We start from the raw sequence: 62,758 nt of genomic DNA, 5'->3' as shown, positions 1-62,758 counted from the left end.
TAAGGTTGTTTATGCCATTGAACTTTGGTAATGGAACAAAAACATGAGTTTGTCACAAGTTTCAACTTTAAATCATTTTATCAAATAAATTATTTTTATATCACCGAGTTTCTTTTTTTAAATCAAAATAATCCAAGAAAGCTGGTTTGATTTGTGTTTATTTAGAATATTGAGAAAAAAAACTTGTTTGATGTCTAAAATATTTTTAATTTATAATATTTTAAAATGTCATAAAAGTAACATGCATATGCTATTAGGATATCAATAAGAATTATGGTTACAAGATGATTGTATTTTTTAATTTTTCTTTTGATTTTTTTTTTTAGAATTTTTTTTGAATGTATATACTAGCTTGACCCCTACCCTTTTGATCTTTAGAAACCACTTTTGTTACTTTATCCAATACGACATATGTACGACACGCTTACGAATTAACACAATCACGAGTAGGTACGACACAAACACGAACAAAATACGATACGGGCACGAGTTTGCACACGAATCGACATGATCACAACTAGTCACATCATCTATGCATGACATGACATGTGTCGACTTGTAAATGTCATTTGAACTACCTTAATGAGTTTAATTTTTGTAAGCATGAAAATTTGATTTACCCGATTTTTAAATAATAATATTATTATTAATAATATTAAAATAATATTTTGAATTTTTATATTCAAAATAACTTAAGGAAGGAATGAAAATCTAATTAAGGGTTAATTATTGTGGTAATTAAATCCTAATTAGGAAAATTGTTCAAAATTTCAAAAATAATTTGAGGAAAAAATATTGTATTTATTTACCCAAATTAGACCAAAGAAGAGGTTAAAAATATTTAATTGTGATTTAATCACGAATTATGTTTAATTTGTGACTTAAACCAATTAAATAAAATACCTCAAAATTCCCAAAAATACCCAAAAAAATAAAATATGAACATAATTGTTATTGTGTTGATAGAAATATTTTTTATGGAATTTTTGCAGCAGGATTTTTGGCCATTAGATCGATCTGGATTTTCATCCAACGCTCGGAAACGCGTCACACAGTCGGTTAAGCCAAGCTCGTGCGTGCCTGTCACACCGGATCAACTAACGGGATGGACTAACCTGTTAGTCACAATTGTTGACCGCGGATGGAACGCGGATGACGTTAGGTAAAAGGAAGTTGTTTCGGTTTTCTTCTTCGTTGGAATTGCGACGCTCGCCGGAAACGCGACTCGTGGACGCGAGATCTTCCAGAAGCTCTAGCTTCTTCTACAGGCATCCTTATCCCTTCAATTTTCGGCCACGTCTTCGCCTTATCCCCGCCATCAATAGCCCTATAGTTAGAAGGGACACCTCGCCCTAGAAGTAGGCTGCCACGACTGAAGATAAACTTAGGGATAAGACTAAAAATGGCCTAATTCAAGTTGAATTGGCCTTCTTCAACCGACCTTCCTCGACTATAAATACTCTCATTTACTTTGTAAATCAAAACATCAAACAAACACCAATCAATCACTACCTGAATCAAAGCCTTGAAGATTTCGGCGAATTGTTTTTTTTAAACCTGCTCCGACGATCCAAGCCTCGATCTAGGCCTTGGGATAGCTTCCAACACGCCACAAGAGTATTCTCCAGCTCTTGGTATGCTTCCATATCATTTGAATCGTGATCTGTGATTGAAAAAATTAATTTTGTTTTCAAATTTTCTTGTTTGATTATATTTGATCTGTTATTAAGCTTGATTGTGTGATTTCTTTGTTTAGAATCATTATATATATATATATATATATATATATAATTAATGTATAATGTATGAACTTTCTGTTGTGGAAAGAAAATCAACCTAAATAAAAAATTCAGAAATCTGGGTTTAAGAACTTGATTTTTTAAATCTTATGTTCTTGAGTTTAATTCGTTTTTTGATTCAGTTAGTTGTTATACATATTTCTTAACATGTTAGAATGATTTTCAAACTACTGCAACAACGTTTTGATCATGTTTGATCAAACTGATTTTTTTAAAAATTATGCTTAAAACTAGATTTTTAAAAATATTTGTGTTCGTCGTTTTAGTCTATATTTTTTGATCTAATTAGTTGATATACATGTTTGTTAATGTGTTAAGATGTATTTCAATCAACTGTTTCATCATTTTGATCATGTTTGATCAAATTGTGTTTTTGAAAATTTTTGAATTTTGATTCAATTTTTAAAAACTGTTTAATGTTTGAATAATGTTCTTGTTTGTGTTCAACTATATTCATCATTTCAAAGCCAATGAAACAAAAATCAGATCTTGAAATGACTTAATTTGAAAATTCCCAAAATTTGACATAGAAATAGTGTTTTAAGATTGATCTTTGTAAAGATCTAGAAATCTTGATTTATGTTAGGAATTTTGTTCTTCATGATCATATGAACTAATTGTAGCTTACACATCATGATTCCATGATCTGAATAAAAAATGATGGACTTCTGAAATTTTAACGAAAACAATAACACCTTAGTCATAAGGCTTTAGCCTAGGACCAATAATCATCGATCCTGTTCTTCAGCTGTGACCGAGAAAACAAGCCTAGGTTAAAACCTAGGACCGAGAAAACTTAGCCTCCGACCGAGGACTAGGACCGGTGTTCTTCAGCTACGATTGAGGATCATGACCGGTGTTCTTGAGGAAGGACCGAGCCCCACGACCGATGGTTTTAACTTAGGACCGAGGAACCCGACCGAGTTTCTCAACTGAGGACTAAGTCCTCCCCTTAACCTATGACCGATTTTTCGAACCCAAGACCGAGGAACCCAATCGAGTTTCTAACTTAGGACCAAGTTTTAAGACCGATGTTTCTAACCTAGGACCGATCACCCACTTTGGTCTAGGACTGAGCCCTCTCTTAGCCTATGATCGATGTTTATAACCCTAGAACTGAGTCTTCTCTTAGCCTAGGACCGATAAACTTAACCTTAACCCTAGACCTAGGACCGAGGACCGGGACCGACAGACTTGACCCGAGACCGAGCCTTCCAAGTTTAGGACCGAGTAGACTGAGTCCAGGACCGAGCCTCTCGAACCTAGGACCAAGCCCTCTGGTCACTTGACCCGTGCGCCTGATCCCTAGTTCGGACCACCCTAGTTTTGACCAAGCCCGACCGAGCCTAGATCGGCTAAACTGGACCCAAACCCTAGGACTCGGGTCTGTTTGGTTCTACTTTTCAAAATTCAAAATTATTTTTTGTAATTTTGGAACCCGAATTTATTTTCAAATAATCCAAAAGGTCAGAAAATGACATTTTAATATTTCCGGGATACTTCCTAAATCAATGTTTTGGCTAAGGTCCTGTTTTGAATTTATTTTTAAATTCTAACACTTTTTTTTGATATTTTTTAGGGTTTTTACTCAGATATATATCATCGCAATCGCATGTACGCATTTCTAAATAATTTTGTACAATTATTTATGCAAGCTAAGTCTATCATTGTTAAGGACCCTTGGACTGCTAATTGAAAAAAATAAATGTTATAAAGAAAATTTAAATAACTAGAGTATTTTTAAAAATAAAAATATGCCGTCTTTTGACGGGCACGGAGGACATAGCGCGAAAGTCCTTTTTCGAGCGTAATCGGAACACGAACCTCTTTTTGAAATTCTGGTATAAATACGTTTATACACGTATCATTTTATTGATTTTCATAAAATCATTTGACGACTCTGATTTTCAAATAAATAATCTTTTAAATTAGTTATGTTTAATTAATTTAAATTGGTTTCTAGTTAAATTGTTATTAAGTCCCCAGCGTATTAGAATTTGAACAAAGAATTAATTCTTTTTACATAATTAATGTCTACAGCTCAAGGTATTATCAAAATCTTTTAAAAAAACTAAATGTTTTATTTTAAAAGATGTTAGACACGCAAATTAAAGTTGAAATGCATCGAACATTGAGGCACTCTGCGACGTGTTCCCTGTATTGCCACGCGTCCACGGCGCGTGCTTAGTTATGGACCAAGGGGAGACTGTTTCCGGTGGTTACAATTTTTTTAATAAATTATTTACAGAAAATTCTACACAGCTATTTATATACTCTTAAATACTTATAAATTATTAATTTGTTTTAAGATTTGCCCAAGTCAAACTGCTATATTGACATCAATAAAAAGGCCTACAGCCTCAATTCGTCTCTTTCTGACTTTACATGGATAAGAACATTTCAAATCCATGGAGGATCATAATTAAGGAACATGCTCTTCTTCATTTACTTAAAAATCAATAAAGCCACATTAAATCCTTGTCTAGATGTATAAACACTCTTCTAGAATCTTCATTTGATTTTTTTTTTACTTTTGTTCTACTATCTAACAGCGTGTGCATATTTTTGTTTTGAAGTGGAGAAGGATTTGAAAGAATCTTATGATTTGCTGGACGATTTTCATGTGTTGAATGACGATGCGTTCCTTAAGCTAATGATTCTCAACGGTTGTTTCATACATGAGGTCATGAGGACGACAAATCAAATTCTCAATGATTATGCTCATAACAATGTAGGTATTAATGAAATAATAATAATAATAATAATATAAGCATGAATGAACTTTATAAGTCAAATGGATTTGAACACGAGTTAACACGATTGAACTTGTAAACACGAGATAACAAGACATGAATTAACATGTGGGTCATAATATATTGAGTGGGTTAAGGCACGTCATGACACGTATGAAACATGCCTCGATCCGGCATGATACGATTGAGATGACATGATGACCAGTTCTAGTCAATACAATGACGCACAAATTTGAGCACGAGTTAACACGCCACAAATAAACCTATGACACTAGTTATTAAACAACAAAATTCATCATCGGTATCATCAACAGAAATTCATCACAAAAATTAATTTGATCTCAAACAAAGAATTAATCTGTCATTACTTTATTTAGGTATATTAAATAAAACAAAATTAGAATATTTTCACATTTTAACAAATAATTTGAGTGATTTAATAGATTAGAGTGTGCATATTTTTGTTTTGAAGTGGAGAAGGATTTGAAAGAATCTTATGATTTGTTGGACGATTTTCATGTGTTGAATGACGATGCGTTCCTTAAGCTAAAGATTCTCAACGGTTGTTTCATACATGAGGTCATGAGGACGACAAATCAAATTCTCAATGATTACGCTCATAACAATGTAGGTATTAATGAAATAATAATAATAAAAATAATAATATAAGCATGAATGAACTCAATAAGTCAAATGGATTTGACACGAGTTAACACGATTGAACTTGTAAACACGAGATATAACAAGACATGAATTAACATGTGGGTCATAATATATTGAGTGAGTTAAGGCACGTCATGACACGTATGGAACATGTCTCGATCCGACATGATACGATTGAGATGACATGATGACCAGTTCTAGTCAACACAACATGACACACAAATTTGAGCACGAGTTAACACGCCACGAATAAACCTATTAACACTAGTTATTAAACAACAAAATTCATTATCGGTATCATCAACAAGAATTCATCACAAAAATTAATTTGATCTCAAACAAAGCAAGCATTAACCTGTTGTTACTTTATTTAGGTATATTAAATAAAACAAAATAGAATATTTTCACATTTTAACAAATAATTTGAGTGATATTTAATAGATTAGTTATCTAAAATTAGAGAAAGTAACCACTTGTAACAAAAATCAAAACATTAGCCAGATTAGATTTAATAGATTAGTTATCTAAAATTAGAGAAAGTAACCACTTGTAGCAAAATCAAAACATTAGCCAGATTAATCGGTTATTCCAAACAAGACTGATCCAACCTGTTCTTTTAATAATAATAAAAAAATAGTAAAGCACGTTATATAGAATAAAACCAATCATACATACATTTGAGTACAAGATAACAAGATAGAAGAGAGAACATAAGAGAAGGAAAATGTCAAGATCAAGAATGGCAATATCATCATATGATCAATTCTTCATCTTCTTCCTCTTATTTGTTTCTGCTGTTACAACCGCAATAGCTAAATCTGTAAGTTTAGATTATTTACATCTTATTTAATTTTCGTGTTATAAGCATGACGCTCTAACTCTGATGGATCAATCATTCAGGATGATTGCGTATATACTCTATATGTGAAAACCGGGTCCATTCTAAAAGGGGGAACCGATTCAAAAATCAGCGTTACTCTCTACGACAAAAAGGAAAGTAGGATTCAAATAAACAATATCAAGAAATGGGGCGGGTTAATGGGTACACATTTCAATTACTTCGAAAGAAGCAATCTTGACATATTTAGTGGAAGAGGTAATTGTCTTGAGAATCCTATCTGTGCCATGAACTTAACATCTGACGGGTCGGGTCATCACCATGGATGGTATTCAAAATATGTTCATGTAACCTCTACCGGGCCACACAAGGGCTGCGAGCAGCAGTTATTCACGGTGGAGCAATGGTTGTCGAAGGATACTCCTCCTTACGAGCTCTCCACGTTACGAAACTCTTGTGAATCTGATGATAGGGTTCGGGTAAACGAGGGTAAAGATGTAATTTCTTCGGCAATGTAAGAGGTTGAATGAATTATCCTACCACTTTTTCATAGTTATAATGGTTTAATACCATTATAAAGTTATTTTTCTTTGAAATAATACTATTTATCTCGCATTGAGATTATTTCGAAATGAGTATTTGTGTTTGTGGTGATATGTTCTAGTTGATTTGGCATGAATAAATCATGATTGCTTGTGGGGTATACAATAATTTCATTTTGAATAAATTCAAAGTGGTGCTAATGAAAACAACATGAGATCCTCGTCCTCAAAGTTTTGCTCGGTAGAGGAAGTTATCGTTTGAAGAAAGTACTTCTCACAATATGTTGTTATCCTTAATGGTTAATAAATGGGTGTTTTTGTTCGAACGATAATGATATGCAATTGAGAGATATGAATATTCAATGTGGGACATTGTTATTATCTTTTCGATATAGTTGTTTGATTATGTTTTGTTGGGAGAAATTATATGAGTTTAGAGTTTCCACTAAGATCTCTGAGATTTTAACTAATGATAAATATATGTGTACAAGATTTATCTTTGTTAGTCGATATCGTTTGTGTCTAAGGGAGCTGGAGACATCTCTCATCATCTTTTATATTGTAAGGGTGTTACTAGTATTTTGAGTCTTCTTTGGAGCACTAGTGGTAACATTGGGTTATACCGGGAATCATTGGTACGTGTTGGGAAACATTAATTGAGGCGACTATGTAGGGGCTCGGGAATCAAACCCAATTGATAATGATGAATAAGATGTTTGTTTTTGTAAATAAATTGAATAATTAAGCATATGTATCCAACACATTAAATAATAGTGATGTGAATAAACTTTGTACTATTAAACTCAACATAACAGTTAACGAAAAATTAAACTCTAAAGAATGAATAAGCTGGATCAAAAGAATATATTTATATTTGGGCTAGTTTAGTAGTATTCTTTTTCTCTAAAAATATATATTTTATTGGTCTTTATTTTTCATTTAAATAATTATGTTTAAATGATAATATTTATTTTGTTTGTTAAAAAAGTATAACGATGTAGAAAATATTAATAGTATAGTATACAATGTGATAGTTTAAATGTTAAAATATCACTTAAAAAATCAAATAATTTGTAATTAATAAATATAAAAGATTAAAAAATACATATTGATAATATTTGTAATATATGAGAAAACTCACGCCCCTTCTTTAATAGGGGTGTTCAACTGGTCGGCCGGTTAAACAGTTCCAGTTAAGTCTGGATTTACCTCTTATTTTACCAACCGATTAATCGGCCAATATTAGTATCGGTTTTACTGGTTTTGGTTTTACTAGTTTTAGTTTTACTGGTTCTGATTTTACTGGTTTTGGTCAGTACCGATCGGTTAACCGGTTAAATCAGTTAACCGATAATTTAATTTTTTAAATTAAGTATTAAATTTATTAAATGATTTTTTTTTTTTCAAAATTCATGTTTGTGCCATACTTTTATGATATTCTCTATTTTTATCTATTATGTTATAATATATTATAATACTATTATAATATAATATATTAGTGTACGTAACAATATAATATATTTCAAATGTCTCCATTTTTATACTAATAGTCATATAAATTAGATTTTTTTTAAAACAATTCTATAGAAATTATAATTTAAATTTTAAAAATAACTAATATATATGATTAAATATTATTTATAATATATTTAATATTTAAAAAAAATAACTAATATAAATATATGATTAAATTATTACCGGTTTATCGGTTAAACTGCTAAAAAATTAATTTAACCGAAAACCGAACCATTTTTTACGGTTAAGCGGAACCGTTAGAACCGGTTAACCAATAAACTGGTAAGCTATCGATTCGGTTGGGTTATCGATTTTTCGATTTTTTTTACCACCCTATGCTTTATCATGAGTCCAAAGTCCTATTAAACTGAATTGTGGTTTAAATGTCATAGGAATTTTTAGTTTTTGGTATAAAAAAATACAAACTTAATCACTTACCCTACCTATTAATCAAATATAGAACCCTTTAAAGAAATTAAAGTCATGGGTGTGAAGACTAACTTAACATTAATTTTATTTTGTTAATTTTTATATTTGTCCATACTTCTCTAGAAACATTAATTATATATATAATTTGTTCGTGATAACCATGATTTGATATCTTAATTCCTCCTAAGCATATATTTATTTAATAATATTTATAGTTATAATTGTCACCCACAATCACCACTATGCCAGTTAAGATTTTGATGATTCACAAAATAATAGGTTTTACTTATTCAAGATGTATGAAATATTCTTTGCTCAATATTGTTCCATTATTAAAAATCGAAATTGGATACTATTTCATGATTCTATTAGAGGGAGTATTATAATTTTTTTTAAATAAGTTTTTTTTAATTAAAAAAGAATTAGCATGACACCTCACCGTCATGGTCACCTCACAGTCATGGTCCCCGCTTAAACACAAAGCGTTTTCATATAAAATTGAACCTTTGACCTTTTTTTTCTATTCAACCGACTCTTACCATATTTTTGGTGAGGTTTCTTTTAAGTAAGCTATATCATACAAACTATTTAAAATTTCAAATTTACTACTCTATTTAAATATTTTTAAAACATATTTGAAGTAAATGGTTTGAAATTGTATTTTTAAAATAGACTAACTAGTCTATTTTAGATATTCTTAAACTAATTATATTTTTTAGATTTCAATTATATGATATTACATAAATAAACTTAATTTATATTTACAAATTCAAAAAATAAAATTATTCAAATAAATAAATTCATATAATTAATTTAATAATAAAATATTATTGTGTTATTTGTTTATTATTGTTTTTTAAATTAATTTCATAATATTATATTAAATTAATATTATTTTAAAGTGAACTCTTACTATTTGAACGCAATTAATTATTATTTTAAATAAAATTCTCGATTTTAGATGATTTAGTGACTTAATAATTCCAAAATCTCATATTTCACTTAACATTTTATTAAATCAAAATTTGATACTATTACATAATTCCTTTGGTATAAGTTCTTAACTTGTAATAATAATCCTCTAATAATATTTTTTTTGGAAAATAAGTTATGCCTACCTTAAGCAACATTTCTTCATGATATTTTGTCACTGTTAGTATTTGATATTAAAAGTGTCATTGAAAGTTTTTCAATTTAAAATGTGCCATTTATTATTATTATCATTTATCAATTTGTATGATTGTGATAAGGACAATTTTTGCTATCATATATATTTTTTAAATACATTTATTTTTTCTCACTTTAGCAAAAAAAAAAAAAAAATTATAAAAACTCATACTTTTGATGTAGGATGGATCACAATGATAATGATGGTCCACAATTTGATATGAGAAACTAAAAGAATATTTGAAAATAAGATTTGACCTCAAGATTGATATTTACTTCAATCTTTCAATTTTGAGATTGATAATAATATACAAACCTTGTCCTTACCAAACCACATCTAGACACAATATCATTTAAGGGTTGAGGGGATTGAAATGTGCAAATTAATAATTTGATTTCATGTAACATGAAATTTGATTGAGCTGTCAAGCAAATCAAGGTTGTGGGTGGAAATATCTTTAGTCCTCGAACCGTTTTTGTATATCTTTACTGTTGGCAACGACTTAATACCCTCTGATTTCTCCAACGACGGGATTTCTTCCATCTCGACCTAAAAAATTTCACGCTTAATTTTAGTAACTTCAACCAAAAATATTTATGAGATTAAAAAACTTATATAGTTACCTTATAAAAATTGACCCTTTGATATTTTCTGCTTAGTTGATCCATAAATTGTAATGTTTCTTTGACGTTTTGACCCTTGTTACAAAATAGTACTACCGATGTGCCTAAATCGTGTGCAAGTATGATTGTTAGTGTTTGTTGTTGAATCTCATCGGTTTAAAGGATGAATAAATACGTACCTTGTAAGACGTATTCTCTGAATTGATCTTTATCTGTAACCGAAAGAACAATAGTACCATCATCAACTACTAGTGTGGCATCGTTTAGAGTTGAGTTGTCGTCTTTTTCTTTGGCTTGTTGAGCTTGTCGCTCTACCTCCTTCAAACCACTTGATATTTCCAAGTCATCTGGTGTTTCTTTGGACATTATTCTATAGTCTTGCAAACATGCTTCCCATTTTTCCAACTACAAATATAAATATAATAATATTTTAATTATCAATTTAGATAAATAATTAAAACTTAGTATAGATATTTAAAATCAACTATGCTATAGAAAGTTTAATATTTAAAATCAACTATCCTTAATGAACTTGAATTAAAAACTAGTTTTTGTTTCATCAATTTTCATACACTTCTTTTGCAGCTTCAATTTAGAAAGTGACTTAAATTCCTATTTTTTTAAAAGTTAACTTCCATTTTCTTTAAAAGAAAATTAAGATTTATTTTTTGAGAAAATTAACATGACCCTTAATAATAATAAGACTCCCTACTTTAATAAAAAGATTCTCATTAAGAATAATAGTATCTCAAAACCTAATATAATAGTGTCATTGATAGACCATCACCCATCTTTATTTGCATATTTTTTAAATTTGATTTTATTATTCAATCACATTTTTTTTAAATCAATTTATTACTTATTATAATATATTGTAAGTTATCCTATTCTTATTCTAGATAAAACAAAAATGTCTTTCTAAATATTCTATCATATTTATTTTATACTAAAATTTTAAAAGTAATATATTTAGGGACAAATTTACAAATTAGAGTTAAAATGAGCTTGAAAAAAAATTAGAGTGTAGTTAAAGAAAAAAAATAAGGTGAATATTTAATGGATAGTAAATTAGATTGAAAAAATAGAGAATTAGATAATCATGTCATCTTTCTATATTAAAATTATTATTATTTTTGAACTTCCATCCAGGTGTTTATCGGTTTTTGAGTTATTTAAGTTTCTCGATTCGAGTTCTTAAAATTTGATTTTTTTTAGTCAAATTAAAAACCGAACCAAATTCGAAAAATTCTAACAAATTTAATTTCTGGTTCAAATTCGATTTTTTAATATATTATATAATATATTATATATAATTATTTAATTACATGTAAAAATTATATAATATATATAGTTAAAAATGAATTCGGTTTTCGAATTGAAATTTAACTCGAAAATCAAATAAAAAATCATTTGAATTCGATTTGGTTTAAAATTTAATTCAAAAATTAAAAATAAAATTTAATTTCGTCCGTAATTCAGTTTAGACCAAATATTTAAACCTATCAATGTAAATCATCTAAATATATGTGATAATATTAGAGATGATTTATGAATTAAATGGGCTTTACAAACAAACAAAATAATTTAGAAACTAAAATGAGAATGCAAAAATCATTTTCTAAAATAATTATTTGTCATATAAGATTTCATACTTTGTTTCATGAGTAGTGACAGAGACAATAAAATTAGTAACGAAAACCAACTTCGTAACATAGTCGGAGAGAAATAAAAAATTCATACAAAAAACTAATAAATTAAAAAAAATGGTCATGTCAGAAAATGTTCAGAAAAATGGGCATATTCGAGAAAATGTCAACAAAAATGTCCCGAAATAAAAATGTTCCGAACATGTTTAGAGAAAAAAATTTCTAAACATAGCCATGTTCAAGACAGATTTTTCTCATGGTCATTTTCCTGAACATAACTTTTTATTTTTTTTCAATTTATTATGATATTTTTAAACATGATTTTCTTTTTTATTTCTCATTCAATTCTTGACCTTATGCATAAATTATTTATCTTGTTTTATATATGTGCAAGAATAAAATAGAGTAGAGTGTACCTTGGAATTGCATTCAGCTCTTCTTAATCTAGCTTTCCTGTAAGAAGGGCGTAAGTTTAAAGCAGCAGTGAAATCATCAATCGCCTTTTCAATCTGCCCTAACTTCAATCGACAAATCCCCCGATTACAAAGCAAAACCGAGTTATAACGATCATGATCAAGTCCTTCTCCATAAGCATCACAAGCATCTGAATATCTCTGATCTCGAAACAACTCATTCCCTCTGGATCTAGCCATAGCCACCGACTTCGTCTTATTCACCACAACACTAACCTCCTTATTCATCGAATCGAGTTTCAATGCTCTCATAGCAATCGCAACAGCATCATCAAATCTAAATACAACAGAATATCAATTCCAATTTCAAATAAGTTTTCAAAATCATTTATATAATAAGAGAACCTGCCAGCGGTTAAATCAATCTGTGCACGAATGATTAACAGGTTTGCATAAGCGATAGGACCGAAGAATTTCGTACAATCATCTATGGTGAAATCTGGTGCATTAAGCATTGCTTTATCTGCTTCATCGTGTTTGTGAAGCTTTAACAATGCTTCCGCTTGTAGTGCGAAGATCTGTATGAAACGGAATTGGTGTTAGTAGAAGAAAACATAGAGAATTAAGAAGTAGATCTGGAATTTGAACCTGTTGAGCTGAATCGGCGCCGGAAGATATGGCGAGAATGGATTCTTTTAAGAGAGTGTTCCAATCTCTGTGTTTCTTTGCTTCTGTGCATTTGTTGAGATGAGATTGAAGCTTTTTGGCTTTTTGAAATACGTCTGGATCGGAATCGCCGCCGGCGTGTTTATAGTGATATATTGTCTTCTCTACTTCTCCTAACCTGAAATCTTACCATTATGATCCTATTCAAATAATGAATGAAGAAAATGCGAACCGAAAGCGAGAAAAATATTCGGGACATTCCCGAATATGGTAATGTTTATAACAAAAATCTCTCAAACAACATGAATATGACCATTTCTTTCTCATTCACATTTTTTGGGCCACTAAAATTCGTAATCTTGTTTTCGTTATAACTTTGTTGACAAACTTATTTCTCTAATGAATATATAATGTTATATTTTAACAACAATGTTATATAGTAATTTATATGATTTTTATACTTAATTTTATTTAATTAATTATGTTAAAATAAGTTTAAAAAATATGTCAAAGTTAAAATAAGTTTAAGAAAGATGTAAAAGTTGAATTATTGAATATATTATTATGTATAAGAAATTGAATCAATATATTTACATAATAAGAAAGAACAAAAATTTATTCAAGAAATTGACAACAACTCACTTTTCTGTATATTTTGATTTCTAACATGATATTTTCATTATATTGTAAGAATATTTGGGATTTCTTATGAGCTAATTTGGGATTTTGGACATATATTTTCAAATTTCACAATTTTAGACTTCGTTAAAATTATATCATACGAGATTTTGGCTTAATAGTTTTATATTGACATTTATAAATAAATAAATAAATAAAAAATCAATGTCACTAATTTAACTATCGAAATTCCGAGATAATGATTCTATGAAATTCGATAGTCAAAATTCTCGATTAGTTGAAATTCGGTAGTTAAATTAGTAACATTAATCTTTTATTTATTTGTTTATAAATGACACGTAAATAATAAGTTAATTAATTACGTTTGAAATTATTGAGACAAAAATTCATTTAGTATAATTTTAACAATAGAAGAGATCTAAGTCTGAATTGACCCAATAATGAGTCTATATTATATTTATTAGATATCGAGTAATTACTTAAACTCAGATTATCTGGAATTTGATGTAAAATTTTGATCCCAATACAAGTTTATTCAAAAAATGGACTAAACCCACCTTCTTTATATTTTGATTTCTTACCCAAGTGGTTGGATATTTTCATTTCCAAATAATTATATATGACACACTTAATGAAACTCAATATTTATAGAATGTGACCAAAAATTATATGCTGGTGTTATCTTTTTGGGATTAGGACTATTTGGTGTTATTTTTTGTTTTAAGATTTATATATTGCATAAAAAAGTTAGAGATATAACTAGTTATTTAACTATTGTAGTGTTATTTTTTTTCATTTGAACAATCAAATAAAGTTTTTTTTTTTAAATTGGTTAAATGAGAATTAACTTACCTTAGATAGAGAGTTGACAAACGATTATGAGCTCTTTGATATGAAGGTTCAATACGAATGGCCTCTCGACACTCAAACACAGCCTCAAGAAGACTTCCCATAGCCGTTAGCGCAGCGCTTTTATTACTCCTATAAGACGCCTTTGTCGGATCAATAGAAATTGCTGCATCGTATAAAGCCAAAGCCTCTGCGAATCTCCCGTTCTTGTAATCCTCATTCCCAAGTATCTTTAAGTGTTCCGGGTCTGCTCTAGTAGACAATGCTCGACAAAATGAAACACCACCTCTTGTCGGTTTTTGTAATTTCTCCTCTTTATCGTTATTTTTTGTTGTTACCACATTTCCTGGGATTGCATTCGGGTATTTCTCGTTTTGGGTCTTTAAAGGAGTATTATTAGTTGTACCTGAATTTTAAAAAAAAATTTGTGAAACTTGTTACTACTTAATAAAACACAAAAACTAATGTTTTTAAATTAATGGAATTCCAAGATTTCACATTCAAATAATTACAATAAAAAAAACTAAGAGAAGAAAAAGGATTGATTAGTCAAAAGTAACAAAGTATTTGGTTATAGATTTTGATAATATTTAACTATTTATCTATATAAATAAATAATAAGATAACCTAATTCAAAAGCTTAAGTTAAATTAATAAATTTCTAAGAAGATTACAAATATAATTGAATCGATTTAAAACAATTGAGCTGGTTTGATATTAGGTTTTTTAGATATTTTTTTTTTATTATTATCTAAAACCTAATATTTTTTCTCACTTTTCATCTATTTCATCATTCTATTTATTCATTCAAATATCAAAATATCATTAAAATATACTCTTTCAACTTTCTATCTCATTTATTTGTAAGGTAGAATAGTCATTAAACTTGTAAAAATAATTTAAAAAATTAAATAAAATAAAGATTTTATTCAAAACCTAACAAAAATCACAAGTTCAAACAAGCTCATAAGGTACATGTATGGATTTGAATAAAAAAACTATTAACAAATTATTTGAAAACAATTTTCTTTTCTTTAAGTTTCTAATTCAAATTTGTGAATCATAAAAACAAACTCAAAACTAAAAAGTATTTCCTAAATAATAAAAATATTTATTTACTAAATACTTTACCAACTTTTTAACATTTCTAAATAATTAATTATTATTTTACCTGAATATACATCACCACCGCCAGCACTATTCCCGGCAGCCGGTTGCCGGAGATTTCCTAAATTACCCAACAACATAACATTTCCCGACGAGGCTCTAATTAGTTTTCCGACGCCATTACCTTTCCGATGATCAGCCAACATACTCTCAAGCTCGCCGGAGATTCCAATCGTCCCTTCCGGCACCTTTTTTCCGCTACCCGAATAACCTTGTACAGATCCAAGCACATTCGACTTCACCGGGACCGGCGCCGGCGAATTCTGACGGTTTTTCACCTTCTGTTTCGGCGACGAAGGGGCTGTTTTATGAGTTGGCCGTGGAATAATCCGATCCAATTGCTTGTTATCCTTTGTATCGTCGGAAAATGACGTCAGGTCGTCGGAATCGCGGCGACGTTTGGAGGTGGGAGCACTTAATGTACGGGCAATGTGGGCGGTTGCGGTCTGCGTTTTAACGGATGTTTTAAGACCGATATGACGGCGACCAAACATGGCGCCGAGAAGACCACAACCTAGTTTTTTGCCATGGGAGGAATCTTCTCCCATTTTTTCTCTCCTCTGTTTTTTTTTTCTTGAGAGAGAATTTTATATGTATAAAGAAGAAGAATGAATGAAAATATGAAATATAACAATTAACTTGTTTAGAAGAAGAAGAAAAGTCTAAAGATGAATCAAAGGAAATGCAGAGCACCCATGTTGATTAAAATATCATTAATTTCTCAATAGGATGAGAGAGAAATGGAAAGAAAAGGGGATTTGCTCATATGAACGAATGACAAGAGAAAATTGAACAAGAAATTTGAGAAATATTTTGTTTCATTTAATCTCTCTCTTCTCTCTTTTGACCTTTAGTGGATGTTTGTTGGAAGAGGGATAGAGAAAGTCATGCCGACCTCTACATATAGCTAAGGTCTAGTTTGATTACACTTATAAATGTAAATAAGTCTATAAATTGATATATTCTCTGAATTTTGCCCAAGTTCCACATCAAGTTAAATGATGAAGTGTATCCGCGATAATTAATCGCATTCCATCATCAAAACATAACTCAGTGTTCTAAAAAAAATTCATAAATAGTAACTTTAACTTATAAAATATTATCATTGTTATGTATAAATAAAATTAAACATATTTTATTATTTAATAAATGAATGGTATAATTTATAACAAATAAAAATATAAACTATAATAATTAAGTGTATCAAAAACATTATAAACCTGGTTGATTTTCGGTTTTTTTAGGTTCTTAATTATTAAAATATTTTTCTATATTTAAATTTAATAAAAATTCAAGTAAATGATTATAAAATTTATTTTATAAAATTAGTAATTTAATGCTCATATAATATGATATCATAATGGACAAATCAAGATTAAGAAATTAGAGTTAGATGAGCTTGAAAAATATTTTTGAGTGCTTAAAGAAAATAAAAAATAAATTATTGATAAAACAAAAGAATTTAGTTTTACCCAATTTTTTAAAATTAAAAAAATAAATATTTAATTAAATTGAACTTTTACAAAAAAAAAAAAAAATAAATAAAAAAAAAAAAGAAGAAGAAGAAGTTAGGATTTACGTCACATTTGTTTATTTATATTTATTTTTGAGGTGGGGCTCCAGTCAACTGAATTCTAACATAAATTTAATATATAAAAAAATAAAGTATAAAAAAATTCCTAAAAAAACAAATATAGAACGAGCTCATAAATACATTTGTGATTCTAAAGAAAATCCCATAAACTCATTTGAAAGCTTATTTAAGTATTTAACCGAATAAGCTTTCAAGAAGCTGAATTCAAATTAGCCCTACTAACTATATCATATTTCAATTATTTGACCAAATTAATAAATGAACTTATTTTTCAACAACAACAAATGAAGTCATATCTGTTTTTATAAAATATATTTAAATTATGTGTAGTTTACAATTTGAAAAGAAAAATCATAAAAAAATTATTTTTTCAAAACTTAGAGTTATTGCATTTTATAATTAAAATAACTAACGTAATATCCCCGCATTTTAAAGATAAATAAGATATATATAATATGAATATACATGTTTGTTAACATGTTAGAATGATTTCCAAGTAACTATAACAATGTTTTAGTCATGCTTGATCAAACTGAAGTTTTTAAAAATTAAGCTTAAAACATGATTTTTTATAATTTTGTGTCTTGGTTTTAATATGGATTTTTTGATCTAATTAGTTGTTATACATGTTTGTTAACATGTTAGAATGATTTTCAAGCAACTTTAACATCGATTTGATCAAATTGTGTTTTTGAAATTTTTGGATTTTGATTCAATCTTCAAAAATCATTTTAATGTTTGAATGATGTTCTTGTTTTGGTTGAGTTGAACTATATTCATCATTTCAAATCTAATGAAACAAAAATCAGGCCTTGAAATGACCTAATTTGAGAACCCCAAAATTTGACCTAGAAATGGTGTTTTGAAATTGATCTTTACAAAGATCTTGAAATCGTGATTTATGTTAGAGTTTTTGTTCTTCATGATCATATGAACTAATTGTGGCTTCGATTCAATGATTTAAATAAAAAATTATGGACTTCTGAAATCTCTACCAAAATAAGAACAACTCGGTCCTAAGGTTTTAGCATAGGATCGATAATCCTCGGTCTTGTTCTTAAGCCGCGACCAAGAAAACTTAGCCACGATCGTCAGTGTTCTTCAAGTCCGACCGAGGACTAGGACCGATGTTCTTCAGCTTCAACCGGAGATTAGGACTAGTGTTCCCGAGGAAGGACTGAGTCTTCCCCTTAGCCTAGGACTATTTTTTCGAACCTAGGACAGGTAAACCTGACCAAGTTTTTTAACTTAGGACCGAGCCCTTGGACCGATGTTTTTGACCTAGGACCGAACACCCCCTTTATCCTAGGATCGAGCCCTCTCTTAGCCTAAGACTAATAAACATAAGCTTAAACCTAAACCTAGGATCGAGGACCAGGACCGACGAACTTGAACCAGGACCGAGCCTCCCAAGTCTAGGACCGAGCAAATAGAGTTCGGGACTGAGCCTCCATAGCCTAGGACCAAGCCCTCCAGTCCCTTGACTCATGCAACCGAGCCCTAATCCGGACCATTCGGTCTTGACCGTGCCCGACCGAGCCTAGATCATCCAAACTGAACCCAGACCCTAGGACTCGGGTATTAAGGCCTATTTGGTTCCACTTTTCAAAATTCAAAATATATTTGTAACTTTGGAACCCGAATCTATTTTCAAATAATCTCAAAAGGTAAAAAAAATGATATTTTAATATTTTCGAGATACTTCCTAATCCAATGTTTTGGTTAAGGTCATGTTTGGAATTTATTTTTAAATTCTAACACATTTTATGATATTTTTCAGGTTTTTACTTATATATATATCAACGCAATTGTAAGTATGCCCTTCTAAATAATTTTGTACAATTATTTATGCAACATAAGTCTATCATTGATTAAGACCCCTACTAATTGAAGAAAATAAATGCTATAAAGAAAGTTTTAATAGCTAGAGTATTTTTATAAATAAAAAGATGTCTTTTGATGAGCGTACAGGACATAGCACGAAAGTCTTTTCTTGAGCGTAACCGGAACACGAACCCCTTTTTTCATAAATTCGGATATAAATACGTTTGTACACATATTATTTTATTGATTTCCATAAAATCGTGTGGCGACTCTGATTTTCAAATAAATAATATTTTAAATTAGTTATGTTTAATTAATTTAAACTGAGTTCTGGCTAAATTGTTATTTAGCCATCAGATTATTAAGATTTGAATAAATGATTAATTACTTTTATATAATTAATTTATTACTGTTACAGGTATTATCAAAATCTTTTAAAAATTAAATATTTTATTTTAAAAGATGTTTGACACGCAAACCGAGGTTGAAACGAATCAAATATCGAGTCATCCCACGATGTGCCCCTGTATTGACACGCGTCCACGACGCATGTTAAGCTACGAACCTAGAGGGGAGACGATCTCGTCGGGAGTTACAAAGCTACAACTACATTTTTAATATAAAAAATATTATTTATTATTTTGTGTAAAATATAAAATGTAGATGAATAATCAAAAAGATTAATTTATTTTTAACTACTTTTTTTAGTATAAAAAGTATTACTTACTTGTCAAATAAAAATTGTAGACAAATAATGAAAAATAATAATTTATTTTTATTTAAATATATCACAACTTAAGTTTTAAATAAATTGTTATATATATATAATATAATTTTAAAAAATAGTCCATATATATAATATAATAATATAAAAATAATTAATACAAATAAAATTATTTATATAATATATATATATATATATATATATTAAAAAAATTCTATAAAAGAACATTTATTATGGTTAATAATTCATTTTTTAGTTAAAGATTGAAATGAAAAAAATATAAACTTTTTTTTATATAATTTTAGAAAATGGTGTAGATTTATATATATTCTATTAATGAACGCTTATTATTCTAATATAATTAAATTAAATTATTATTTTTAAAATTTATTAAGTTGTTAATATTGATTATATATTTTATTTATTAATTAGAGAGATAAATTAAAGAAGGAATATAAAAAGTCATATTCTTTTTTTATTTAAATTGACTCACGGTTTGATCCATACGGGTCGTACTCATTTACTCTCACGCTAAGATCCAAATTAATCACGTTAATCACGTATTTCGATCTGACAATCTAATTTTAAGCATTATTATATATATTTATATATATATATATATATATATATATATATATATATATATATATATTCTATAGCAGAACACTTATTATGTTAATACTGTGATCTCACTTTGGTTAATCAAATATTTGATTCATATATTTTAATCACTTTCAATTGATATCGATCTATTATTGCTCGGCAAACCACATCTCAATCACACTTGGTTAAAGGGTTGTACTTGTTTTGTTAGGTTGTAAGTTCAAAACATACCTATAGCATTTTTAATTTTATTTTTAACCGTTTTAAGTTTATGGGTGGGTCAACCCACAATCTGATCCAAGTATCCATTTACTCTCATATATATTCAAATTAACCACAACTTTCGACATGACAATCCGGACACTTTTAAATTAAGCATCATTATATATATATGAATTAGTTAGTTAAAAAGTTGAACTTATATGGTTAAAATCTCTCACGTTCATCAAATTTCATCAAATTTGGTATTGAATTTGAAATATAAAGTCTTATAGCTTAGTTAGTTAAAGGGTTGTACTTATTTTGTTAGGTTGCAAGTTCAAAACATATCGATAGCATTTTTTATTTTATTTTTAACCGTTTTAAGTTTATGGGCGGGTCAACCCACAATCTGACCCAAGTATCCATTTACTCTCATGTATATATCCAAATTAACCACAACTCTAGACCCAGCAATCCGGACACTTTTGAAATTAAGCATCATTATATATATATAGATACCTTTCATTTAGTTTGCTCCAATTTAGTTTGAATGATGTTAAATATATTGCATAAAAAGCCATTAAGTTTACTTAAACAAGTGATGAAATAAATGAAATCTCTAATCTAAAAATTAATAAGGAATTAGTGTCTCTACTCTCCAGTAACAATTCATCTTCAAGTAACGTCTCAATCTAATCAACCATCTCATAAAATGTTATTTTCTAATGTCACAATGTATTGATGTATTGAGGTGGGTATACAATGCGGTATACTCTACCAAAATTTTGTTAGGTTGCAAGTTCGAAACATACATATAACATTTTTAATTTTATTTATAACCGTTTTAAATTTATGAGCGGGTCAATCCACAATCTGACCCAAGTATCCATTACTCTCACATATATATTCAAATTAATCAAAACTCTCGACCTAACAATCCGGACACTTTAAAATTAAACATCATATTATATTATATTATATTATATATATATATATATTTATATTATATATATATATATATATATATATATATATATATATATATATATATATATATAAGTGAAACAAACATTATATGTGATCATGATTAAAAAAAATATTTATATGCCAAATTAAAAATAAAAAATAAAAAAAAATAGATGTGTGATCATAATTTAAAAAATAATATTGTGGGTAATGATGTAAAAAACAATCTTATCAAAAAACTGATAAATTTGTAGTAAATTTTAATAATTGAATTGTATTTTTTCATATAATAGTAAAAGTATGAGTTTCAAAATTGACATATTTTTTATAAATGGATATTTTCATGTATGTTTTGTCCTATTTCATATTATATTATATGTGTTGGCTTTGATGAGTAAAAAAATTAGAATTGACTAACTTGTAACAATATTGGGAAGCCGGTTGTTGAAAGTCACAATTTTTAAATGTGCACTAAAGAATGGATTAAGTAAATATACTTCATACTAAGATATCAATATATATAAATATATATATATATATATATATATATATATATATATATATATATATATATATATATATATATATATATATATATATATATATATATATATATATATAATGCTGTCTTACAAATGGGTGACTTAGTCTTTTAAGAGGCTTTAAAGCATTTTATCTACTCTAATGAGTCAAAATAAATATAAAAATTAATATCATTTTTTTTATAAGAAATTAATTTTCATTAAATAAAATATGAAGTTGCAAATAAAACATTAATTTACAAATAATAAGAAATAACTTAGGTTAAATAATACATATTTGCAAATATTAAAATTTAATTAATATCGTCCAACAATTATGCAATTTATTTAAGCTAAGGAATCTCTACCTAAAATTATGAACGACAATAAAATTACTAACACGATTGAAGAAGAGTATAATAAGTATGTCACCTACAAAAGATTAAAAGTACTATTCAATACAAATTCAAATATGTGGTGGAAAAAGAAAAAACACTCCTATTCTAAAAATCCTCTTATATGATAACTTTATGATTATTTAAATAATCAAAATAAAAAATATCATATTTTCTTTTTTAATGAGTTATCTAATTTAATTACTTTACTAAAATAATTTTATTTTAAATTATTATTTATTATTTTATCATTATATATTAATATTTTTAATTTTTTTATAAAAAAATCATTAATTCCGCAAAATCATCACACATATCATTTTTTAACTGATTTTTTTTAATAAATCTAATTTTAACCAGGCCCAAATTAGAATACTCACACTTATAAAATTACTATTTTATAATATACATATTTAATAGTTTAACTAAATTATATTTTAAATAATAATATAATTTTAAAATTTTATTTTATTTTTAAATTATTAATAATTTTATTTTATTTTTAAATTATTAATAATTTTAATTATATCTATAATCATTAAAATCAATAATAATTTCTAATATAATATTTTTATACATTAATTTTATTTTAAAACTTTTAATAAGATTTATAGATTCTAATAATGTCCACTATTATGGAGATAGATCCAACTACTTGTCATCATAATCCAAATGTTCTAAACCCGAGCCAAGATTTAATTTTAAGTTTTGTGGGTAATTATTAATTTTCTCATTATATTTTGTACAAATTTTCAAATTAAAATTTAAAAATATAAAATTTAATTTATTATTTTTTAAGGAAGGATATTATTCTTAACTCATTATATTCATTTCAATTTAAGACATTTTATAGAGTAGTTAAATATATATATATATAAATATATATATATATAATTTTATTTTTAACTTTAAATATATGTATTTTTGTAACTTTTACAAAAAAAAAAAATAATTAATTTTATAGACACTCATTGTTACCCTGATTTATAATTTTTAATAATTCTGAGCAAACAAATTATTTCTAAAAATATTTCTATATAGACTTATTATGAAAGATTAAAATAATTAATTAATTTAGAAGTAGTGTCATATTTAGACAAATTAAATAAACCAAAACAAATAAATAAATTAGAATATATATATTTTTTTGGTATTAATGTTGGTCATTTTTCATGTAATTGTCTAAACGAAGATTTATCACACTTTTATTTCTTTATGTGCCGGTAAGTAGATGTGTTGTTCTTGAATAAATGTGGTCTCGTTTCTCCAATTATATGTCTACTTATTTATCGAAATATATTGTATGATACTTGTGAAACTTTTAGCTAGAGGAGCCATTTGGGCTGATTCATCTTAAATTAGAAATACACAAATAAGAGCAAATTTTTCAAAATATGAATTCACCATTCTTAGGTCCACAATCGGCATTGATGGTTTGAAAATGTTTCTTATGAAGTTTAAAACGAGTTGGAATGAGTTCGGGCATACCGTGTTAATGTTCTCATGATTTCTCAAAAAAAAAATCCAAGTTTTGGTTAAAAGATGATTTTCAGAAATGGTTCTTTGTTTATGTGGGATCTTAAGGCCTTTGATTGATTCTATAATTGTATAGAGGAGCAGTTGATCAAAATTTGATAAACATTGGTGTGATGGTTTGAAATATAGGTTGATTTGTTTTGATTTTCTTGCTTCTTGTCTACACTTAATTGTAGTGTGATTTGATACCGTTATAATGAAATGCTAATTGTATAATGGATGAATTGATGTTGTGTGTTTCATTTACCAAACTATGATATTGTTTGGTTTTGGTGTTGTGGCTATGTACTGTTGAATAGAGAGATCTGCTGTAAAGAAAAAAAAAATCATCCGGGGATTTGAACACAAAGCCCTCCCTACCATTACACCAATAAAACTAGTTTGTTTATCTTCTGTTCAGCTGTGTGTCCTTTGGAAAATAATGAAATTCAACCCAATGTTACGACTTGAACTCACAACAAGGCCCGGCCAGAGGAGGGCTCCCAATTTTCGGTGACACCAAATTTTTTAAATATTTAGTATATAATATTATCTCTATTATTAATTATATATTATAAAATATCTATTTTATCGTACAATATTATAATATTTTATATTTATTTCTTTATAATATGTAAATTTTTTCTTTCTAATATATTTTCCTCTCTCTCCATATTATATAATAATATATATTACTTATTTCTCTCTCTATTATATATAATATAATATTTTTTTTCTCTCCATATTATATCTAATATCATAATATATTAATTTTTTCTATAGTAAATATTTTATTATTTTTTATCTTTAATATTAGGCTCATTTATTTATTTATTTTTATTGTTGTCTTTTATATCACTAACCCTAATTATATTGTTTATATTTTAGTAGTTTTCTATCTTTAATAATTTAATTTTTTTTTATCATAAATCTATAATTGTGAAAATAATCTTTGAGGTTATATTTTAATGCTCTTAAATTAATTTTTTTTATTTGTTCTTATTCTTATTTTTATCTCCATAAAAAAAAAAAATTCAATAGCCTAAAAGACATCACATTCAAACGAGGATCCCTCAAGCTCCCAACATTAGTTGTTGACGACACAACCGAATAAATGACCAAATAAATGTTCCTAAACCTAAAGATGTGAAGTTGGATCAAAATATAAATTTGGATCAAGTTCGTTACAAAGTGCATAGGTATTGTAAGAAGAGTTGGAATGAATGGAGGGCGAATTTGATTCAGACATACTTTAGAATTCCATGGGCGATTTTGACGGTTATTGCTGCTATACTAATGTTTTTCTCTTTCGATTCTTCAGACCATTTATACGGTTTATCCTTATTATCATCCCCGTCAAGATAGTTCTTCTTCGCCGCCGCCTAATTCCTGATTGCCCGGTATGCATGTGAGTTTGATGGAGGATTTCGTGTTTAGTGTTATTTCAACATGGACATGAATATTGGTCTGAACTAGAGCTGGGTAATGAGTTGACACGATCCAACATGATATTTGTACGGAACGACACAATACGATATTATCTCACTCGGGTCTTGGGTTGACACGATATAAACACGAGACGACACGATTATGAGTTTATACGATTGAAACACGGTTACGAGTCGACACAGATACGACACAAGTATAAACACGACACGAGCACGAGTATACACACGAAACGACATAAACACAATTAGTCAAATGACCTAAGCTACCCACGTTAACATTCTCTAAACCTATTACATTTTTATTCAATTAATAAATTATTTAATTTTATAAATGTAATATTTATAATTAAAATTAAACACACTAAAATATAATATTAAAATAAAATATAAACTTAAATAATATAAATTAAAATAAAATATAAATAAATTATATGAATAAAATGTGAGTCTATTAATAAATTTACTTGGATATTATTTTATTAATTACTTATTAATTTTTTAATTATTTATAATTTCAATTATTATTAATACATTAAATAATAAATATATGATAATAATTTTAATTTTAATTTTAATAATATATATTTATAAATTTTACCCACCTTTTCCACTTTCTCTCCCATTTTTTTCTCAAACTATCCACTTTTATATTAACATTATTAAATGACCACGTCTCTCTAAATATATTTATATTTTAATTAAATTTATAAATTATTTAATATTATAAATGTAATATATATAATTAAAATTAAATATACTAAAATATTAAAATAAAATATAAATATTAAATAAATTATATGAATAAAAATTTAAGTCTCATAATAATTATCTCACATATTACTTTTATTAATTTACATATTATTTTTAAAATTTTAAATTATTTTAAAATTTTAATTATTATTAAAACATTCAAACAAAATATATAATAATAATTTAACTTTGATAATATAATAATATTTTATAAGTTTTACTAACAATATAACTTAATATATATAAATAAATAAATAATTAACATGAGTGTCAAGATGTTGACACGACAACAAAATCTAGTCAGAATAACACGAAACACGAATTTAAACACGAGTTAGGACGACACGAATAAACTCGTGAACACGAATAACACGACACGAGAGAGTCCGTGAATCATAATATTTTGAGTTAATCAAGACACAATATGACACACATAAGATTTAAACACGACACAACAAGACAATTGAGAGTCTAACACGACTTGCTCAAGTCGAATAAGAACGTTTATGTAAGATGCCCAGTTCTAGGAGAAACTATTGAGTCAAATAAACGTTTTAAGATGTCGACCTTTTTAGACGTTATAAAATTTATTTTAACATTTTTTTAATTATTGTTTTTTCAAAAATAATATAATATTTTTGTATAAAAAGACATTTATAATAACATTATAAATTAAAATAAAATATTTATTAACTATTTAAAATAAATTATTTATATTTTATATATTACTAGTATTTATTATATTTATAAAAAAAATTATATATATTATAGGAATAATTAATAGTTTAAAATATCAATACAAAAATATAATAATTAATAATTTAAAATTTTAATTTTATAATACTTAATTTCATTATAATTAAATAACTTACATTTTTGTAATAATATATAGTTCATTTAAAATAGATTTTTTTTAATTAAATATATTAATTAGTTTAAAATGTAATTATATATATGTAATATTAGAAATTAAAATAATAAATATATAAATTATTAATTAGGAGTATTTATTATATTATATCGATTTATATATCTTTATAATAATTAATAATGTCAAAATATTAATAAAAAAAATTAGTCCATACATTATATTTTAAATAGTTGATACATATTTTTATTATTATTTATAAAAAAGTAATATATTACTAGATTAAAAAATTGAAATAAATAAATAAAAAAGAAAATATTTTTTAAAGTTGAAAAATAAAATTATTTAAAATTTAAAAAATAAATATATATAATTAATTAACCGTGATAATTTTTAAAATTAGTGATTAATGTATTTCATATTTGTTTAAATATTGATAATTATCTGGTAGAGTATTAGATTTGAAGATCAATAATTGAAGGACTAATATGAGAATTTGTGCAAAATTTAGGTAAAATATAGTTAAATTTTCTTTTATTATTTGCAAAAGTTGATTTATTATAAGTTTGTGGGTAAGAAAGTTTATTGGTTCCAAGTTCTTACAGTCTTCTTCAACGATCCGATCCGATCCGAAGTCCGATCTTCTGTAAGTTTTGATTCTCCGACCAACTAACATGTTATCTCTCCATCTCTTTTAGCCCTATATCCTTCTAGATCTTGACGCTTTCTATTCGTAGCAGTTCCAATTTGAGAAATTTAACAGTTTGTTGTAGCTAATTTGATTATCATTCTCAGTTTGACTCGAATTTGTATTATCTTGTGATCTAACGGAAAAAAATTGTTATATTTGCTTTACCCACATCTCAAGTTACCTGATTTTTCATGTTTTCTGTTTCCAGCCTAATTTTGAAGTAAATTGACTCATACTTTCCATTGTTTAGTAAATTCTTTGCCCTTTTCTCTTACAAAATGTGTGCCTAAACCCACTACAAAGCCCTAAGTTGTAGTTGAGAATCATGAATTTGGGGTAGTTCTAGGTTTTCTAATCAGTTATCTTTCCTCATATCATACTATCTGGATTGGTTTTCGTTGATTTAACCTATCACATCTCTTTTTGCAGAGTTCAGAGTTCTTTCTGAGTGTTGAAAATGGTAAGTACATTGTGGTTTTGTCATTTCATTATCATATAAATCAATAATGCGATTCTAGAATTAGGGCTTGGGATTTCATTGTATTTCTTTTGATTGTATCTTGTCTCCCTTCCCTTTAAATGATTTTGGTTTCATTGTTTTGTCAAATTGTCTTTACAGTCTAGCTCTTACAACAGAATCGTATCCAGAAAAGAGAAACCCACAGCCACCCGACGTCGTCATGGGTTGACTCAACAAAAGAAACAAGAGATCAAAGAAGCTTTCGAGTTGTTTGACACGGATGGTTCAGGTATTGAATTGTTGATGTTTGTACGACTTATTGGTTTTTGATCTGGATTTGTATTCAGATGTGTTGCATATATCTCAATTAGATCATCCTAAACACACACTTTCATACCAAATGAAAATTTAATTTGACGGTTTTTGACTACTACCCAGACTCATCTTGTACTGGTAATAGTTGCCCTATTTGGTTATTGGTTGGTTCTTTCTTGATCTAGATTCGTATTCAGATAAGACCCCATGTGTTCTGTATCTGAATTAGACCACCATAACAACCATAATTTCATGCCAAATGATATTGTTATAATAAATTGGCTGTTTTTGAGTAAGACCCAGATACAGATTCAGGTACTGAATTGTTGAGAAGGATTGTTTAGCTCAGCGGAGAGTGTTAGGCTGAGTTCGAACTTTCATAACCATTTCTTAAAAAAGAAGAAAAAATAGTACTGAATTGTTGATTCTTTGTTGCCTATCATACTGATTAACGGGTTTGAGTAAGACCCACATACAAATTCATTCCAAATAGGGCCCGGGATTTCTTCATTGTTTAATGCTAAAGATAATTTGATTTGTTTTTATTAGGCACCATTGATGCAAAGGAGCTAAATGTTGCCATGAGGTATAAATAAATGAATACTCTTCTTGAATGTAAAATTTGTTGATTCAATTATCAAAAAAGAGTAGTTATGACATCTTGTTTTCATATTTTTTTTCATAGGGCCTTGGGTTTTGAAATGACTGAAGAGGTATGAATTTTGATGATTTGACCTAAGTTTTGTATGGGTTTTCATTTAATTTGTACATTGGATGTATTATTGAAAGTGAGTTTGATTGTCAAACAGCAAATTAATCAAATGATAGCTGATGTTGATAAAGATGGGAGTGGAGGAATAGATTATGATGAATTTGAGTACATGATGACAGCCAAGATCGGCGAAAGGGACACTAAAGAAGAGCTCACAAAGGCATTCAACATAATCGACTACGACAAAAATGTAGTTTATTTTTTTCAGTGTGATTCCAAACATTATTGTACGAGGAAACTGATCTTGTATTTATGGTGATTTCCGAATTATAGGGGAAAATAACAGGGGAAGACATTCGAAAAATTGCTAAGGAACTTGGGGAGAGCTTTACTGAAAGGGAGATTCAAGAGATGATAGAAGAAGCTGATCGCGATCGTAAGTTTTTCCTCTTAATTTTGTGTTTAAAATATGATGTGGGTGTGTTTTTGATATGCTCGTTGGTTTGAAATGTTTAGGCGATGGAGAAGTTAATATGGATGATTTCACGAGGATGATGAGGAAATCATATGGGTTTTAGATATATGTGGAAATTGAAGTTGATATTATAACAATATCAAACCCGGGATTATGTTTTGTTTTCCTATGTATCCTTTAGTAAATAGTTTAAGACATATTTTATTGGTATGCTATCTATTTTCTGTATGTAAGAAAGATCTTGGAAACTTAATTTGTTTATGTTTTTTTATGAACTGATTATGGCATAGATGGAAGGGCATGAACTTAATATCATTATTGTTTTTGTATTTTAATTAGAAGTACAATATGACTAAATATTAGTTTATTTTACATCAAGTCCTTGTAATGGTACAAATGACTTTGATTTGGGTAATTCAAAAACAATGTATTAAAACTCATTTGAAATGTTATTATTAAACCAATTCATGTTTGAAAGACTCAACAACATTCCACAATTAGGTCACTCATTATAAATTTTGGTGGTGGATTTATTAAAATAAATTTTAATTTAATTTATTTAAAAAATGTTGATGGGTTTTAAATTTTTTTTTAAGAGAATTATAAGAGTAAAATTTGTCTTGATTTCTGAAGAAGTTGAAATTTGATATTTGATATCATGTACCATAGGGATCATCCTATGAAGTCAGGATTCTCAATGGAGCATATAACATCGATTATATACTTGGCATCAGTACCTAAAAACTCTAATAGTCAAGTGAGATCTTCACTGATTCCTTGTTGTCAGTTCAATTGTGACATTTCACTTAGAATCAAACCCCACATCAAAATTGATTTTAATAACCCAACTGCCGGACGTTTTAATTAATTAATTGAGTGGTAATTAATCAAAGAGTAGACACAAAATCAACCGAAAAATGTCTGGTTGTTCTTTTATGAAGGAGAATTTGAGATCTAAGGTGGTAAGACCCTTTACACCAAGATTCTAACTATTTTAAGTTAAAATAGAATATGATTCATGAGTTGATAAACCCTTTAGTACTAGAGATTTTTATCGTCTTAACTCCTGCTCTTCTAGTAAAGAAAGACTTGATTACGTTAACTTTAGCCATGTTTAGGCCGAAATGGTCTCGTGAAACCGGATGGATAAAATTTGATTTTATCTCGTAGAGTTCAATTCCCGTTCTCAACCCATGACCAATATGACTCGAAACTTTCATAAATTATGGAACTTCCTCCGGAAAGATATGGGGCCATGAAAGAGGGAATAAGTGAAAAAAGAATTGGCCGAAGTGGTAGAGTCACCTCCATTTGCAATAATGACATCCAACGGAAATGTCTCTTGTATCGTGCAGCCTAATTGAGTCGCAGTACCCTCGTTCTTCAGAATTCTACTGAACGGATCGATTCTCCCCACAGTTTTAGCAACTTATCCCTAGGTCTCCTCGCCAAGAGCTTTCCAAAGGTCGGATTAACCCCGAAAAAAGTTATCCAAAAATAGATTTAACCTAAAGTTTCATGATGTTTTTCCTCAATTAATTTACTAATAAGATACCCGAGTTAAGTAGTTTCTAAGTAAAGCTTTATAACATGTTTGTCCAAAAAGACGGAAAATTAAAAATAAAATAAAATTATAAATATATTTATTTGAAAATCATTGAATTTCATTAACTAGAGTGAACAATATGTAATATATATATATATAGAAGTAAAAAATGATTGAGCAAATTCTTAGGTGGTTGCCACAACATTCTCGAGCAACAACTCCAAATCCTCTAACCTGCAATCAATGCATATCAATAAACACTTGGAATTTGTAACAGATTAACTAACAAGTCTATTTGAAAACTTCTATTTAGTCGAATTTGAAAATGATATTTTCCTCGTAAAACAAATTGTGTACCTAACATTGCCCAAGTCTGAATAGACGCCAACTGCTTCTTTAAAATCCTGTATTAATATCAATAATAAATCATCAAAGTAATGAGTTTTCATAATTAAATAAACTTGTAATCAACCAAAATGACTTATATATATCCTCCCCATGGCTTAACCTGGTTAGCTGTTGAAGATGTGTGTGTTATAATACATGGCATTCCTGCTCCTGTTGCTGCCTGTATAAACAAACAAGGACATATGTATCCTCGAAAGTTAATCAAATTATGTTACTATAATGATAAAATAGTCTTTTTACACTTAAAAGTCAGTACTCAACAATTATAACATATGGTTTTATAAGATTTGGAATAATGTAATATTGATGAAACCATAAAGTATTATGAACAATGAAAGTTCACCTGTAGTCCAATAACTGAATCTTCAATCACCAGACATTCTTTAGCTGAGACGCCTAGTTTCTGCATGGTTTAAAACCTTGGAATTGAATTTCTGATGCTTAATTAGGTAAAAAGAAAGTTAATATATGGATTACCTTAGAAGCTGTAATGTAAATGGATGAATTGGGCTTCTTTTCTTTCACATCATCGCCTATTCTCAAAAAATAAATTTGGTTACAGAGGTTTCTAAAAGAGATCTTAGTCATATGGGGTCATCTTTATTAAAAAATAAAATCAAAGGCATTGTTGAAAAACAAGAATGCCAACAGACATGAAAAGATCATCTCATTTTTAATTGTATCCTATTGACATGCAGATGATTAGAAAACTTTCTACAGGTCTTTAGATAAGTTATGTAAACATGTAATCAATCAAGATGAAGAAACTAGAATGAAAAAAAATCTCATTATTTTACTTCCTTAACTTGCATCAAAAGTTCATTTTGTTTTTCTTGTTTAACTCCTTTAATGTCATCTTAATATGCATTTTAAAAGGAAAGTATTATTTTAGTCAATAATTGTGATTAAGGAGCTGCATAAATTGTGTAGAGATAATCAAATAACCCTCTAGGATAGCTTAAATAGAAAATATTTTGCTTAAGAGATCAAATCTCTCAACTAAGAATGACTAAATTTGAAGGTAGGGATCATGATTGTAGGGATGATTTAAGAACTTATCGGAATTAGCCAAAACTGACAAAGTAATACACAAGTTGAGAAACCAAAATGAGGTCTTTCATGCAAGTTCAGAAAACAAAATGAACTTCAATCCTAAAAAGATGACTTCAGTTGATCAATAACCAGAAAGTACCCAAAAGATGGGAATTCATCACAATAGCAAGATTATCTAGGACAGGACATAAAACCCTTTTGGTATGGTCAATAGAGATCTGCAAAAGTATTTGGGATAATTATCCAACTAGACTCTTTTACCAAACAATGATCTATCTGTCTCTCCAAAAATTTATGATCACAATTCAGCCAATAAACCATTTGCCAAATAAACTTTTTTACCACACGAATAGTATATCTTACGACAACAATTTTGGCAATTTCTGAACGAGATCGAGATACAAAAAACAGAAGAAAAAAGTAACACATATTTCTAGTATTCTAGATGTCCAGAAACCATAGAAATCAATTATGGGAACTGCTAATTGTTTTTACCTGCAAGGAAGCAATCAAGATTCGTGAATCTTTCCTACAAACAGTGAATAAATTACCCATCAAAAAGCGATAAACAAAGAATAGGATAGGGTTATCTGAAAATTAACACAAGGACTTACTAATCCAATAATGTTTTCAAGACATAGTATGACCGAACTTTTAGTTCCAGCAGAGCAAACAGCCAATAATTTCCCCTACATCCACAAGTAAAAAAGGTGAAAAAAACTGTTTCTGTCAGTTATGTGGAATGAATACGCACATAAGCATTCATCGCATTCAGTCAAAAAATCAATCTTACAGCAGCTTTAGCCTCATTCATTAATCTCAAGATTCCTGGTCTAGGTTCCACCTAACAATTAACAACAACAATCAAATTTCTAATCAATGTTTCATTAGATTCAAATGTTCAAATTAAACCAACTATGTTATAAAAATACCGAAACATTTAGTATAGTTTCTTCTTACAGTTCCTGATTTAATAATTGCCTTGTACCTTTCAGTTTTCCAATCCTGCATACAATTGTAAATCAATCAGCATCTACATATATAAGTTCTAAATCTCTAAATTAATGTTGGTAACAGTACCTGTAGAATATCAACCAATTTTTCACGATCAGAACTGTCCTCAGGAGGTGAATCATATATTGTTGAAGATGGCCAACCGTGCTCATTAAAATACCTAAGAGATTGAGCAAAATCAAAAAATGAAAAACTACAAACTAACTAAGAGATGGAGAATAGACAGACCATCGCATTTTAGGTTTTCCACCACCGACTAGATTCTGGAACTTGTCGTAGAACTCGAGACTCCAATTGAGAGGTTGTGAGGAAGAAGAAGGAGATCGAACGTTGAAATGAGAGAATGCATCGTTGTAAGCCTGACGATGAAATTGCTCCGAATCTAATATGACGCCGTCGCAATCAAATACAAGTGCCTTTAGTGCAGCGGAGATTGAAGATAGATGGCGTCGTGAAGATAAGTGGAGTCTATATGGAGCGGTGGTTGTTTTGAGCAGAGAAATAGGGTAAGCGTGGAGAGAAGGTAGAGAATTGCGAGAGAGGAAAGAAGGATGTGGAGGAGGGAGAAGAAGCATCGTAGAAGACGATGCCGCCATTGAAGTGGAAATTTGAAGTTGTAAATTTGAAGTAGATAGATATATATTTCAGTAGAGTGATCGTGAGAGAGAAGCTTGTGTGGTTTCAGAATTCCCAAACGGATTTAACGGCTGGCGCTCGTTCTTCATTTTTTGTTTTTCTATAATCCCATCTTCTTGTTTAATTTGACTGAAATGTTGACTTTTTTTTTGAAAACAAATATAAAGTTGAAGAAACCAAATCAGTATAAATAAGTTATCTTATGACAAGTGTAATAATGAATTACCAAAAATATCAAGTTAATCAAATAAAATTAGTCATAATTAATACTTAATAGAATATAGAGGATTTAGGTCTTGTTCGGTTATGGGTTTTTTAAAGAAACAAAAAAATGGATGATGAGGGATAATTTTGAGGAGGTAACGATTAATTTTGATAAAAAGACTTAAAGGGTATATATATATATAAATGAAATATAAAATAATAATTTAAACTAAAGGGTATTTTAGTTAATGAAATGAGTGATGTGATCGGTGAGAAGTGATTGATTAGAAAATTGATTTGGTAAAAATTAAAATAAAAATTTGTAGATATATTATAAAAATTGATATATTAAGGTATACGATCTATTTAAGTAATTCAAAATTTTGAATGTAGGGTTTTAATATATATTTAAATAATTAAATAATTTAATTGTTATTATGTTTATTTTTGTTATTTGATTTTTTATGATTAATTATTTTAAAATTAGTTTATAAACATGTTAAAAATGAATTGATATATCAATCTATATATAGTACTATATGAATATAGGATCTTGTCCCGTAGTTTTCAAACTTTCTGTCGCCTCGATTTCATCACAATTTTGTTCCGAATACTAATAAACACAATTAAATATATAAATTATAAGTGTATTTATTTATTCTTTCTATTTTATTTATTTTCTATATTTTATAAGAGTTTGTAAAATTATTTTTATGAATTTTCAATATATTTATCATAAACAAATTTATTTTATTCTGTTAGAGAATAAGGTATAAACGTCGTTTATACCGCAGAAATTCTTCAAAACCGAAAGGGTGGTGATAATGTTAAAAATATTCCCCGAAAAAGAATGGGACGAAAATGGATATCCAATCCACCAGGTATAGGGCCTTAAAAGATTATAAGCTATATAAATGATTGGATGTATAAAATCAAGTATTAGCTATATAAATGATTGGATGTATAAGATCAAATGTTCAAGAACTTATGGAACCGATATCCAATTCATCCAATCCACAATGTACAAGGTAGTGATAGAGTATGAGCTATATTAGATATTCAATACATCCAACTCAACGGATAGAGGGTCTTGATAAAGTATAAATTATATGAATTATTAGATATAAGATCAAATATTCAATAAATTATCAAACCGATACATCCGATCCACTCGATATAAGTTCTTGATAAAGTATAAGCTATATATAATTTTGAAAATGATCATATACATCTCAAAATACCATTCCCCAAACTTCTTCACACAATTACCATATTCACTTCTACTATCATGAGATATCGCTCCCATCGAATGGGATGTGACTACTTTGACAAAACTTCTCATATGAATTCATAACTCAATACATCATATTCTAACAAGTACAAATTTTACTTTAAAAAATGAAAAATAATTGACAATTTGGTTGATACAATGAAGATGGGGTAATTAGAGGAAAACCAATGAGGAATATGTAACTGAAGATGAATGTAAAGCAATGTCATAGCTATTTCACATTTTATTACAAACCTCACATATTACCCGATTGGAATGGATTGGATTTCATCAGTTCACATTTGGTGCTGTGTCTTCGAAATAGCAAGGATCAGATTAAGTTGTTTCTGTTGTTGTTCTTGCATAGCTAACAAGATCATTTGAATTTCAGAAAGTTCCTTTTCCAAAATATCTCCTTGTAATGCTAAAGATCGCGTAGCTTCCGAATTCTTTCGGGCCAAAGCTGCAGTCTTCATTCAAATAACAAGTTAGAATTTCAACCCCATAAACAAAATCAAAACACCCATCTACAATATCCTATTCAATGAATGATTCTTATTCATTTGATTATTACCTCTGAAATGGGATCTTTCAAACCCTTCCTTGTTAATCTAAACCGAATCCCTAACTTCTCAAGTTGTCTTGCCAAAGTTCTAACAATCATAACTGAACTCTTTACATCTTCTTCCAATTTCTCAATCCTCTCCAAATTAACATCTGAAGATCCATATTTCGATGAACCTGAATATATTCTCAGCCATTGTCGTCTCCTAAATATTGAACCAATTGTGACAGCCACCACTAACAGTACAGACTGCAGGACAAATACCCTATTTCCCAACCAAGCAATAATCGGTTTCTGTGAAGTTGAAACGAAGAAATTCATGGCGTAACCGACTGAAATTACCATTGATGAAGCAAGACAGAAGAATTCGACGAAGGAGAGGAATCCATCGAAGCTGATTTCGCCGTTTTGTACTTCTACTGCTCTCCTGTCTGATTGAATAGACTTGATAGGACGATGAAGGGCGATGGAATTGGTTGTGAGTGATGGAGAACTGATCTTTAGAAGTTTGGATTGTTGGGGAGTGTTGAAGGGGATTGAGAGAGTGAGTTTTGGGATTTTGATAGGGGAGAGTAAGGGATTGGTGGTGAAGAAACCAGAGGCGCGGATGATTGGATTTGTTGAGAGGTTTCTAGATGTGATCAACATTGTTGGTGAGAAACGATTGAAGATCGTTTCGTCTTCTTCGTTGTTATCGTCGTCAATTTAGGGTTTTGTAAATTGGAATGCCGGATTGCTCTGGCCCTTCATTTCATCTGCTTGTTATTAGTGTAAGTGACAATATTAATTTGTTTTGATATTCTCTTAATTTGATTATATCATTTTCTTTATTATCTAAGGTTTTAAATTAAATTTATATCTTAACAATTCATTATAATATTTGCCATCCATCTCAAAATAATAAATTGATAATGGTAAACATTGTATTTATTAGCTCTCTTAGCTTTTGAAAATTTGAAATTAAATTAAATTTTTAAATATTTGTAAATAAAAAATATTTATTTAAAATTTTAGATTTTAATATTAAAATAAATAAAATATATATTATTTATCATCAAACAAATATTACATGAACTCGAATATTAAACGAGTCGGCTCAAACTCGACTCGAACTCAATCAAAGTCAAGCTTTGACTTAGTGGCTTGTGAGCAAATTAACTCATTTGTAATCCTAGTTACAACTAGAATTAATGTGGTATCGAGTTTAGAGGGTTTTTAGAATAAATTTAAATTCGACATCGATATCTCTTCTCAAAAACTGCATATATTTATTAAAGATTTTAATTCAAACCCACTTATTTGATTTTTTTATATTAAAGTAATTTATGTATATAATCCATTCATACTATAATTTGGTGTTTTTGTTTAAATTTAGGTATATTCTATAAAAATCCTAATTTTCAACTAAATATTAGACAACTATTTAGATATTAGACTATATACATCAAATAATTTATAGTATGAGTGTTTTAAACTAACATAAAAAAAACTTATCTGCCTCTAGTAAATTAATAATATCATTTAACATTAAATATTATAATTAATATTTGACATGTTTAAAAAACTAATTAAAAAATGTATAATAACAATTTCAAACAAAATTTCTTATTAGATAAAACGTAAAATATTTATAAAATTTCTTTGTCGATGAACAAATTTAATCTAAATTTGCTTATTAATAAAAATGAACTAATAGTTGAAAGAATTGATGAAGAGTGAAATAAGAAAAAATAACCCGACTTTTTGTTTCTCGTGTTCATGTATTTATACTTATACAAGTACTTTCTGAACTTTCAGTTCAATTAAAACTTCCAGCAGTTACTTAACGGTTAATTAACTACTATAAACTATTTAACAAATTACAAACAATATATTTAACAATTATAAATCAAGAACTTATATTCAACAATATTCATCAATTATTTCTTCACTCCCCACTCAAAATGAAAATCTTGTAAGAATAATTTGAATCTCAATTCTTGAAATTGTTTGACTTAAAGCGTTTTGATAAATATATCTACATTTTGTAAACCATAAGCAATATTTGTTAAAGAAATTTAACAAATAATTTTTTTTTTTTACTTATTTCTTACCACATGACACTCAATGTCAAGAAACAATGTGTTAAAGAAATAAATGTGCTTGTAAGAACATGGATTATGAATATAATCGAAACAAAGAAGATTCCAGTATAAAAAACTAGTCGTGATTTGTGGTTTGAAGTCAAATCCCGCTATGAAGGCAATAATGAACCAAGAAGATATGAATTACAAAAGGATGTAAGTTTCGTGCAACAAACAGATCTAGACCTTGAAGAATATTACTCTAAGGTAAGGCTTCTATGAGATTATGAGATTGAAATCACTTCGTAAGTGTAGATGTCAAGGAATGAAAACTGATTGTGATGGATATTATCTTGAAGCACAAATGTTTTAGGATGAAGAAGAGATTTGAGAACAATATGCATTTTTGTTCTTACTATTTTCAATAAACTAATTTACCGTCTTTGAGTTTTCTTCTCTCATGATCATTGCTGACTATTGGTAAGGTATCTTCTGTTTTGATTTCTTCTCCACATTTTGTAGCATTGTAAATGATTTGTAAATATTCGGCCAAAGATTTTGAAGCAGAATCTGATCCTTCACATACTCATACCTCTCCTCTAGGCCCATTAGAAATTGTAAGAGTTTCAGCTCTTCGTCATCCTGAAGCATTTGTGCTTCAAGATAACATCCATCACAATCAGTTTCATTCCTTGACATTTACACCTACAAAGTGGTTTTAATCCCATCATCTCATCTCGTAGAAGCTTTACCTTAGAGTAATAAATATTTCAAGGTCTAGATCTGTTTGTTGCACGAAACTTATATCCTTTTGTAATCTATATCTTCTTGATCCATTATTGCCTTCATAACGGGATTTGACTTCAAGTCACAGATCTGACTGTAATCTTTTTGCAATCGAATGCAATCTTTGGTTCGATTGTATTCATAATTCATACTTTTACAAGCGCATCTACAATACCCCAATGATCACCTCCGTCCATTTTCTTTGGTTGCGGATAAGAGCCATCAATAAAACCAATCTTGAATAACTTCGAATTGATCTTCTTTTTACACTCAACTAAGTTGAGGCTTTGATAGCATGAACAAATTCAATCTGAATTTGCTTATTAATGAAGATGAACTAATAGCGGGAAGAATTGATGAAGAGTTAAATGAGAAAAAATAACACTTACACAAAGTGATTCTTAACTTTTAGCAGTTAAATGACTGCTCTTAACAATGCTCTAACAATACTTAGCAGTTAATTAAGTACTATAAAGCATCTAACAAATTAGAAACAATATATTTAATCATTATTAATCAATGACTTATATTCAACAATATTCATCAATTATTTCTGCATTTTTGTGCTTTTTCTTTTCATTGGTAGGTTGAATTGTTATTGACTCCCTGTTTATCATGTAACTCTTGCCTTTGTGTTTCAATAATAATTCACTACTCTTTAACATAACAAAACAAAAAATCCCTTACTTGAACCTCATTAACAACAAAAGCAAAAATTTCGTGTTTACACATGTTTATTTATGAATATAAGATCAAAATATGGCGTCAAGAAATCAATAAAGATAATACAATTCAGTATCAATTAAACAACTTTCACAATAAATTGATCAATTCTAGGCATTCATCTTTACTACAATTCTAGTGATTAAAGTAAGCATGGATTTGATCAAAAGTCATTCAAACCTTGTCTAGTTATTCACCATATCACCCATCATATTAGAACTTTGGATGCTGGAGAGTCTTCAACTCCATCTGCAAATGTCAATGAAATCGTAAATATACGTTTAAACCCTATTATTTCTCTAACACTACACTTCATAGATGTATTCGCCTCATTTGAAAACACTTTTCTTTCTTAATTTGAAACAGATTCAAAAGGCGTTTCCAAAACAAGGCCATTGTTGCAGCATCTTGTATTAGCAAAGTTATGATGAACTCAACTTGGGTTTCTCCCATCTTCTTAGATCAAAGCAAATTTTCTTCTCTAGCCCTAATTTCAACCTTAATCCCATAAATCCCAATCTGGTATGTATCAGTCAGTTACTTGTATTGAAGTCATAGTGCCTGACCAACTTAAACCAACAATGAAACTTTTGCCATAATAAGGCTAAAACCCAAATCATTCAACCTACCCACAATAAGCTTTTCAAATAATTCAATCACAATAATTTGGGTTGAATCAATTTAGATAAATCCCAATCTAGGTTCATAATGTCTCAACAATCATTAGTTCACAAGAATTATACACTTTTGATCTTAAGAATTATACTTCAAAGGAGATTAAAATACAGCAAAATGACATTAGTTTATGAAGAAATCCTCCACAGGACCACAACCTAAAAGCACCAGATCTAGGGCTAAAACCCAAATCATTCAACCTACCCACAATAAGTTTTTCAACTAATTCAATCATAATAATTTGGGTTGAATCAATTTGGATCAGCTATATTTGGGTTAACCTAAAGTTCACAAGATTTATACACTGAGTACAGGGGTCTCAAGATTTATACTTCACATGAGTTTAAAACACAGCAAAATGGCATTCATTCATGAAGAAATCCTCCAAAACCTAAAAACACCAGATCTAGGGCTAAAGAGAATGATCAAATCTACCAAGCGAGATCAAGAAAAGTACCAGAGGATTGAATGGCTGCGGGTGCTTCTCCATAGATAGCTTTGAGGCGGGAAAGAGGGATAAGGGACTTATCAGAGGAAGCTTCGGCTTCGGAGAAAAGCTGTTGCTTCCAATCCCAGATTGTTTTCTTCATCGCCTTGTTGGAGATTACAAGCGATTGCTTCTGGGCTTCGAGTACTGCGATATCCTTCTGCTGAATATATGATCTTGCTGTTAGAACGGCGAATACTCCGATCAGAGCTGAGTTTAGAACGACGTTGCTACTTGCGGCTCGTCTCACCAAGTTCGCCACTCTTTCCGGCAGCTCCATCTTCTTCTTCTTTGGCTGGAAATGGAAGTTAGCAGGATTTTTTTTTTAGGTTTTATGTTTCAGGAAAAATGAAATGTTGGATAAGAAGATTTATAAATTACCCTTTCATTTCTTTCAACAATTTTATATTACTCTTAAACTCGTTTAATCCGATCAAACCAAACCGACTTTTTACAAAATTTAATAAAAATGAGATTGATTTTTTGATAAAAAAAAACTGAATAAATCGAACATATTATAACCTAGTTTAGTTACTAAGTTTCGTTGAGAGGCCTAGGTCAATTCAACCTTCTCCCATATATACTCGATTCAATCCGAAAATTGGATATGGATTGGTATGCAATTTTTGTTTTCTTATTCCTTAATAAAAAAAAACAAATAATAAGTATTTGAAATCTTTTATGGAGTATGATTGAGATTTATTAAGTGACGTCCTTTGCTTTGAAGTTTGAATTAAGACGATATATATATATATAATATATATATATGATAATAATAAATATTTGGGTTACCATCCCGATTATTTTATAGTAAACTATATAGTTGTAGATAAATTGTCGAACTTTCAATAATGGTAAAATATATGAACTCAATAATTTGTTGGTGAACAAGTTTGTATTATTTTCAAATTAAATTATCAAAAGAAACTCATCCAAACTCGGCTCCTTAATGTGTTTTCAAAGATATCATCAATTAAAACCGAAAAACCTAATCACTAAAAAAATATAACACCAAACCTAGATACAAAAATTGTTGACAAGACTCCATTTATAGGACAAACTAATTATTCAGTTTTTGAATTAATTCAAGTAAAAATAATAATCAAACTTTCCACAATAAATCAGCACCAATAAGTGAAATTGCAAGCATCTTCAAAATTTGACAAATAATAATGATCTAATATTCGTTGCATATTTAGTACAACTACCACCTTCAAGAATCCACAAAAATAAACATAAAATACAATAATGGCTTTATAAACTAGACCTTTCTCAATAACAAAAATAATGGAGCTCCAACTGTTCTTTCATCTCAAGATTATTGAGCCATTCAAAGATTAATAATATAATATGAATTGTTATCTTTACTTTGCATCTTCTCCAATGGTATATGAAATCAACATTTCTTCTTCAACTGGATGAGTTTCACCAACTATAACCAGACAATGCAAAGGCAGCCCAAATTCTGATGTTAGCAATTGCTTCATTGTCCCTGCAATTACGGTTTGGTCCTCACTTCCCAGTCGTGCAAAACCAACACATTTTGTATCTTCATTGTACACTGCAAATTGGGTCTTTCATATATTAGATTCAGCTCAAATTTAAAAAAAAAGAGTTACAAGCTTGCAAATATTACCAGATAGCCCTCGTGTTTGTTCAACCTCTAATAGTTGCTCAATTGCAATCTTTATTGTCATATACCTTGGCGGCTCATATTGTTTCTTCCCTCTGGAAATGAATGATCAAAGGTTAATAAAGGGTACGCCAAACATGAATAATGGTACCATGCAAAAGGTGAAGAAAACAAAGAAAGAAAAATGTTACTAGAGATATGACCTGCACAAGGATTCCAGTGTAGGTTCCTTCACACGTATATCTGCAAGCAAAGGTAATGAAAGGCAACCGTTTATAACCAACAATATTTCAGGAGAACAAGATTATCTAAGAATTTATCTTAATTCGCAAAACAACCCATTTCAAGTTGGATTCTACCAACTCTATTGAAGAAAGAATTTTCCAAAGTTCTTTATAGAACGATCAAAGACATTCCTTCTGTTATCGATACTAGTCTTGATTAAATTTAAACCATCTCCTAGCAAAAAGTAAATAAATTACCTAATAAACATAAAGTGTGCAAACCAAGGTCTCGATTTCTTTTTATCTTATCATAGAAACTGTCAGGCCTCCAAGTTTCGGTAAAGAATGGAATAGAAACAGTCTCCCCATAGCGATAGAGTTGTAGACCACAAACACCAACTGCATTCATCACAGATGCATTGTACACTATCTTAACATCCACTCCCAACTTCTTTGCCCGAACAACAAGATCAGTGTGCGTTGTGGCTCTGTTTTTCAAATAAAACATAGTATAAGAACATTGAGTTTTCTTCAAAACCACATCAAGTATAATCTGTAATAATTTGGTACATCAAAAGTTCTTATATTTCTACACTAAATGCAAACAAACAGATTCCAAATCATGCTATATTATTACCCAAAAGGATCTCCAACAACAAGGAAAGCAACATTAGATCGACGAGCATCTGATAATATATCATCTGCCTTTTCTTCAACAGTCTCTCTATCTGCAAGTATAATTGGCCTTCCATATAGCTTTTCCTGCAAAAACACATATAAGTTCATCAAATTAGAACCCAACAAAAAAACAGCCGAAGAAAATCTGGGATTTGCAGAACCGCTTACAAGAGTTGAAATTCCATCGGAGGAAAGGCCAAAAGAAAGAAGAGAGGTATAGGCTTCCATATATACTTTCTCGCAACTTTTCACTGCTTCAAGCCCTCTCAAAGTAATGTCTTTCTCGTCACCCAACCCTAAACCTATAATATACAACATCTTGACCCGTTGAAATATCCTCTTTGAATCTGTGTCACGACCAATAGGAATAGGAATCAGTTAGACATGATTAGTAAGCAATATGTAGTAGATTTCTTCTCCTTCCTTTCTGATTTTGTCATTGTTCATAATTTGTGAGAAAAACTAACCTTAAGGGATCGATCGACGCAGAAGAGCTTTCGCTGGCCGGTGTTCCCGTCAGTAGGAATTCGGCGGCGTGAAGAAAAGAGATAAAATAAAGACTAAAGACTAAGAAAAGAAGAGACCCAAACCTAATTTAACTCAATTTGAAGCTTGTTTGATATAATTTATATATTTTTTTTTAAAAATTATCCAAAATTCAATATTTTATATTTTATAAATAAACATAATTAATATATCATGATATTTATTTATTTTTCATATTTTATAAGAATTTTAAATTTATTTTTTATAATAATATAAATTTTTAATATATTATAATATATATTATATTAAAAAATTATTTACATAATTTTATCATAATTAATTTTTTTTTAAATATAGTATAAGACTTGCTATGTGGGGATTCTTAATGGATAGGACAGTACAAATAAATTCTGAATAGAAAAAAAATTGGAAACCAATAAATTGGTTTAGTTAACTGATTCTTTTAAGTTAAACGGTTAAATTTTGGGTTAAATTATTTCTCTACCGGTTTAACGAAAATGGATAATAATTTAAATATTTAATTATATATTTATATTTTATCATTTATATTAATTATTTTTTAAAATATTAGATATTATAATATTTAATAAACTATATACATTTTATAATTTATATTAATTATTTTTTAAATATTAATATATTATAATATTTAAGCGTAACTAAGATTTTAGAAACAAATATAGATTTTAAAAAAAAAAGTTAAATTAAGATTTTATTTAATTGTGTTTTCATGTTTATCGAAGACTTGTCTAATTAATAAAATTCATTTAACAAATTTAATACTAATTAAAAAAAATTAATTTATCGATTCCCAGTTAAACCGATTAACTGACCAAAATCGATAAAACCGATATTAATAACTTATTTATAAAATAAATAAAACTATAACAGTTTAATCAACCGATTAAACACTCCTCATTATATCAATTCGGAGATGGTAAACACATTTAGGACATAGGGAATTAGATCATTCTTTTTATCTATCTACATAAGTAAATACTACAATGCCATAATATTTTTTCTCTCAATTTTCTATCTCATCTATTTAAATAGATTGAATGTTAATAATTTTAAAAAACTAGTATAAAAATAAATAAATTAAATAAATATCCAAAATTCATAAAACCCAAAATATTTCAAAATAAAAAAAAAAGTTAAGAGTAGAGTTAAATCCTTTATAAATCTTATAGCCTGATCCATTTTAATATATTTTTTATTATTTAATATCAACCATAAACTAAAATATTTATCAAATAAACATTTATAGAGTCAGCAAAAAGTTAATTACAAAAATAATTTGAACAATTTTTAAAAGTTAAAAAGAAAACGATTTCATTATAAATTTGGTAAGAAAACTTTTTTTCTCATTAGATCAACAAAATCCAATTAAGTTAATTAAAGTAAATCTTGTAATTAGTGTGGTACTGTGGTTGATAAGTAAATCTTAACAATTTATTAGTTAAGAAGGAAATTCCGAAATTAGAACAAAGTTAAGGGAACAAATACATATTTTTATCACTTCAAATCGGTCGGGGCTTCGTTTCTTGTTCAAAGGGTGTCGAATTTGATCGTGGATGTGAAAATATATTATATAAATTGAAATTGATGCATGTATATATGTTAGTAAGTAGTTGGTAGACTGAACTTATGATTATTATTATTAACTATTAAATTTAATTAAATTATTACGAGTATTATTCATTTTGTATAAAATTTTCAAATAAAGATATACAAAATCAAGCAATTTGTCGAGAGTGTCTCTTTAATGATAAACTCAATTGAATATTTAAAAAATGAGAGTTGAAGTAGAGCAAACCAAACAACGTCAACAAATATAATGTCAAAGGATAATGGTGGATAAGGATAATGGTGGATAATTGACCATTTACATATATAGGGTCGAAATAAAAAAGAAAATTGTATTTGAAAGATCGAATCCCTCATTATTAAAAATATGAAAAAGTAATTGTATATCCAATAATTTCATCTCTTAATGCTAAAAATGAAACGAATACGAACCCTAAAAAAACCACAAACACAGTCAGAACAATAAAAGATCCCCAACAAATTGAAAGTATTTTCATGATTACAAAATTTCGAAACTCACTCTAACTCAATCTTAGGAGTGAGAAGAGAAATAGAATACACTTGGCTATTCTTTTCAACTTTGTAAAAATTTTTCCTTAGTATTTTTTTTTTAAGAGACTCAATAGATAAAAATTGAAAAGAATGGAATACCATAAACATCAATTAAGGAGACCTTGCACTATTTTATTTTAGTTTTTAATACTTTCAATATATATAAATATATGGAGAACAAGAAACTCACAAGTTCTTTAAGGGACCAATAATATCAGATATGGTCTTGCTAGCTTCTTTTATATATATATATATATATAGGGAGAACAAGGAGTTCTATTATGGTAAAAACAACATTAATTTATGTTTTGTATCTGTATAACATGGACTATGTAAAGAATAACAGTTCAATAGACTAGTATTCCTTATGAATTGGGTGTAGTATACCATACATATTTCTCTTATTTGCTAACCATTAACAAGATCAAATTTCCGCATATGTTAACCGGAGAAGAAGAACTTATTACTTGGTTAAAGTAAGCTTGGAGAGAACTGCAGCAGCTTGATCTCCACCCAACAAGAAATATGGATGCCTTAGAGTTGCTGCAGCAGATAATCGTCCCTTTTGTAAGAAACTGCCTCTTTCGGAGACTAGTTTCGTAGCTAAATCCCACCCTCTACCCGAATCAAGGTCCAGAATACTAAGATCGGGCCTTGACCGTGTTCTTTCTCTCCATTGGTTTAGGTTGTATCCGGCTGACTTCAGTTCTGTGTTGAAATTCTTCAGGCCTGCAGTTGATCTTAGTGATGGTACTGCCATTTGTAAGAGCACAATCCCAGCTGAATACATGTCAAATAAATCTGGGCTGTTTAGCTGAAAGCAAGAACAAACCAAGATCAACTAGGTGCTTACTTTATTTTAATCATTTTAACCAAATAAACTACCTTTTACATCAAACAAAACCAATATAAAACAAGCTCTAGGATTAGTAATGGAATGCGACGATGCCTTTGTGTGTTCATGGTGAAACCCGAAGTGGTTCACATTATGCGTTATGCAAGTGATAAAGTGGACTTAATTGATGAACTGGGGGCTAAATGGCATTTTTCTCTCCTCTATCTTTTCTTTGCTCGATTAAATCTTTTGCATATAAATGAAAAATAGGTGGTTTGGGGAGTTTGTCTTTAGTCTTTTAGAGTTATTTTACACAATTCCACTAATGAAATTGTGATTTTTCTCCCAAAAACAAAATAAAAGCTGGAGAGATAGGTATCCTATATTGGGAAATAAATTCTTGTTGCATCATTGCCTAAAGTGCATATAACCTATATTTCACTTGAGGATACTCAACAGTGTGAATAAGATATACCAAAAGTAAGAAGTACCTGCCATAGAACGGGCGAAAGAAGTGCAGCAATTGGCTCGGGTGGTGGAATTGGTGTTTCCTCGGGAAGTACATAAAGTTCGGGGGGACAATAATCAGGGTCTAACAAGCCACGGTTAGGTACATAGTTCTTCCCAATCCGAAGATCAGTAGCAGCTCCGAAGTCTATCAGTTTGATTTGTCCTTTTCTAGTAACAACCAAATTTGCTGGTTTTATATCTCTATGAACTATTCCATTTTCATGAATCTTCTTCAATGAAGTAACAACTTGACGCATAATTTGTTTTATAATCAACGCGTTTCGTTGAACAGAATCGACTCCTTGGAGAACACGACCAAACATTGCTGACTCCAAGTTTAATGGGAACCCACGATCTGTCAAGTACTCACCAAGGTCTCTATCTCCCTGTCTCAAAAAGATAAACAGTTTACTCCTCAGTCACATCACTCACAAAATTACCCTTACATCAAACAAGGCTATTTTACCTCAAATTTCCAAACGAGCCATTTTCCGCCCTTGGTGAATTGGGTGTTGGTTTTGTCGGCCACAAAACTTCCAAGGAACTCGGCGCATGTTTCGGGTGCTGCTCTCGACAATCTGTAGTTGAACCATTCTTCAAATTCGCCGCATTCTTTAGCACCTTTAACTCCAAGCTTCACCTGTAAACTCTCCCAAAAAAATGAGCTTTTGAATACTAACCAAGAATGTTGCTTCCAAATGTATGTATGACATGGCTGCCACATCAGCTCTTACTCATCTAATTCAGAAAATCTAGCAAAGCCAATGGAAAGTGATAAAAGACTCCCAAGCTTCAACCTTTGTCTTTCTTCCTTTCATGTTCATCTAAAATTATCCAATTAGGTCAAAAGAAATTCATCATAATTCGAAAACAGGTATTCTGGTGTTTGTCACCTAGATCATGACCGATTTGATCCATATAGTATAGAATATAGATACATTATTGAAGAAGAGCATATGAATAATATCATAAGTCATAACCAAGCCAAACAATTGATTCATATCTGTATGAGAAATCTGACATAAGCCAATAAGCCAATGAGATGAACCATATCAAAGTCTTTTCATGTTAATCCAGATTGATAATTTGAAGAAGAAAGTAACTATTATCCTTACTTGTTTGAGGATGACTTTTTGCTTTAATCTACTATCCATCTCAATCACATTCTTTGACCCTTTTCTCATCACTGTCTCATCCAAATTGACATTCTTAGGAACAATTACACCAGAATACACAACTCCAAAAGACCCTTCTCCCAATCTACTTCCAACTAAAAAATCAGTTCTCTTCAAGTTCCTCTTCCCCGTCAAACTATCAATACCCATTTGCAGAGGAGCAAGAAGATAAGCATCAATGGCGCCAATCAGAACACCAGGCCTAGCAGTCAAGTATATCCAAGCTAACCCACCAAAAATAACAATCACCCACCTCTCCATCTCTGGAAATTCCCAGAATTGCGCATAAACAGATCGAAAAGAAGATAAAATAGACAACGATTGCTCTGAATGAAGAGCTGTATCTAACAAATTATCCGACAGGGTTTCTGAAATTGAATTGCACCTTAACCTTGGAGTCTTCTTCTTGGGGCGGCTGGTGAAGAATGAACAGATATGAGCCTGGCTTGAGAGGAATAAGCGAGAATGGTGTTGGGGTGTCCTCAGTTGTCGAAGAATCGCTGCAGATGGAGATGGCAAAGAAGCCATTGAATGAAGAAATTCTAGTTTCTGATTAAGGGATAAAAGGGTGATTGTAGTTCGACGGAGAGAATGAGAGATGATGCTCCGGTGAACTGCTCCGGTGAAGAAGGTTGGGAAGAGAGTACTGAGAGCATTTGAGATGGAGGGAAAATTTTCTATGATAAAGAATGGCTTGGATATAGATGGTAGAGACTAGAGAGAAATGTGCAGTCTAGATTAAGATAAAATATCTATCTCTATATTTTAACTTAGATGTTTTTAATAAATCTGCAATTTCAAATGTTACAATATTTAGCTTAGATTATGATTGAAGAACATATTAGTTAATTAATATATTAAATTGTTCTATGGACAAAACATTTTAATCACTTCTTGATTAATCAGACACCATTACTATATGGGTAATGAAAGTAAATTCAGTTTTTTAAACATTATTGAAATTTAGTAGGAGGTGAATAAGTCTCTAGGTAGTGGTTAGAAAATTGAATTGGGAAAGCATATATATCGGGTTTAAATAATTGAGTTATTACCATTGACTATTTGACTTCAAATAAATTGGTGTATTTTTTGTGATTGAATTCGACTGATTCATATTATTCATAGCGTCATTGTTAGGGGAATTTGAGGAAATGACCCTAAAGAGGGGTCAAATTATGTTTGGTGCGGGCCCATGTTTTTTATAGCGCTGGTGACCTCCAAAATATTTTCTGCCGAAAATACCCCTATTGCGTCACGCACCCTCCAGTTGCGTGACGCACCCGAGGGCATTGTGAAAAGTCCACAATGCCCTTACTATATAATAAAAAAAATTACAGTTTTTCTCTTTCTTTTCATTTCTTTCTTTCTTCTTCTCTTTCTTCATTTCCTTTTCTCCTCCTTCTCTCTAAAAAGAACAACCACCGACGAAGGAATCCCAACGAAGACGGCGGAATCCCAACGAAGGAGATGTCTCTTTCTGCTACTGGTATGCTTACTTCTTCCTTTATTTCTTTCTTTGAACGCATTGTTTGTTAGAGTTTAGGGATTAGAGATTGATTAGGTAAATGTCACCGGCGGCGAAATCCGGGTGCGTCACGCAGGTGCGTAACGCGGGTGCGTCACGCAGGTGCGTAACGCGGGTGCGTCACGCAGGTGCGTAACGCGGGTGCGTAACGCAGGTGCGTAACGCGGGTGCGTCACGCATGTGCGTAACGCAGGTGCGTCACGCAGGTGCGTGACGCACCTGAGTGACGCACCCCAAACCATTTATAGTTAGTATTTGCATTTCATTGTTACGGTGTCTCTCGATTGATAGTAACAACCATCTGAATATGTTATTTCTTTTTTGTGTTAACAGTTCAAATATATTGGGTTGATGAAATGCCCCGTTGAAATACCCAATTTATTCTTTGAAGAAATGAGGGTAACTGACAACTGATTTTAGAGTGTTGAAGGCTTGAAGCATGTTAGTTTATTCTTGATTATGAAATCTTCCTCAAATTGGATCTATATAGCTATCTGGTGTCAATCCAAGCTGTGTGGCCCATAAAAGCCAAATTTTGTAGTTTAAGATTGTAGTAGATTGATTAGCTTCTATTTTTAATTTGATGACATAGTTTGTCACATATTTTTTCATTGTCTGTTGAAAACTCAGGATAGAGAGATTGATGAGTTAAATGAGCAATTGGAAGAAGATGCAAAATGTGTTGAACACCTGCAAGTTCATCTGTTGGAGGAGAGAAATAAAATGTCTCATGTAGAAAGAGAGAACGTGAGATTGCAGAGCCAGATCGACATGTTAATCAGTTTGGTGCAGGAAAATGACGACGAAGAACCCTAGTTTCTAGATCTGATCGATCTCTTTTATGATCAACAAAGATCAGATGATATGTGTCTTTATACTGTCTTTTATAAATTGTTTTTTCTTTGTAGAGAATTCATGATATTATCACATAGATGGGTAAGTAATATGTAATTACATTGGTTTGTAAATCAGACATTACTCAATAATGGTCACCCTATGTTTGAGAACTTTATAAATATTTGAAATTTGATGATTTATACTGAATTTTCGAAGTTTTCGCGGACGGAACCATGAAAAAATCAAGTCGAGTTTGGTTCGAAATAGGTAAAATCGAGTCAGGTTAGAATCGTTAACCCTGCCAACTTAAATTGCCACCCTTAATATTTTTACAATTGAAACTATACATATTCATTGTACATTTAAAGGAAAGACTAAAGCAGAAACAGTAGACCTATTATCTATACACAACTTATTAACGTCGATTTCAGAATTCTCTTAACAATCATTCATTTACTAGAACAAGATTTCCCAACAACAGATTTAAGGTTATCTAGTTTGGTTCATCTTGGAATCCTCTAGAATGTTGAACAAGAACTGTGGGAGAGAAGCAATTTTCGGGAGATTAGCCAGCAGCTCACCAAGTGAATCTATTCTCGACATTTTCGGGAGATTGCATGACTGTCCATTACTGCATTATGATCAGAATTTGTCAATTGATGAAATGAAAGGACAACAAAATAATTACTATACAAACTATAATTAGTTGCACTCTACCTGATAAACTATGAGAAGGCTCATAATGTGGAAACTTCAAAATAATCAAAAGTTCATCAACATTAGTTCAAGAGTCATTCAAACACTAAACCGAACCAACAACAACAATCAAAAGAAGCAAGTTAATTACCACTAAATCCAAAGTCCCAGGTCCATCATCTGGGTAATTACTCTTTAATGACATTATATCTGACCACTGAATTTCAATCTTATTCTTCAAACCATCATCAAGAACTTCCCATACAAGCTTATGCTTTATGTCTTGACTTATACTGCATCCAAACAAAACCAATGAATACCCACAACTTAAAGTAATAACTAAATCCAAAATGAGTAGTACAAAGGAGAGGCAATACAAATTTGCAGGAAATCCATATTCATGTGTACCCACAACATCTAACTCTCATTTCTTTTAAGATGATTTAAGCAATCAGCAGTTATGTCCATCTCATTTTTAATACAATCACCATTTTTCAGTAATTTAAAGGCGATTAAAATGAGAAGGAAGGGAACTCAGATGAGATCAAGAATTCACAAGCCGCTCACTGAATCCCTGCATTACATAATGAGTTTCAAGCAATCAGCAGTTATGTCCATCATCAAATAAAATATTGCAATCAAACCCTATATAACAATTCTATGTCAACAAAATTCAACTTAGATAACAGAGAGCAGAAAACAAGGAACCATAAAAGAAGAAAGTGTTTTATCTTTATTTATTATTTTGATCAAGTAGTAATAATTCTCTAATGCACGGTAAATAGATAGAAGTTGCAAAATGGTAGAAAATCATGCATGTGCTTTATAAATATTCAGACTTGATGAAAGAACAAAAGTGCACCTTGCTCAGGGCATTAATCGCCATGATGATTTGTTGAATGTTAGCAATCTTTGCATGAGATTCTTCAGAATTGTGAAGTTTGGCATTTTGCAGCAACACCTCCACCTAATTATTTTATATCAAGCAACATCATTTGACAGATATCAGAAAAAGAAAGGCACTAGATACAAGTGTGTAACATTAACTCGGGCCTATACAAAAGGACAATTAATATTTTATTAACCTGCTGGCTAAGGGGATTAAGCAATGTCGAAAGAAAATCAGCTTGTTTGTCCGGTGAAACATCTTCAACCCCAATTAACAAGCCAATAGCCTGTAAGCCATTATAGAAGTCATGTCAGGCAAACAAATATCTTGTCAATTATGTCTTCTTAAGCAACCAATTCGAGTAAAGGGGAAAAGTAAGTGCATACCTCAAAGAAAACTCCAGTTTACTGCGGCTCAATTCTTCCTACGACAGCCCAGATCGAAGGGAAACTAAAAAAGATACCTTACTTGTTTGAGGATTACAATCTGATTGTAATGTACTGGAATGAGATTGGAAAAGGAGCAAGGAATCGGATCAAACGAATAAGATTGAAGAGGGATTTTTGCAGTTGCAATTGAAGTAGAAGAAAAGCTAGGTTTTGAAACGTTTAAGAAGGGTACTTAGATTACTTAGGGATTGATTTTGTAGATGTGTGAAAAATAGCTGACTGCGGCTTTCTTTCTATGGTCCGTTCGTTGCTGCGCAGACAGGTTGCTACGTGACGCATCCTGCGTGACGCATCCGGCGTGACGCATCCTGCGTGACGCATCTTGCGTGACGCATCCAACCAACCTACATTCAACGAATCTAGACGAATCGATGACGTTTTATAAACAAAATCTTCACAAATCAACACAAACAATCATATGTAAACGAAATCAACACAAAATATAAACGAATACAACAAATATAGTGAAAATTTTATCTTTTGGCCGTCGTCGTTCGCCGTTGGAGCCGCAGTTCGCCGTTGGAAGTAGTTCTTCGCCGCTCTACGCCATTGAATATAGTGGAATGGTCCACGGTGCCTCTTCGATCTGTTCATCGACGATGAATACGCCATTTCCAAGTGAAAGTCTTCTCCGCCATTAGGGTTCACGGCGGAGAAGACCTAGATGAGAGAGAAATTGATCAAAAATGAAAAAAAAATAAATGATTTTATAGGGTTTCGGATGCGTCACGCAACTGGAGGATGCGTGACGCATGGGTATAATAGTCATTAAAAAAAAAGAGGGTCAGGAACGCTATTTAAATTATGCACGCACACCATACGCATTTAGGCCTGTTAGCAGGGTCATTTGCTCAAATTTCCCCATTGTTATGGAGTCGGCTGGGGAGCTATCGCCTTTCTTGAAAATCTTTTTACACGTTAATTTGTTGTGTCTTTGACCTACAATTTTTATTTTTATTTCTTATTGTCTTTTCGTTTTTTAATTTGTATGATATCATGTTTTTGTTTATTTTGCTCAAAAGATTCTCATTTTCTAATGTCCAATTAAAAAAAAGAAGGAAAATTGAACATGATAGTAATTCTGAGTAAAAATAAGAAAAAGAAAAATGTTGATGTTAACTTTATTTTTAGAAATATTCACATTATTTCCCCTTAATACAAACTTTGGGTTATTTGAGCTTGAAATTATTAAACCTATAAAGGAACATCATTAGGATAATCTTGAGGGTGCTTCATTACATCCTTTCTTACAAATCTCTCTTGATCTTGAAGATTCTTCGGGGGTAAGTCATATACATCCGCAAAGAGATTCGATATGGTCGGCTTCTCTATCTTCTCTGCCTCTTGAATCGCTTGCAACACCTTAAACAAAATTGTGTAAAATGAAATAATGTCACAAATTCTTGCAATAATACTTGTATAAACAAATTTTGTTTGTACCTCTTTCCTAATGCTATTGCGATGTTTGGACTCCTCGTCGTCGCTCCACCATCCGCTTCTCTCGACCCATTTCCTAAACCTAGCAATAGGACTTCCGGCTATTTTCCAATGCTCAATTTCGTTCACCGGCCTATACTTTGTAGAATCATCTGACGTCGAATGATGTCCAACTCGATATGACATAACCTATGGAAAATGAGTTCAAACTTAAATAGTTATGTTTATGTATTTGAATTTGAATTCATAAGAGAAATTGTCAATAAATTCATTTACATGTAATTCCATGAGGTCACATTTGATTACATAACACACAACATATTAAAAATAACCAAGGGTTTCTTATTAGGATCCGAATTAAGATTGAAATAACAAGTCTGTTCTTTAAATATATTATGAAGCTTTACCTCAACTAGAATGGGCTTTTGCTCTTTAATAGCCATTTCTCGAGCCGATGAAACTGCAGCATAGACAGCCAATGCATCGTTTCCATCCACTCGAATGCTAAGAATTCCATACGCTTGCCCTCTTACCACGATTCCATCACCTAACAATTTCACATTATGGTAACTAACCTATAGATATAAAATAACATTTTGAAAAACACTACAAGAAACAAGCGATTTACTTCTAAATTGTTGTTCTATGGGTGTGCTTATCGCCCAACCATTGTTACGACAAATGAACACTACGGGAGCTTCCAAGACGGCTGCAAAATTTAAACTAGCATGGCAATCTCCCTAAAAATGTTGAGCAATATTTAGAATGACAATAACAAGAAATTGAAAAAAAAATCAAATGTTAACACCGTTTTACCTCACTACTAGCTCCGTCGCCAAAATATGTTACGACACAAGCATCCTTACCGTCCATCTTGAGAGAATAAGCGACTCCGACAGCTTGAGGAAGTTGAGTGCTAACAAACAACATTAATCACAATTTTAACATATTTTGTAACAATGTTTATTATCTCAAAGAGACTAGAACAACATTTAATTGTCATGACCCTATTTCAATTAATTGGTAATTGAAACATACTTATAAATTCATATGGTTTTATTAAATGAGGATTAAGTTATTGGATCCATACGCTATAGGAGAAGAAACCGTGAAGTAATTGAGCTTCTTAGACCCATAATGAATTGGCATTTGCCTTCCCTTCCCATAATCCTCTTTATTTCCAAAACATTGGTTTGCAAATTCTCGAAGTGTGAAACCACGCCATAGTAGAATTCCTTGTTCTCGATACTACAATTGTTTTAAACCAAAATTTCAATATAGTCGGTTTTTCAATGCGAAAGTAATTTATAATCGAAGAGAGTTTGTTTTTTCAAGTACTTGAGGTAGAACGACGTCTTCTGATGACATGGCGGCAGCCGACCCTATATTGATGGCTTCTTCGCCACTCGAGGTGAGGTAGAAACTTAGTCTTCCTTGCCTTTGAGCTTCGAAGAAAATGGCGTCCATTGTTTGTAGTGTCACCATGTTCTTGTACATCTTTATTGCTTCTTCTTTGCTCACCTAAACAAATTAATCAACAAAAGGACTATATATATAAGTTTATTTGAATATGATTGAATTTCTACAAAATATTTTGTTAGATATGTGTGACTTAGTTTCGGCACATTTGAACAAATCTCTAAAGAAGGATATCACTAGATTAATCATATAAATGCTAGATTTCATAAATTTACACATTTTTCTAGATAGTCTATAATAAGATAAAAAAATAGGGTTATATATACAAAAGTTAGGATGACCCCAAGTAATAATTCAATTTGAATTTAAGATATTTTAAACGAGAATTAAACCCATAATTATTTTTGTCCATCGACATTTGAGATACCTAGTGAATTATACCAATATCTCAAATCAATTTTGGATTCTGTTTGATACATAAATTAAATGATTCGTTGCCAAACTTTTTCTAATTCAATTTCAAGTAGGGTGAACTTCCAACAAATATTCCTAACTTATTTATCAGTTAATCACTTATTCACAAACCCCGATTAGGGTGGACGAGCAAAACCAATGCATCGTAGCACTACGGAATAAACCAAGTGATCTAATTCAAAAATTTCGCCCAACTAGGCGCAGTGCGTCTTAGTGAGAAGAAAATCAAAGAATAAGTAGAATTTGATAGGGATAGCTAACCAAAAGCTGTTATGGGACATGGATGTGGGTCTAGGAGCCCATACTATGGTATTTAATAAATTCAACTCTCTGTTTTGCGGGTCCTAATTCATATCCTTTTGAATTATATCACATCCTAATCTTATAAAAAAAATAAAATAAAATAGCAATTCCGAAATTAAGTTAATTCTATATCGTCACTTCCATAGAGAAAGACGATCAAACAATTTCCATTCAAAGTTAAATTTGGAGCATTCCAAAAACTGATCCAACTCCGATAGAATACAAAGAAGTTTGATAGAATATTGATTTGGTATTTTTTGGCCTCTGATTTATTTTTCTTTGTGATTTGCTAAGATAACTAAGCACAAAAAGGAAATGAGTCAAATGACAAAGCCTTTTATTCTATATAATGATTATGACTAACTCATCTTAAATATTGATATCCCTTTCTATCTAAATATCCTTTTATTAGATTATATTTAAAAGCTCTTTTTGACTCATATATCTTATTTTTTTAATAATATATTCAAAACCAGTTTGTTTTTATCAAATAATCCCTGATCATTTAAACAAGATCCAAATTGAAATCAAATAAATACCAGATCATGAAACCCTCGATGTGGGAATCCATTATCATCAAGAACTCGAAAACAAGGAATTCTCTCATCTGGGTATTCTGCAATGAATCTCATCTCCGGTGTAAATGCAACTTTTCCACCTGGAAACTCCATTATTCCCTAATCATTGATCAAGATCGATCATCAATCCGCCAATTACCCAATTGATCAAACAATCCAATAAATGATACCTGAGTGAAGCTTTCTTCATACTTGCATGATGGATCAGCTTGGGCTCCGCCGGAATTCCACCGGCGAGGGATAAATATTCGAGAAGTTTGCCGGAGAAGTAGGGCCGGAAAGTGTCTCCGGACAGCCACGTGGAAGAATGTCATCCTCAGGCGAAGAGATATTCACGTGGAGATCTAGATAAGAATGGGGTTAAGTTAAATAAGAGAATTGAATGAAAGCTGGTGAACAGAACAGCTTAAGAAAGAAAGACAGATTCAGACGTTGTTTATTTTGCATTTTTGGACAGAGAGAAGTTCTTTTTATCATTGAAAATTTGTTTATAAATTTATAAAAAAAATAAATAAATAAATGTTAATTTCTATTTATATTTCGAATTTGATTTAATTTTATAAGATAATGTTGAAACTTGGCATTATTAGAATTTTATCTATTTGAGATTTTTTTAAATCTATAAATATTTGTCTTTTATTATGACTTATCATCTTAGTTTTTCTAATTAGGTGTTCTTAAATGAAATGGTATTTACTATGTTTTAGATGTATTTTTTTAAAATTGTTTAATGTAATTTTGAATGACTAGAAAAATATGTAATATTCTAAATATTGGTATCTATCTTAATTAATTTTAGTGATTATTCTCAAATCATACAAACCAACATTTTCTTCTATTTTGTATATTTTAGCTTAAAATTTGTCAATTTGAAAAATAAAATTAAAACTAAAAGTGAAAAAAAAGGGTAAATAAAACAAATGACCAAACATAACATTATCTTATATTTAGCTCATTCTCTCTCTCTCTCTCTCTCTCTCTCTATATATATATATATATATATATATATATATATATATATATATATATATATATATATATATATATATATCAATTCAAATTGAACAATTCTTGAGGATTTGAAAATTATTATTTCCATTATTTTACATATATACAAGGTATGCTTAAGAATTATTTCTTATCAGAACAGAATTTGGAGTATTCACTTTTTAGAAAGCTTTTAACATACCTCACAATTATGATCAGTTATGATCAAATTTTAAAATATTTATTTTAAATTATTAATTTAATTTTATTATTATATATTAATTTTTTTAAATACTTTTTACAAAATATATATATCACTTCCTCAAAATTAATATTTTTTCTCCTTCCAAAATGTAAAAAAAATTCAATCCAAAAAAGTTAAATATTTATTTAAGTAATAAAAAAATTATGAAAATAATAAGATGTCTTAGTTTATCTTGTCTAAGAATGATAATGGGTACCTGTACCTACATAACCATGCCGTATTTATAGGTGTTCGATAGTTGAAGTCGAGTATTTTAAATTGAGGTTAGAGATGAGAAGAAGAGAAGATTACTCGATCAGTTCAAAATCGGGATGAGAAATGTGTTAAACTTAAATCCAAAACTTGATAACTACAATATCAATATTAATATTAATATTTTTTATTTTATTTTTAATATTAATATTTTTTATTTTATTTTTGTTGTTGTTGATGTTGATGCGGTGATTTTTTAAATTTCTAATAATTAACAATAAATATATAACATTTATTATACTCATACCAACAATTCATGTCAATTAAATTTTTTATGATTATTTCTCATTTTACTATTTTAATATTATTCATTTTAATTTTTTAACATTTATTTGATTTATGTTTTCTTCAATTCTAATAACAACAATGTAGTTATATTATTCAAAGCATGCAATTACGTAGATAAATAGTTTATTTTTTATTTTGATATCATTAATTTTAAAATTATTTATAATTTAATAAAAAAATTTCAACATCTAAAATCCTATACATCTTCAATCTGATAACATGTACTAATTAGAAATTGAATATCCCACGAATCAAAAATATCACAAATAAAAATATCCGTTCCGAAATAAGGATCAAATAGTAAATAAAAATTGGGTTTAAAAATAATACTCACTGCCCGCAGTGTAGGTTACCGTTGTCATCCGTAATCTCACCTTACACACAATAACTGATCACACCCAAAATTAAAAATTAAATTTTATTTCGTTCAGCCCCTTCTAAATTCCTTTTAATTGTAAAATTTATGTTTAAATAATAAATACAAAACATTTTAATCCTAAACAAGTGTATTTGTCACGTGGCTGGTGGTGTATATATCTATTATCTTAATATATATATATATATATATATATATATATTATCTTGATATATATATATTTATTATGACTTGAGTGGAATGGGATGGGGAGAGTTGAGAGTTGAGAGTTGAGAGTGCTACGTGTGTATGACGTGTTTGGATTTATCAGTAAATGAATGGACCCACCAACCAAGTTTAGCTTGTTAGGTATAAATTATTTAAATAATTTAAATTAAAAAATATAATTTCATCAATCACCTCAATAATTTTTTTTAAAAAATAAATATATATTAAAAATAAAAATCGTTTAAGCACAGCGACAAAACATTACATTAAAATAAAAAAAATAAAAACGATACTCAATAAGTTTTGGAGCTCATAAATCCTCTAAAAGAACGATTAACTTTCCGACAGACTCTACTGGTTTCCTGAATGAATCTCAAAAAGCTACATAATGATGGTATTATGAATGATACACATCGGACGACTACGGTCATTGAAAGTTCGACGATTTCTCTCAAACCAAATAGTTCACCAAAAAATAATTAGGATGATAACTCAAATATGTAGATATGTCATATCAGCCGCATCAATCCAAATTTCTCAGCAACTACCCAAAGACTTGGGCATCACCTTATGCATCACAATTATACTCCATAAAAGACTTCAAATACTAATCATCTCTCGACAATGCAAAAATAAGTGAGTTGTTGATTCAACCACTTCGTGACACATACGACCAACTATAATACAACTTTTTTTCATACACATATCATCCGTTAAAATTGCACCATGAATAACGCTTCATCCAAAGAACACAATTTTAGATGAAAACTTTGACTCCTAAAATTTTTTTCCAACAAAAATTATATGAAATCATCTTAAGGAATAACTTGTAGCAATGTCCTACATGTAATCTATTTATATATTGTTAACTGCATAATGTTTTGTTCAGACAGGGATACTTGCTTACGTCCTACCAAAAGTAAAATTATATTACGGGACGAAGTCTTCATAATGTATAATCTCTTTCTATATCTAATTCGGCTAGCGAAATCACTAGACAGATGATCAAACATGTCCTTAACTATGGTATTTCTACATATAGTAATGGAAGCAAGCTTGAAATACGTCGTAGCTAGATTTTGACACAACATCAAATTTCGTCTCAAAATCTAATCGAAGAACTATCCCTCACAATCAATTTAGACTGTTCACAAAAACTTTTCCACATATAATAAATTCTCATCCAAATGTTACACCCCGATGTATAATTAGACATTTTGATGAACCAACCAGACCAATCATTATCATACTTATATATGATTATCGATGTTTAAAGACTATTCGACTCCGTTGCAAATATACTACATCATTTTGATAGAAGAGCCTTATTAAAAGTGTAATAATAATAATTAACGGTTTATTAAACCGTTAATTTGTAACTAAAACTACTAATTAGTTGTAAAAGTGATCAGTTAGTTTGATTAATTAGTTAGTATTGAAACTCCTATATAAAGGAGATATGTAAATATTTGAACAACAATTTTCAATAATACAATTTCAGTTTACACTTCTTTTTCAAGATTTTAACATGGTATTAAAGTTCAAGGTTAAAGATCTTGAATAGTTTCCGCTGCCTCTGCTGGTGGCCGGTAATGACCACTAGTGGAGGGCTTTATTTTATTATTATTGAAGAAGAATCGGATAAGGAGGTGATAAAGTTGGATTCATATGATGTCTGAAGCAGAATTACGAGGCAACTGATGAATTAGAGAGGATGAAGAATCTGGACATTCTTGAAAAAATGAAGGATCCTCTCTGTTAGAGAATTACAGTTGATTCTTGTCTAATTATTTCAAGAAGGAAGAGATTATGGGTGCATTAAAGTTTTGTTTTTCGAGTAGCTGAAGAAGAGCGAGTTTCTTGCTCAAATCTTGCGTTCGATCACGGTTTCAGGTGCTCCAAATCACAACCAACTTTCTCTGCTATTTCTCAAACCGTTATTGTCCATTTGAAGAAGATTTGATTCAAAGATGGGATTGGATGATAATAATTCTGACGCATCTGCGTCTAAATTAACCTCGTCCTCACGCGATAAGCGTAATGCTGATAGCGATGCCATCGAAGATGAAGAAGATGATCGACTCGAATTGGGGCCTAATTGCAGCATCAGAGAGCATCTCGAGAAGGACAATGATGATGAAAGCTTAAGAAGGTGGAAAGAGCAGCACCTCAGGAGTGTGGATGTTGATGCTGTAGGAGAGGTTCTTAAACCGGATGTGAAGATTTTGAGTCTTACGATCCTGTCTCCAAATAGACATGATCTTGTTCTTGAAATTCTAGAGAATATTGATCCAAAAGGGTTATGGTTTGATCTACAAGAAGGTATACTTACCGCATGAGATTCTCCATCCAAGTTAGAAACAATATAGTCTATGGCCTTAGGTACACCAACACTTTCTAGAAAATTAGTATTAAAATTGATAGCTCCAATGAAATGTTGGAACCTTCAGTTTTCAGGCAGAGCTTTATACTCATCAGATACCTGAAGAAATTGCCCCATCTGGTATGTTTACAATGGGAACATATTTAGCAAAAACAAAGTTTATTAATGATGATAACAAAAGCTAACTAGAAATGAAGTACACTTTCGATATCCAGAAAGGCTATCCATTGACTATGGGACGAAGGGATCCAGTAGTGGCTCTAAAAATCATCTAAAGACTGCGATTTTTGAAATGTTGAACCATGGAAGTCTTCTATTGTGAGGTTCAAAGTAAAATGGAGAAGAAAATAACATGTAATGTTCAATCTAGCCAAATTAAATAGATTCATAGGAGAATATGAAAGACGAAAGAAATGTTTGTGGATGCAAGGACAATTTTGTTGGATCAAAATGAGATTTTGATAGTCTTCAAGCTGTAGAGGAAGACTCT

At 29.7% G+C, this 62,758-nt stretch overlaps 9 protein-coding genes, 1 long non-coding RNA gene and 1 pseudogene across 10 annotated transcripts; 4 read left to right on the top strand and 7 right to left on the bottom strand.

The window, feature by feature from the left end:
• The first annotated feature begins 5,954 nt into the window (after positions 1–5,954).
• LOC124924227 (PLAT domain-containing protein 3-like) lies at positions 5,955–6,571 on the top strand. The gene is made up of 2 exons (XM_047464291.1): positions 5,955–6,035; positions 6,116–6,571. The coding sequence occupies exons 1-2, from the start codon at positions 5,955–5,957 to the stop codon at positions 6,569–6,571; spliced, it is 537 nt and encodes a 178-aa protein (XP_047320247.1).
• A 3,485-nt stretch (positions 6,572–10,056) lies between these two features.
• LOC124924226 (TPR repeat-containing thioredoxin TTL4-like) lies at positions 10,057–16,429 on the bottom strand. Its single transcript, XM_047464290.1, has 8 exons — positions 15,679–16,429; positions 14,547–14,949; positions 13,038–13,233; positions 12,795–12,967; positions 12,393–12,726; positions 10,510–10,735; positions 10,331–10,434; positions 10,057–10,256 (listed from the first exon to the last, which is right to left on the bottom strand). Exons 1-8 carry the CDS (start codon positions 16,256–16,258, stop codon positions 10,104–10,106), a joined length of 2,169 nt encoding a protein of 722 aa, XP_047320246.1. The 5' UTR covers positions 16,259–16,429; the 3' UTR covers positions 10,057–10,103.
• Positions 16,430–27,667: 11,238 nt separating this feature from the next.
• Positions 27,668–30,087, top strand: LOC124926198 (probable calcium-binding protein CML20). The gene is made up of 8 exons (XM_047466381.1): positions 27,668–27,765; positions 28,240–28,270; positions 28,430–28,559; positions 29,135–29,171; positions 29,271–29,298; positions 29,395–29,547; positions 29,631–29,733; positions 29,814–30,087. Exons 2-8 carry the CDS (start codon positions 28,268–28,270, stop codon positions 29,873–29,875), a joined length of 516 nt encoding a protein of 171 aa, XP_047322337.1. The 5' UTR covers positions 27,668–27,765; positions 28,240–28,267; the 3' UTR covers positions 29,876–30,087.
• Positions 30,088–31,386: 1,299 nt separating this feature from the next.
• Positions 31,387–34,474, bottom strand: LOC124927739 (haloacid dehalogenase-like hydrolase domain-containing protein At4g39970). The gene is made up of 11 exons (XM_047468202.1): positions 34,022–34,474; positions 33,860–33,953; positions 33,740–33,784; positions 33,573–33,623; positions 33,394–33,468; positions 33,275–33,308; positions 32,204–32,259; positions 32,070–32,129; positions 31,827–31,886; positions 31,676–31,722; positions 31,387–31,552 (listed from the first exon to the last, which is right to left on the bottom strand). Exons 1-11 carry the CDS (start codon positions 34,387–34,389, stop codon positions 31,504–31,506), a joined length of 939 nt encoding a protein of 312 aa, XP_047324158.1. The 5' UTR covers positions 34,390–34,474; the 3' UTR covers positions 31,387–31,503.
• A 1,527-nt stretch (positions 34,475–36,001) lies between these two features.
• Positions 36,002–37,222, bottom strand: LOC124926857. The gene is made up of 2 exons (XM_047467165.1): positions 36,478–37,222; positions 36,002–36,373 (listed from the first exon to the last, which is right to left on the bottom strand). The coding sequence occupies exons 1-2, from the start codon at positions 37,114–37,116 to the stop codon at positions 36,200–36,202; spliced, it is 813 nt and encodes a 270-aa protein (XP_047323121.1). The 5' UTR covers positions 37,117–37,222; the 3' UTR covers positions 36,002–36,199.
• Positions 37,223–40,030: 2,808 nt separating this feature from the next.
• Positions 40,031–41,531, bottom strand: LOC124927438. Its single transcript, XM_047467841.1, has 2 exons — positions 41,173–41,531; positions 40,031–40,289 (listed from the first exon to the last, which is right to left on the bottom strand). The coding sequence occupies exons 1-2, from the start codon at positions 41,480–41,482 to the stop codon at positions 40,249–40,251; spliced, it is 351 nt and encodes a 116-aa protein (XP_047323797.1). The 5' UTR covers positions 41,483–41,531; the 3' UTR covers positions 40,031–40,248.
• A 762-nt stretch (positions 41,532–42,293) lies between these two features.
• On the bottom strand, positions 42,294–44,101 carry LOC124926296 (probable diphthine methyl ester synthase). The gene is made up of 6 exons (XM_047466491.1): positions 43,906–44,101; positions 43,697–43,821; positions 43,318–43,547; positions 43,039–43,078; positions 42,839–42,930; positions 42,294–42,763 (listed from the first exon to the last, which is right to left on the bottom strand). The coding sequence occupies exons 1-6, from the start codon at positions 44,053–44,055 to the stop codon at positions 42,567–42,569; spliced, it is 834 nt and encodes a 277-aa protein (XP_047322447.1). The 5' UTR covers positions 44,056–44,101; the 3' UTR covers positions 42,294–42,566.
• Positions 44,102–46,716: 2,615 nt separating this feature from the next.
• Positions 46,717–49,621, bottom strand: LOC124925917 (serine/threonine-protein kinase STN8, chloroplastic). Its single transcript, XM_047466052.1, has 4 exons — positions 48,844–49,621; positions 48,195–48,368; positions 47,710–48,114; positions 46,717–47,197 (listed from the first exon to the last, which is right to left on the bottom strand). Exons 1-4 carry the CDS (start codon positions 49,429–49,431, stop codon positions 46,847–46,849), a joined length of 1,518 nt encoding a protein of 505 aa, XP_047322008.1. The 5' UTR covers positions 49,432–49,621; the 3' UTR covers positions 46,717–46,846.
• Positions 49,622–50,330: 709 nt separating this feature from the next.
• LOC124923822 lies at positions 50,331–51,368 on the top strand. Its single transcript, XR_007098265.1, has 2 exons — positions 50,331–50,389; positions 51,059–51,368. It is a non-coding gene; the product is annotated as an uncharacterized LOC124923822 (long non-coding RNA).
• Positions 51,369–54,478: 3,110 nt separating this feature from the next.
• On the bottom strand, positions 54,479–57,839 carry LOC124926626 (2-oxoisovalerate dehydrogenase subunit alpha 2, mitochondrial-like). The gene is made up of 9 exons (XM_047466889.1): positions 57,681–57,839; positions 57,472–57,609; positions 56,075–56,257; positions 55,827–55,984; positions 55,553–55,652; positions 55,365–55,476; positions 55,144–55,283; positions 54,740–54,925; positions 54,479–54,661 (listed from the first exon to the last, which is right to left on the bottom strand). The coding sequence occupies exons 1-9, from the start codon at positions 57,822–57,824 to the stop codon at positions 54,494–54,496; spliced, it is 1,329 nt and encodes a 442-aa protein (XP_047322845.1). The 5' UTR covers positions 57,825–57,839; the 3' UTR covers positions 54,479–54,493.
• A 4,016-nt stretch (positions 57,840–61,855) lies between these two features.
• On the top strand, positions 61,856–62,543 carry LOC124924225 (annotated as a pseudogene).
• The last annotated feature ends 215 nt before the right edge of the window (positions 62,544–62,758 follow it).

This window comes from Impatiens glandulifera, chromosome 2 (genome assembly GCF_907164915.1).
Source record: "Impatiens glandulifera chromosome 2, dImpGla2.1, whole genome shotgun sequence".
Lineage (NCBI taxonomy): Eukaryota > Viridiplantae > Streptophyta > Magnoliopsida > Ericales > Balsaminaceae > Impatiens > Impatiens glandulifera.
This window is presented reverse-complemented; position numbering and strand designations above follow the sequence as displayed.

Bases quoted from the DNA above. Each gene is read 5' to 3' on its own strand.
- LOC124925917 (XM_047466052.1), bottom strand. From the start codon at position 49,431: ATGGCTTCTTTGCCATCTCCATCTGCAGCGATTCTTCGACAACTGAGG. The intron at 48,115-48,194 runs GTAAAATAGCCT...TTTTTGAGACAG, and splicing joins GGCTCGTTTGGAAATTTGAG to GGAGATAGAGACCTTGGTGA. The intron at 47,198-47,709 runs GTACTTCTTACT...TCTTGCTTTCAG, and splicing joins TTTCGCCCGTTCTATGGCAG to CTAAACAGCCCAGATTTATT.
- LOC124926857 (XM_047467165.1), bottom strand. From the start codon at position 37,116: ATGTTGATCACATCTAGAAACCTCTCAACAAATCCAATCATCCGCGCC. The intron at 36,374-36,477 runs GTAATAATCAAA...ATTTGAATGAAG, and splicing joins TGAAAGATCCCATTTCAGAG to ACTGCAGCTTTGGCCCGAAA.
- LOC124926626 (XM_047466889.1), bottom strand. From the start codon at position 57,824: ATGACATTCTTCCACGTGGCTGTCCGGAGACACTTTCCGGCCCTACTT. The intron at 55,477-55,552 runs GTAAAACGGTGT...CAACATTTTTAG, and splicing joins GCGACGGAGCTAGTAGTGAG to GGAGATTGCCATGCTAGTTT. The intron at 54,926-55,143 runs GTAAAGCTTCAT...CATTTTCCATAG, and splicing joins AAAAGCCCATTCTAGTTGAG to GTTATGTCATATCGAGTTGG.
- LOC124926296 (XM_047466491.1), bottom strand. From the start codon at position 44,055: ATGTTGTATATTATAGGTTTAGGGTTGGGTGACGAGAAAGACATTACT. The intron at 42,931-43,038 runs GTCATATCTCTA...ATTCATTTCCAG, and splicing joins ACACTGGAATCCTTGTGCAG to AGGGAAGAAACAATATGAGC. The intron at 42,764-42,838 runs GTAATATTTGCA...CCCAATTTGCAG, and splicing joins ACAAACACGAGGGCTATCTG to TGTACAATGAAGATACAAAA.
- LOC124926198 (XM_047466381.1), top strand. The intron at 29,172-29,270 runs GTATAAATAAAT...TTTTTTTCATAG, and splicing joins GAGCTAAATGTTGCCATGAG to GGCCTTGGGTTTTGAAATGA. The intron at 29,299-29,394 runs GTATGAATTTTG...ATTGTCAAACAG, and splicing joins GTTTTGAAATGACTGAAGAG to CAAATTAATCAAATGATAGC.
- LOC124927438 (XM_047467841.1), bottom strand. From the start codon at position 41,482: ATGGAGCTGCCGGAAAGAGTGGCGAACTTGGTGAGACGAGCCGCAAGT. The intron at 40,290-41,172 runs GTACTTTTCTTG...TGACATTTGCAG, and splicing joins CGCAGCCATTCAATCCTCTG to ATGGAGTTGAAGACTCTCCA.
- LOC124924227 (XM_047464291.1), top strand. From the start codon at position 5,955: ATGGCAATATCATCATATGATCAATTCTTCATCTTCTTCCTCTTATTT. The intron at 6,036-6,115 runs GTAAGTTTAGAT...TCAATCATTCAG, and splicing joins CAACCGCAATAGCTAAATCT to GATGATTGCGTATATACTCT.
- LOC124927739 (XM_047468202.1), bottom strand. From the start codon at position 34,389: ATGGCGGCATCGTCTTCTACGATGCTTCTTCTCCCTCCTCCACATCCT. The intron at 33,624-33,739 runs GTAAGAAGAAAC...GTTAATTGTTAG, and splicing joins CAATTATTAAATCAGGAACT to GTGGAACCTAGACCAGGAAT. The intron at 31,553-31,675 runs GTACACAATTTG...CATTGATTGCAG, and splicing joins TCAGACTTGGGCAATGTTAG to GTTAGAGGATTTGGAGTTGT.
- LOC124924226 (XM_047464290.1), bottom strand. From the start codon at position 16,258: ATGGGAGAAGATTCCTCCCATGGCAAAAAACTAGGTTGTGGTCTTCTC. The intron at 14,950-15,678 runs GTTGGTAAAGTA...TTTAAAATTCAG, and splicing joins TTATTTAGAAATGTTAAAAA to GTACAACTAATAATACTCCT. The intron at 12,727-12,794 runs GTTCTCTTATTA...TGTTGTATTTAG, and splicing joins ATTGATTTAACCGCTGGCAG to ATTTGATGATGCTGTTGCGA.